Source organism: Liolophura sinensis, chromosome 10, assembly GCF_032854445.1.
Source record: "Liolophura sinensis isolate JHLJ2023 chromosome 10, CUHK_Ljap_v2, whole genome shotgun sequence".
Lineage (NCBI taxonomy): Eukaryota > Metazoa > Mollusca > Polyplacophora > Chitonida > Chitonidae > Liolophura > Liolophura sinensis.
Genome location: NC_088304.1, coordinates 26384927 through 26445601, shown reverse-complemented (window position 1 = coordinate 26445601; position 60675 = coordinate 26384927). Strand labels below are relative to the sequence as shown.

Here is a 60675-nt window from a genome sequence, read left to right as displayed (position 1 = left end):
AACGAATAATGTAGGGAGGCCCCAGATCAAGATCGTGGTGGAACTCAAATATCAGTACGCGAATCCACATAACTGGGTTAATGTTATGTTAGGAATGATGGTTGATGATTATAGCATGAATCAATCAGCTCTAACGACCACGACCGGAAGGCAAAGCAATGGCCTATACATTTGTTCACAAGCAGAAATAAGTGAAATATTTCACTTCTACGACTGCGGCCAGCATTATGGTGGGAGGAACCCGGGCATAGGCCGGGGGAAACACAGGACCATCCGCAGGTTGCTGAAAGACCTTTCCACTTATGCCCGGAAAGGAAACCAGCATGAGCTGGACTGGGACTCACAGCCATCGCATTCGTGAGAAACGCCTGGGTCACACAAATAAGTATAATAGTCACTGAGTATTATAATGTTCAAAGTACAAATTTTCTATCACAGGATATACAATTCAGAATTCCACAGGATTACAATCATAAGACTTTTCCTCAAATTTCCTTTTTCCATTTTTCAAACATTTTGCATGTAATTGTAATTACCTTACAACAGGTTGTTCTGGGACAACTTGATACAAATTGTGTAACAGGAAATGTCATTATGAAGTATGTACATTTATCACATCATTTATCATTATTTTTTAACATACAAAATGGGAAAAGGCGCGGAGATTTGCGTCAACCAAGCGTCTGCATACATAAAAATATCATTTAAAAGTTCAAATAACCTGATTTTTTCGTATTTTCAAAAAAGGTTTTTAATTAATCCCGATGACAAACTTATAACCGAAGACAATAAATTTCAGTGAGCTTAAATTTAAAACCCTACTAAGCAGTCAACATCAGTAAAGCTATATGGTAATAAGGCTTCATGGAAGTCTTTTTGACACTCTTTGCAATTTTTACAACTGTTACTTGACGCATTTCCTCAGAGATCATTCCTATATCGTGTATCGTTTCCGTCATCAAAATTATCATTTTTTTTTATAAATGCAGTGAAAAACAATGAATACTAGACGGAAATAATAGACAATCGATTGCACAGAAAGGGTGACTCTTTATGTTAACAAGCACACAGCATATATTTGTCTATACAAATCTTGTTTTATTCAAACAATTTATTGTTTGTCGTTCGGATCAAATTTCTAACAATAAATTGGCAATACTTTTGTGCAATTGGCTCGATTATCAGCCATTTGAGCTACACATTTGACACCTTCTGACGTAATTTACGTCTTTGCTCATCAGCGGGGAACTTCCGGAAGACAAACTTATTATCTTCCTTGTGACACGTCATACTTTCTGTGTTAATTTTGTCCACAAATCAGTGACGTAGAACACATATGTATAATGCATGGTCAAAAATGTCCCCGTCTTCACCACCCTGGTGATGCCCTCTAAATTTCCAGTATCATTAAAAATTTTCACTTTATTGGATTAGTTTAAATCACAAGAGTATCCAATTAACGTATCTTCGAAAAATGGAATTTTCTCCAGTCCCAAATCAAGTGCAGCTTGCTGAAGAGCTTGGCGATGTATGTGCGGACAAACGAAAACCAAGGTACACTGATTGGCCAGACAACTGGTGGCAATAGTCACATGATGTGGAATGTGAGCCAACAGGGCCTCTATCACGCCTGTGACGTCAGCATCGTACGGTGCGTGACATTGCATTACGTATATCAAGCCACCATTGGCAGATTCGTAATACCCACCAACAGTGACTATATCGATACTGCGAATTGTAGAAAGCAGCACACATGGACGTATTTTTACGATGTCCTCAATCTCATTCACATCCGGGTCGTACATCTCCCAGACAACGAAAATTTTGTCCGGAAATATGCTGGTGCGCCTGCTCGGATCCTTGAGAATCTCGGCCAGTCCATGCACACCTATATCAGTAGCAGTGGCGTTGGGATGTTTCAATTCGCTTCCGGGTCGAAATAGAACAATCGCCTGTAAGATATGCACAAATAGTTCATGCTAGATATTAAACATTTTGTCCGTTTATCTGCCATTCATTACGCAAATTCTGAAATATATTTTTCCAAAAATAAAAGTGGAATATTTCAGATCGCGTTCATATATCTGGAAACGACGACTTTAAAATGTTAAAACGACTTTTGAAAAGGGATACACTTAAATTGTCCACGACGGGTAGGACAAAAAATATGGTTGGTCAGATTTGTCATGAGACACTGTAAATATAAGACTTACAACATAGTGAGTACAACCACAACAGCGACAACAGTGTGAAAGCTACCAAATGGTCACCAGTAACCGGTGAAATACGGCCTCTTGTTAGTGTACCTCAGTCAGGGTTTTATTATAACTGTTCATGTAAATGCTTAAACAATAGCTAAATACACACCACCTGGCAAGAAGGCTTAAGCAGAATTAAGTAAAAAAATGCGAAAATGTCAGTGAAATATATCAGACGCCACTGATCTAGAATTACTCAAAATGCTGTGTTGTCATCACATTCAATATACAATAACATGAAACAACCCCAAAGGACTAGGCCTCAGCGATGCTTAGTTCACCGGCAGAATCCTGGTTTATACTCTCAAGCTGATTGTACTATATGCTGCTAGCTGAAGTAAATAGCGTTCAGCTTTCATGGGAAGAATACTGTATATAACATGTATAGATTTATAAAAATATATTAAAACTATCTAACATCTAGCTTGACAATGTATGAAGAAATAGAAAAAAACAATTTATTGTGTGGTCAAGATTAATCCCCGTCCATTATCTCACTCTTTTAATCGCTAAAAAGAAGTCTACAGTTACAGGAATCAAAGTCGTTCTCCTATTCGACACAATGGTTTTAAGGCAGGCATGTTATCACTGGACCAATGCGGACCAGTGATAACATGGAGAGTGTTTGGAGAGTGCGTGAATGTAGAGTTCCTCTGAACTTCCAAATTATTTCTTTTTTTACGATTTATGAAAGTATGATTGCGTGAACCAACACAATACTTTGTTAAAGCTTACTATTCCCTAACTAGACGTCAAATACGTGAAAATGATTTTGATTAACGTAATCATCTTTATATTATGAAGAGAATTCCTGCAGGAAACAAAATCTGCTTTTGACCCTATTTTTGTCTTCTAATAAAACAATAATAATAAATTTCACACACATGTTCTGCAGTAATTGTACTTCATATTCAAGTAACTTTACTTGTTTTTGTGTATGAAAAAAAATACACCTCACTGCTGCACCGGAGTGGGGCGATTTCTTATCTAGTTGCAAGGGGACTTTTTTAATGGAATACGAGCTTGATTACAGCACCTGACGGAAGATCTCTTTGTATTTCTTGTTGTAGATCAGATTCTGAATGGCTGGGTTTTGAGAACCTGTGAAAAACTCCCTTGTTTTAACATTAGGGTACACTGACGTCACTTCCGCCTGGAGCCGTGCCTGCAGGCGACCGTAAATCCCTTTGCCTCTCCATTTGTCCTTGACTCTTCCACCTTTGGTGATGATCTTTTCTCCGCTGTGATGGACGTAGGCTCCACCGAAAGCTACCTGTAAAACAACAATAGATTATTAAAATGGTCATTTCCCCTCAGTTGTTCTTTATCAGGAAACTTAATCAGATTTTTTATTATATAATCTGTAGGCCCAGTATTACAGGTTTGAGAGTGCCAATTAAATTATATTACATTTAGCTCCAAATCCGAAATAGGACCGTGAATCAAATCAGATCTACTCCATTTTTCCATTTCATAATTTGATCCAAATTCAGAAGCTTCTTTCGAGCGTGTTTGCTATACCGGTACATTTTTTCAATGGAACAGATCGATTAAATAACGTATGATATCACGTGACAAAGTGTAGGAATACCAGTGTAGGAGGAGTTGGTTACACCATGTCAGAATGCAAGAAATGCGAGTGGGATTTGAAAGCTGGAGAAAAATCGTGCGGGTCGTGGTTACTTTCGAGGACATCCTGCCACCAAAATGGAGACCACGGTCTTTTTTTCGGTGGTTAGTTCGAACTTTATGTCGTGCTGCTGTTATTGTTTGACTCTCTAGTCTTACCCTTCAGCCACGCCTTTTCTGGTCAGTAAAGTTTAAACTAAACTGTCTTGAGCTATTGGCGGAATAATATCGAACGCATCAGATGGTTTTTACTAAGAATATATCCATTCAAAGACACCCGTTATCTATCATATATCACACCTTTTTACAATGAACCTGATAATCAAACCAGAGCATGCACAGTAAATTAGCGCGACCAGTGGTAAATAGCTTTAAAAAATTACTACAATCTGATAGCAAAAATCTTTGTCTGTTTGAGCACATTGCAAAGGCGAATCTGCTTACCGTCTCTCCTTGGATTTCGCCAATTAGTCCGTAAAAGCGTGGGTTTTGGATGATAGCTGGAAATGCCTCTATCAGATAATCTATACCGCTGTAGATCGCACCAGAAATAGCCGCGACTCCATCATGGTCGTCAGGAGTGGCCCACCGGAAGTTCAGAGTCTCCATTAACTCCACAAAAGATTTCCACCGTTATACTCCAGTTGTATTCTATGAAAACCCTGATCTTGGAGGCGAAGGAAGTCCATAAAGGCAATAAGTTGAATAATGGAAATTTTAAACAAATAGTCGACGAAAAATTTCGTTTAGTTTACAATTCACTTTTCTCGGTGTTGACCTTATAAATAAAACAATGTGTCCATCTTCCTCTCTTCTATTTGAATAAATGAACACTTTTCTTTAACATAATCATGAGGTTGACGCCATTAAATATATGTACACATTTCGAATAACGATATCTTATGAATTAGTATGTTATTCTATTTGTATACAGATTTATTTTATTCAAATTGAGAATTCCTTGCCTCGTTCTTTCCAGCATCAAAGTCATCATTGTCGCCCATGTGTGCGCTAATTCTGGTGTTTATATTATGCCATATAGAACCATGCATTTCGCAGAAAACTTGACAAATATACGCAAAAAACTTCACACGCTAACGCAGTCGTCTTGCGCATTGAGCACGTGTTCAACATGTCGCCATGTTGTCATCAGGGTGTGGTAACTGCATGGACTGTAGGTAATTCATACTCTCTATAAACGACAAGTAAACATAACTATAACAAAACTGAACTTCTACACTTTTGTGTACCAGAGGTAGGCAACTTGAGTATTACATTACTGTGTACATCTAGTTCACAAAAGTGTAGAATGTTCAATTTTGTCACAGCCGTGTGTACCTATGCAACACAGTCGCTTTTAGAGAGTATACTTACCATGTAAACTGGATTACAAAACAATGATTTCATAACCCCGAAATCCAGCTATAAGTAGACCATTCATACCTTTGAACCACTTTTACTACGTATTCACAATTTCAGTTTGTGTATACCCGCTAAGTTGATTGGAAATACGAATCAGTTCTAATACATCTATACCTTCAGATTGTGATTCCCTCCTGTTTAATTATCCCCACGCTAAGGTGAACACAGGTGAGGACCTCTTTCTCCCTCGTCACCACCCTTAGTACACCAGGGGCACTTGCCCGTCAGATAAGGTCAGATAAACGTTCAAGCTAAAGGATCGTAGGGCAGTATGACCTCTATAATGAAGTTTAAGAATGACAGCTCAGGCGTGATCATGAGTGGCAATACGATCACAGGATCATAGGGAGCTTCGGAAAATAAGACAGGAACAATTCAGTTTTGTAGGTGTAGAAAACATAAAAATACATTCATAAGACAGAGCGCGAAAAGTGACGGTTTAGACCCTTTGGCCTCATTTCAGCCCACCATGGGTGAGGCAGCTCGATGTGGGAACTTCCTGTGGAAGTAGTTAGGTGGTAGATCTGGCAAGTGAAACACAAGCTGTGCTGGTTTGGGCTGAGCGACCTACCTCTGGCGGATGGGTTTCCAACTCCCCTATTTGGGTTAGCCCACGCTTGCACAGTCAGCCCTGCAAGGCCCTTAAAAATGACCGCAGGGAGTGCTGTCCCTCCAACCAAACAATGGTCACCATAACTTCTCTCCCACCTTGCGGAACCCTTGTACTGCCGGCCACAGGCACCTATTAGCGTAGTCCTCCATAGACTCATTGGACCCATAGACCTTCGTGGATCTCCGTTGACAACAATGGGCCACGTCCGGTTTTGGCTCTTGCTGCCCATATCGCTGCTCTAACTCTCTAAATAGCCCCCTAAGATTAGTATGGGTGTGCCTTGGTCTGGTTTGATAAAATTCGATAGCCCAACTCTGTAAGTGCTACAGGGCCTAGCGCCTTTTCACGTTACCAGTGAAACCGTTCTCGGGCTGCCTGGAACTGGAACGCAAATGCTGTCGCCTCTAAAGTATCTCCGGAAAAAGTAGCTAGTTTTAACGCCGGTGGGCTATCAGTACGACAATAAAACCTAGGACGTGAGAGTGTGTCAGCTCGGCAAGGTCTGTGCCCGTCGACTAGGGTAGGGTGGCCTTTACACAGCTTGAACTGCTGGTCACCTAAATTACCATGTGAGTCAGAAAAATTATGCGATTACTTCTGAATTCTTCATGCCTCCCCCTCCCCCCCCCCCCCCCACACACACACCCACGACCCATAAGATTGAGCTTACTGGCCGTTTCTCCTGCACTTAGGGATGGGATCTGAAGACGACCCAATGGATCACTAGCCTCACCCTTGCCTGCACCCGTCGGGTGCTTTACACGGAGCTTATGACCAGTGGATTGGTAGACTTTCCCCCTCACGGTAGGCCTCTTGCCCTGAAGCCGCTCATGGTGGTCCCTGGCTTCACCTGCCTCCCCAGCTGTTACCCTTGCTAACACTCCGATGAGCTAGGGTCTCCAGTGGGTGTCGAGGCCATATTGGCGCCAACAGGTGATAACACCGTGAACCCACTGTCGCGGGTCACTGGTGACGGGCGGGTGTCAGGTTGACCTGGTTGTATTGATTGCTCAGGCAGAGTCGTGTGCAGCAGTTCCTTTATCTGTCCACATAAATCTGTAAGGAGAGGCACAAGCAGCCTGTTTCGACGTTACTACCCTCCCGCCCCCCAACCCCCCTTTCCCACACACACTCCCTAATCTGAGCAGTGGCGCTATCCATCCCTCATCCTGTAAATCCATTAAAACGAAAATGCACGGACTGTAGGCTCGTGGAGCCTAATGTAGGACTGTAGGAGCTTAATGATGGTATCTACACTATCAGGGGTTAACCGAGGGACCTTCTCCTGCAGTCAAGAGGTTTACAGGGAAGGTACGCTGATTGGGCATGATTTTGTGGCTCGCCCGGGGCGACAAGAAGGCAATCCACTGAACACAATCAATGTATGACCACTAATAATGGTCACACGTGAGTAACCAGTGGGCTAACAACTATTAGGTATCACAAAATATGCCAAAAATAAACAAATAACTACGTAAGCAACGCTAAATGTAATACCCTACACAAAAGTGTCCTCAAATATGGTATCATTACCAAAGATGTATACATGTATACGTTCTCAACAACACCGGAAGGAAGCATGCATTCCCGACTGAAGCGTTCGTTGGACTATAAATTGTTTGAAAAATTGCTCAAATAGCGCACTAGTGCAAGTGTAATTTGGATGTATGGTGTTTTCGTAATTAGATCTTTGCTATAGCCATCTCCTCTCGACAGGAACTTGATTCAAATTCAGAACGAGATACGTTTTGCACGAGGTTGAAGATACGTGTTGGCAAAAACTCATTTTAACCCTTGGTGCTGGGAGTGGGGTGCATTAATTTGCTGCCACTTAAAAATTTACACCAACAATTAGAAAAAAAAACGTAATAGAGCTAAACTGACAAAACGCCGGGTTTCACCGGTTACGTGTGACCATTTACCAATTTCCTGGGTTTATTATCCATTTATTAGTCACTATCCAGATGTCACTGGTTGAGGTATCTTGCTGACACTGACCGATTGACGATGCTCGCATTAATGTTTGTGCAGTCTAACATCCGTTGAAAGCCACTTGTCCTGGATCAATGTGCTATGCAGATGTGTATGTCACATGTGGGAAAGTTCGTCAGCAATTTACCAGATGTCGACGTTTTATTTCGGGATCTACGTCTTCCTTTACCCACGGAACTGACCGCCATCGTGTAGTGAAAATTATATGGTGGTAAACAACAGCTAAATAAATATGTAAATCCATGCCGAAGTCAACAAGTTATTTCACCTTTTAATCGCGGTTTGGAGAAAGGAATGGAAAGCTATTTAATGTCACAATGGCGACTGTATTTCGAATAATGATATGACACATTATGATATGTCAAATTAATGAAAAAATCTTAAAGTAAATCCCCATCGCTGAGTCTCCCAAACTGCAGACAGATAGTTTGATGTCCCCTGAATCCATTTCGATGTTTAAAACGTAGAAAAGGGAAGAAACACGGCAGAATTTGTTCATCAAACATCAGCAAATCTACTCCGCTACGATCGAGCCACCGTTGAACTTGTGACGTCACAGCGGTACATACACTGCAAGCATCCGAAGGTTCTCCATGTGTTCCTCACAGACAGCAGGGAACCATCGCTACACTTTTACCGATAATTTCGAGGTTATTTCATGCCCATGTGTGACTTGCGACTGCATTAACGAAACGCAGAATACTGTAAAGTTACACACGTGGCCTAAAATGGCACTGATTCACAAAATATGGACCAGATCTCATCAAAGACGCTGTTTGATTACAGGGGACTTGATAGTAGTTGAATCAGACTTGCTAATTCAGCCATAACTGCTAAAAGAAAAGGCCGAAGGACGAGCCTTCTTATAATATTCCCCCCCAAAAGCCAAACGGAAAAGACGTCCTGGTTTTCATTCCATGAATGCAAAAGTTGTTTAGCTACTTGCTTGTTTAAAACAGCGGGCTGTGACTCGAACAGAAGGGAGCCGCTAGTCTTTATCCTCAACGGCCACGACGCTACAGGACGTTCAATCATCCGCTCAGTTCGCGCCTTGCCTCTAAGCGCTTGTCTGTTAAATTAAAAAAAAAATATTGTCTGTTAACTGCGAAAATCGTACTAAATTCTCCACAGGTACTGCCATAAATCAGTGGATGTCAGGCAAACCAGACAGGAGCGCATTTGTGTTATCGACGTGACCGAAAATCGGTCGTCATGTCGCCCAGTTGCTATACTGTACATACTCCCCCCCCCCCAACCCCGAGTCTAATATAACTCCGGTAGCCTATGTCTCAAAATATTTGTTGTAAAACTGTTCTATTTATATTATTTTCAGGGTGCTAATTAAGAGATGTACATGAACGGGTAATTATAGATAAAGTCACTTGATAGCTTCTGAAAAGCACACAGTCAGCAACTTAACGAATGGATTCAGCTATGCTTTGGCAGGGGCTTGTCAATGCGCAATCCGGGCATGACGTCACTTGGCCAGGGCTCGCGGTCGACAACATAGGTAGAAGGTTCAACTTTAAAGGTGGTTTTTTTTTTTTTTTTTTAAATGAAAATAGTTACCAGGGTTTAGGGCACATTTAGTGTGAAAATGAAGACGTTGGGTCTCTCCTGTAATTTTGAGGGGCAAAGTGCCTGGGGATATGGGGCAAAACGCCCCGGAAAGCATTTTACCTGTTGCCGTAGGCGTTTCGCTTAGATCAAGGGGAAAAACGCCGGAAATGTTCTATTTTTCATAATTCTCACTTATGGCTGATTGCCAGAATGTTTAGCTGTTGTTGGTAAATAAAGCAACTGTTACGTCATCGATTTAACCTATCATCTGTTCGTTCCAAGTTTTACGCTGGATGTTACAGCACGTTTCCCTTAAAGTGGGCGTCTTGCCCTCCTCTATCCTACCATGCTAGAATATCATGTATGTATCTCCAGCTGCACTTTGATTGCAACTGTTCATATTTATTTATTTATTTGATTGGTGTTTTACGCCGTACTCAAAAATATTTCACTTATACGACGGCGGCCAGCATTATGGTGGGGTGGAACCGGCAGAGCCCGGGGGGAAACCACGACCATCAGATTTCTGGCAGATCTTCCCACTTACGGTCGGAGAGGAAGCCAGCTATGAGCTGGACTTGAATTCACAGAGACGACATTGGTTGAGAGGCGCCTGGGTCACTACGCTGCGCTAGCGCGCTAACCAACTAAACCACGGAGGCCCCCTGTTCATATATGTATCCAACGTGGCTATATGATTGAACACGACGAATACCTAGCCCAGGGGTTAAGCGGGAGTAGACATAATCAGAAAGATTCTGCGCTCTCTGTCCATATTTACTTCAACTTAAAAGAGAATTATACTTATCGTAAAACTTAAGAAACTTATTTGGAGTGATTGGGTCTGATGGAACAACCTTGACACACTAGTTTTGTAGTAATGGCTTGTGACGTTGACTGAAATCATCACACAACGCGCGGGATCAAATACATGCTACAAGGTGAGATACGCACACGCCATGTGCAGGGCCCTTTGGTATATTGCTAACCAAGTAAGGGGTAATTTACAACGTCAAACTGAAACTATCCCTTTAGTCGTAAAGTCTGGGCGAGAACAACCTGTTTTGGTCCTTGTGCAAATATAACTCCAGATAGGATGTACCACCCGGAAAGTCTGTGGTTTCCTTTAAATCCAAGGAAGGTGGGTAAATATCTTTCATAGCCCCTTGCTATATATTGGATTGCTTAAACCTCGCAGGTCATCAATATACCGCTTAGTGAATGAGAAAGACCAGCCCTGGTGAGGTGGGGTGGGGGTTGGTCCTCCATGGCTCAGTTGGTTAGCGCGTTGGTTAGCGTCTCTCATCAATGTGGTCGCTGTGAATTCAAGTTCAGTTCATGTTGGTTTCCTCTCCCGGCCGTACTGGGGAAGGTCTGTCAACAAACTGCGGATGGGTCGTGGGTTTCCCCCCGGGACTCTGCCCGGTTTCCTCCCTACCATAAAGCTGGCCGCCGTCGTATAAATGAAATATTCTTGAATACGACGCCAATCAAATAAATAAATAAATAAATAAATTAACACCGAGACAATTAGGGATGAAATTCTATCTATTAAATCTGTGTAAGGAATATTACATGCTTACAAGAGAATAATTGTAAAATTTAAGCCGTGTTCAAGAGTAGGAACATTTCTTGCGATGTTAACCAGCTATCTGGTTGATAAAGCCCAAAATAGAATTCAAATAATCAGATTCATTTCGAAGTCTTAAACGATTTTTTAAAAAGTATTTAAGTTAAGTATTTTACATATTTATTTCACTATGAATGTATGCCCAGGCAGGCGCCATAATCAGACGGGACGTTCCCGTGTCCGTACACTGCACAGTACGTACGTGCTACCCCATATATTAAGAACATGCACCGGCCAGAAACCACTGAGCGCCTGGTCTAACTGGATATGATGTAAAAGACGCATAGAGCGCATAGGGTAAAACCAGAGCAGCGACGACAGTGTGATAGCGGTGTAACACGGCCTTTTGTCAGTTCACCTCAGTTAGGGATTTTATTCCAGCTGTTCATGTAAATGCATAAGTAAGTAGAACAGCTGTCAAATGCTTTAATAAGTAGAAAACCCACCTCCCCTTCCCACTTTCCCTGCAGTACCATGGCTAAAACTGAATAAGGTAAAACAATGCAGTGATGATTGCAGTTTAATAGACGTCACTGAACCAGAATTACTCGAATTGCTGTGGTGTCATTAAATTTAACACAAAACATTAAAATATGCCAAGGTCTTTTGATTTGGTTCAAGACAAAGTTGAAAATTGCTTTGTCTTAGCAAAAAGTAGAGAGCAACCCATTCGATGTAAGGTGTTTGGTTTCCAGTAAGTTCATCGATGACGTCTCTTCCGAAAATTTCCGACCATTGACGGAAATATGCTTAAAACCCAGGGTCTATTAAGAGGTATAAAATATGCTTCAAGAATGATTCTTTCTCTTCTTTGGCATAATTTTTGTCGTTTTATTAAATCTGTAATCTTCGTTTAGTGTTCGTTTTCTCGATTACTCCGGATTACCAGCGCACGTAGCACAGATTTCTGGTATCCTTCTGTGCTCTAAATACGTACACAGCGTTCTGCTGTTTGTCATTCTTACACGTCAGCCGAGATTTATTTATTTGTTTGACTGGTGTTTTACGTCGTGCTGAAGAATATTAAGTCACCCGTGACGTCATGAAAATATAGCACTGGTCTTAGTTACTTGGTGGGTGCAATTCGCATAGCTTAACAGTTTTCCGTCACAGCAACACGAGTTCGTTTAGGTCACGCGCACAAGTCGTACTCGTATCTCGTTGACGGGTTACTCACAAAGTAAACAAAATCGAGTCAAAAGTCTCTTCTAAACCCCACAAAGCATTCAGACCAAGGCTCCACTGTTACGAATCCATACATGTCTGCAGTTTTCTCTACTACGTGTTTGTAAGGTCTATCACATACAATCATGCACCACCCGCCACTGTTCATCTCGCGCATGCGCCTTAGCTGTGTGTTTAAGTTTTCACCGAATCCCCGAGCAACGCGTGTGACGTCACTATCAGAGGGCACAATCCACTGAATCACGTAACACTTGGTTGTTACAGCAACACCAATCGTCATTTGCAACACATCCGTCTCGCGCTCCCCAAGGGAGGCTACTATGTACGGATGGTAATCAGCAATCAGTTCCAGCTCACTCAGCACCGGTTCAAATGTGACGAAACCTACAAACACCCTTACAGGGAAAAGCGACTGACGCAGGGATTTGTTTTCAAGTATAGTTTTGAGTCCTTCAAGTCCAATCTCGCGCACATTCTCAGGGCGATGTTCAGTATTTTTGATAATGGCCTGTGATTTTGGAGTCAGCTCAAAGGTCAAGAATGGCTGAAAAATACAACAACAAACAGAACAAAAACGATTATTTCATAAATACGACGTTTGCAGATCGAAGTAACACCAGGGAATTAAAATATCAAACGACAAGGCATTGGAACTAATTTTCTCCCAACAGGGTAATCTGGTCGTATTAACAACAATTTAAAAGATGCAAAATATGTTTTGTAATTCATGAATACCTTGTGCTTCGGAATTTTCGAGGAAAATATAAGGTATTTTTTAATGTGTGTACTTACTTTACTTTTTTGTTAAATCTTATCACGAGGGCAGGTTTTCACCTTATTTCCACGTTGTTCCAAACTGGAACATTTTAGACTGTGCTTATATAACTTGCCAGCAGCTTCCACATCTCACAACGACCATAAACGTAAGTGTTTTGTTTGAACCATTTGTACGATTTTCCTACACTGGATTCATGAGGAATATCACGAAAGCATTTCAGCGATCAACTGTCTGACGGTCCTCGTATTATAAGACTAATTAAGGATTTTAATCGAGAAAATAGAAACTCAAATTTGGTGGAAAGTAAATATTTGATTATATGTTATGATGTTATGATTATATATATATATATACTTTTTATCTACTTTTTACCCGTTCAAAAACCTGGCGATAATCCGGACTTCGCTGTAGCTTATGCAGGGACGGATTAGTGTCGTGAGTTGTGAACTCCTCAACCTTGATATCCGGATAGCCGGATGTTCTTACAGCCCTCCGGAAAAACGCCCCTATCTGTCCGTATATTCCGTTATTTCGGAAACGTTCCTTCACTCGCCCGGATCTGCAGTACAGCTTGGTGCCTTCCATCTGAAGAGTGACTGCTCCAAAGGCAATCTGCAATTGTAAAGGAGCTATACACACAAGCAGTTTCACTCAGAAATAGCTTCAGTCAAAAAACAGCTCCAGCCAAACTGGATGCAGACAAAAATTACGACCAGAAAAGGACACGGGTAGAACGTGGTTACGTCCTGAAGTAGATACAGTCAGAAACAGCTACGTCCTGAAGTAGATACAGGCAGATATAGTTACGGGAGGAAGAGGATACTGGCAGAAATAGTAACCGCCAGAAACGATAATTATAGACGTACAGCATCAAGAGTAAGACCAAATCAGCAACGACATTGTGATAGCTGACAACAGTGTGATAGGTGACAAATGATCACACGTAGCCCGGTGAAATACGTCCTCTTGTCTATTTGCCCATTTACCCGTGATTAAGAATGTCTACAGTGTCACGAACATGAACATTAGTAGTGGATCTGTGCAAGGGCTGACGCCATCAGCTATTAGCCTAGTATAAAATTAGAGGTTTCTGGTAGTACGTGGGAAGATCTGCCAGCAACCTGCGGATGGTCGTGGGTTCTCCCTGGGTTTCCCGCTATCCTGTCAACCTAATGCCGCACAAGTGAAGTATTCTTGAGTACGGCACAAAACATCGATCAAATAAGTAAATAAATAAACTCATACTGAGTGTACAACGTCTAACTCCATCCCATCCACGCATACCAACAGTCGAAACAGGTAAAGTCACAAACATGTTCAGTCCAAAGCAGTATAGTCATAAACAGGTAGGCCTAAAGCCAAAACAGGCACTGTCACAACGGGTACAGATAAAACTGTTTATGTACATTAACAGTCAAAATCGGCAGGGCTATAGCCAAAACAGGAAGAGAAAAAAAGTTACTGAAAACAGGTTGGCCTATAGCCAAAACAGGAAAAGAAAAAACAGTTATAGTCAAAACATGTGGCGTAAAAACAGGTAGGCTTATAGCCAAAACAGGAAAAGAAAAAACAGATACAGTCAAACATGTAGTTAAAACAGGTAGGCCTATAGCGAAAACAGAAAAAACAGTTATATTCAAAAGCAGGTAGGCTTATAGCCAAAACTGGAAAAGAAAAAAACAGCTAGTCAAAATGTGTCAAAAGAGGTACAATCACCACAGCTAGGCATGCATTGGCAAAGAAACATGTTTGCTTGTCTTACCACTTCGCCGTTCAACTCTGCTACAGCCCCAAAGAAGCTTGGTTTCTTTAAAAAGCTGGTGTATTTCTCTATGATGTATTCCATTTGCGAGCCCAATCCCGTGTCGATGTTCCGGATGGCGTCATAATCCGTCTCTGTAGAGAATCTGTAAGTTACTTCTCCTAAGTTCGCCATGTTTTCAACTTTTGACCTGATCCTTTGTGATCAACAGAAGAAAAAATAAATGTGTAATGTTCGAGGACAATTTGACGTCAAAACTGGAAGGTCCGTTCCACACTGTGTCAGAACACTGTACTTTGTTGTTACACTGCAGTGCATGTGAACTTTGTCCTCGCCATATGGGCATAACCATATAGAAACAGTGGCGTGTATTACACCAAGAAAATGGAGAATTAGGCCTGTCCCACTTCATTCAGGAGAGTTGTGTTCCGCACTGAACTGGATGATTACTGTATCACATGTTATTCTTCAACGGGCTACAAATCTCAGCTCTATTTTCACATTTCTTGAAATAAACACTTTTCTTATTTTGAGGTTGTAAACAAGAGTGAGTGCGTGAGTGCTTGGGGTTTAACGTCGTACGAAAACAATTTTTCAGTCATATGACGACGAAGGAATCATTAGGGTGCATGTACGTGTAATGTGCCTCCTTGTTGCAGGACGGATTTCCACCGCTCTTTTATTTAGTGCTGCATCACTGAGACGACTTACCGAAGGCAAGTAAGCTGCCCCGCCCGAGCCATTATACTGATACGGGTCAACCAGTCGTTGCACTATCCCCTTCATGCTGAACGCCAAGCGAGGAAGTTACAACTTCCTCTTTTAAAGTCTTAGGTGTGACTCGACCAAGGATTGATCCTGGATCTACCGGTCCCGAAGCGGACGCTCTACCAACTGTGCTATCCGGGCCGGTTTGTAAACAAGAAGAAACATTAGAAGAATTATGGTACGGTCCTGCTGGCATACTTATCAGAGGTCTGTGTACTTTAATACAATATCTGTGACCTTCAAACAATGCCGGCAGGCGAATGGGGGACCCGGTTGCCGAGATAAGGCTGTCGTAACATAGAGAATGCTGTCATGCAAAAATTCTATGCTGGGCGATGGGGACCAATTCTTACTTTAAGCTAAATGTCAACGCAGATGCTGTGAGAAACAATTCCCAACGCCCTCATGAATAAACACGAAATCTCGAAAATGAGAAAGCTAAAAGGGAAAACTAACGACATGCACGATGGGAAACCAAGCAAGAAAGAAAAATGCAATGTGAAAATTTGCTGTCGCAGATACATCAAAAATGAACAAGTTTATATTGATTACGCATTGTTGCTTTGAACTAAAGTTGAAGAGGTTTTTGTCAAACATAGTGATGAAAATTGTACATCTAAAACGATAGCATCATACTAGTATCAGCATACGCTATCCGTTAACACAGAGCTATGTTGTGGCTATATATTTGCCATTATATATATATATATATATATATATATATATATATATATATATATATATATATATATATATTGGATTTCTTCAGACCAATAGAATGCAGTTGAGGGAAGATCTTACTGAACTGCTGAGAAAAAAAAAACGAGTGAGATAATTTATGACGTGTTTTGATACTTCAGGTTTGCACTCGTGGGTCCTGGTTGTTATAACACTGTCCGGAACAGCTCTTGGGGCGTCTCTGTTTTGATCCGTCACTGATGTATAGGTTTTCTTCATCCCCATGCTTAGTTCATTTACATCACAAGGCGCTGCTGTTCTTCTGAAAGGCTAGACTGTTTCCGGTTTCCTCAAACCGTGGTGATATCCATCCTTTAAAGTTATTTCACAATAAGTTTTAACTTGTGTGGGACAAGCTGTTCGCTTGTTCTCTGAATATGTGCTGGTACTATAATATTTATAACCTAACACAATATGAGGCCACGTATGAACTGTGTGGACGTGCGAGGTCCATACAAGTGTAAAAATGTATATGTGTAAGTCCACGTATATCTTAGGCACTCGATATATATACAAAATACTGTGGACTCGGCATTAAGTGGACATAAATATATCTCGATATACATTTTTTCCCCTTCAGATAGCACCATTGGCTTCCGTGTTGAGAGGTGTTACATGTGAAAATGTTAAATGCGAAACGTATAGGTATAATGTTGGCGATTACACTTACTCACTTGCTTCCATTGGTAATTACGCCATGCTTTGCAAAAGAAAACTGTCATCGAACGCTATACGAAAACTATGTAGAGTATGTGGATTCAGACTGCTTTAAAATAAAGTTTTACATAAGGGGTAACCTCAACCTTTTTGCATACAAACTTTGAAAAGCAATGCAATTAATTTGATTGATTTATTTATTTGATTTGTGTTTTACGTCGTACTCAAGAATATTTCACTTATACTGCGGGAGAAAACCGCACAGAGCCCAGGGGGAAATCTACGACAGATTGCTGCCAGACCTTACCAAATTTGTGCCGAGCTAGGACACTGACTGCTCGGCCATGGAGGCCCCCTTATGTACAGGACGAAAATAGGACGGTATCCTACCAAAAGAAGCAGTCAATAGTTTTCAATGATGTTAGAAAGACACAGGGTATGTTCAAGACGACTGTGTGAAGTTAGAATTGAAATCGTGTATCATGCTAGAATATAAGTTGTCGATAACAAAATACATATCTCAGTTGCGGTTTGAATGCAACTATTCATACATCCAAAGCGGCGTTCTAATTCAACACTATAAGTATACGCCCAAAACACAGGGGGTTAACCGGATTTAGACACAATCATGAAGCATTTTTACTTAAAAGTGAATCATACTTATTGTGAAACGTAAGGAACTGAGAGTGACGGCGTTTGATGGAATAGCTTTGACACACTAGTTTTGGCAGTAATAACTTGTGACGTTCATGGAACGCAAAACACAGCTATTTTAACGCCAGTCGACCATACATGTGTTTTAGATCTGACGACTGGAAAATGAAACCTACTTTCCATGACAACAATTAGGCTACTCTGAACAGTTGATAACATCAGTTTGGTCTGAGTCCTGCCACATTCGCTAGCTATTCACGGAACAGGCGAGGAATACTCCCGAGCAAACAAACCATGTGTGTCTGGTGAGCGGTTGATGGCTTTTGACGTACGGGTTTACCAAGCATATCCCAGACAAGTTCTAACCTTGAGTTTGTAGTTGAGCATGAATGGTGAAAAAAATACGAAGTGCCATTTATATTGGTGAGCTGAGTACATACATGAATCCCTGTGCATTCCTCCCATGTCACTGCTTTTATGTCATCACAAAACAGCAATCAAAGTAATTCTGGATTAGTGACGTGTACAAATTTACCATTAACATAACTCTCTGTTGTGTTTACCAAATTTTGCTTGCTATATATAAGTTGCTACGTATATGGCGATTATATGAAGAGTTAGAATGAGATCCTAACTGACAAGATGCTACATTTCACCGGTTATATATGAAACTTTGTCAATTACCACACTGCCTTCTATGGTTTGGATTTACTCCTCATGCTGACATATTTTACATTGTATACCGAGTCAGACGTGTTACGATATAATTAAGACGTAGAGCATAGACAGAAAACCAGAGCAGCGACGACACTGTGCTAGCTGGCTAACGGTCATTCTAACTGTTCATGTAAATGCCTAAATAGTAGCAAATTACACGCTCCCTAGCGACATGGCTTCAGTAGGATTAGTTAAAAAAAATGCAGCGATGTTAAGTGCAATTTATTAGACGTCAATGGTGTAGAATTACTCAAAATGATGTGTTGTCATCACATTTAACATACAATCACATTAAAACAATACAAAGGGACCAGGCCTCGGGGATACTTAGTCCACCATCAAGGACCAGGCCTCGGGGATGCTTAGTCCACCATCAGGGAACAGGCCTCGGGGATTCTTAGCCCACCATCAGGGACCAGGCCTCGGGGATGCTTAGTCCACCATCAGGGACCAGGCCTCGGGGATGCTTAGTCCACCATCAGGGACCAGGCCTCGGGGATGCTTAGCCCACCATCAGGGACCAGGCCTCGGGGATGCTTAGTCCACCATCAGGGACCAGGCCTCGGGGATGCTTAGTCCACCATCAGGGACCAGGCCTCGGGGATACTTAGTCCACCATCAGGGGCCAGGCCTCGTGAATGCTTAGTCCACCATCAGGGACCAGGCCTCGGGGATGCTTAGTCCACCATCAGGGACCAGGCCTCGGGGATTCTTAGTCCACCATCAGGGACCAGGCCTCGGGGATGCTTAGTCCACCATCAGGGAACAGGCCTCGGGGATGCTTAGTCCACCAGCCGAATCTTGTTCTATGTAGGAATATAATTAAGACGTACAGCATACGGAGAAAAACCAGAGCACCGACAACAGTGTGCCACACAAAGTACACCTGTGTTCTTATTTACTTGACAAATGATGCAGTAAAGATAGTTTTTTTTTTCATCAAAAGCTTGTAAGCGAAAGGGAGTGAAGAAAACGGAGTAAAATAATGCGTTTGCTCTCTTGCGCCCTTTTACCCACTGTTGAAAGAATTAACTGTTTTCCTGTCAGTGTAAAGGCTACCCCTACAGCTCTGGTGACAGCCAGGCAGAGAAAACAACGTTCCCACTGGCATAAAAGTCGGCGCGAGCTCACACAGAACACCACCATATTATACATACAGCCCCCGCAACAAGTGGAAATGAATGTCATTTAATTGCTTCAGAGACGTCTGGGTTTTCATTTCTTCAGCACATAATAGGTGCTTTGGGGCACCACCAGTAGCTGCTAGTGATCGCTGCTTTTACTGCTGTTATCGCCGCTCGTGGTGAAGGAGCTTGTGTCGGCGGAACAATAATAAATAACTGTGTACCTGGTCCTTGTTTGGAGCAATTTTTACTCCAACTTTTACGATGAAAGCAACGTGACATATTTTGTAGGGTGTTCATCTAAAGATAAACACATCCTGTGTTACATTTATTACATTTTCAGGGATCGAGTGGTTAAAAATGGATGTCTTCTATTAAGGAGGATGCCTTGTTCATTTTATATCAAGTGCAACCAATACAAATTGTGTAAACTGACATTGCTTTTTATGTATATAAATTTGTTATACGAATTCATGTTTATGTTCTTGTTGTACAAAGGTGTTAACGTTAATGAGTACTATATCCAACCAGGTGTGTCTGACACCTTTCTCTCGTCAGTCAACCATGACACCTAATTATTGCGAGAGTCGGTTGACATCTGTGGACAAACCCGTTCACGTGCGAACCACCTACCGGGTACACCTAACACCGAGTCTCGTGGGACCGGTTCAAGTAGATACATGAAGAGGGTTTCCCGTGGTTGTTGACGGAGCGACGTATACCACCTGGACGGCCTTGGATTGTTGGAGTGTAGATATAAACCCCAAGTCGAACAGAGCAGTCAGTCTCTGGATGAACAAGGCACCCTCCTTAATAATTCCCCGTTGAAAGTACAGAACCAAATTCTGGCGCAAAGGATAGATGAAACGCTTTGGTTTTAGTTCTTAATGTGCAGATTATGATGTGTAATAACATATAACAGTACAAGTACAAAATACTTGCTTCAAAATACAGTTTTCTTAAGGCCCCAGCGCTCAGTCCCAAAATTAAGTAGCTTACAGTGGTGACATCAACGATGATTCCTGTTTAAAAAGAACTCAACTGGGGACAGACCGAGCAGCTGCAAATGGGGGAGGGGATGTGGCCACAAACCCCCATTAATTTTCTATAAGCGACAATGTTAACGTTTAGCCCTGTAGCTCAGCCCCAACATTCTGTGGCCAATAAGCTTTGGTGCATACCTGACCCAGCCTGTGAGAAAGAAGCCATTAAAATCTTGACGTAGGTTGACCGTCAAAATCTGGACCTTTCTATGCCGGCAGCTGGGAGGGGTGCCTAGCAACGCCAAGGGGACGTCACTCGCAGCGTCATCACCACATATCTCCTTGTGTTCTGTCGCCCAAAATTTCAAACTTTCATCATTAGAACTTATTATTTATTTATGTGATCGTTGTCATCATTAGAGCTCATACCTGCCCAAAGCTCAGACAATTTCCAGCATTCTGATACCAAGCATGCACCTGTGCACCAAAAACGGCAGGCTGGCAGCAAAAAAAGACTTTACACCCTAAAATATACAGAATTACATTCGTCCCTCCCGAAAAACGGAGGTTGTAATGGGGGTCTGTGTCCTATCACACCAGCCAACTTTTTTCAAAGTCAATGATTTTTGCACCACATAGTTAGGGCTTGATACATGCAAAAACTTTGTAGTAGGAGGAATTTAACATGGGGTACCTAGTTAACTTGGGGTAAATATATATCAAAAGTTAGGTAATTTATTTATTTGAGAATTCATTTACAAAATATAAGACATGCCTTTTAGCAAATTTGTGCAAAATTTGACTTACAGTGATACAGGGGGGTACCAAAGCTGATTTTCAAAATTCCAGAAAAGTCCACTTTGATCACATCAAAGTAAACATATGTATCCAAATTGATATAGAAATGCTCATAGGCACTGTCTCCATGGATAGGGCTTAAGAACAGACTAGTATCCCTTTTACAAAGTGATTCACATGATAAAACCCTTTAAAAGAACACCCACTCAACAACGGAAGTTGTAATGGGGGTCTGTGTCCACAAACAGTTCATATGTGTCATGGCGTAGTACAGGACCAATGATGGGGATTCTGGTTCTGCCAAGGGAGTGGAAGACTGCTTCCAACTGGTTTCATGTGGCGGGAGTTGTAATGTTTGGGGTTGAGCTACAGTGCTAAAGGTTAACATTGTTGCTTATGGAAAATTAATGATTGGGGGTGGGGGGGGGGGGGATGGGGTCATGTAGGAGCGGAAATCGGGGCTAAGTTGTTTCAACTTTCCCACACTGTCGCGACACAGTTCACTTCGGGCTCCGAACTCCGGGGAAGGTCAACGATGAGTGTAACGGTTGGTAATAAAGAACTCAGTGCACGTAGTTTCTTGGCATTTACTGATATACTTTTGGGCTACATTCTGCCCATCAATGCTCTACGTTTAGTACGTGATACTGCCAACAAAATAAACGCCAGCAATTTTACATGTCAGCTTTACATGACACATTTTCCGTTATGACAAACAAGAAACAGTACAATTTGCGCTAGTAAGTATATGTCAATCAAATACATGATCAGTTACATAATTTAGAACAAACAGATAAAGTAAAAACGAAGGAAGAATATTGAAAGAATGGCTCGAAAACATTCGCATTTCACTGCGTACGTTTAACGTTATTTTTATCACATTCAAATGTACCTCGCATAAAGTGGAACAACTCGGGGGTAAACCATGCCAACAAGGCGGAAATGCGGTGCACACCTAGTCGAGGGCAAGCCGTGTCAACGAAGAAAACTATTTACTTTACCCTAGGAAAGTTACGCCGCTCACAGACACAAAATATATGCGGCTTATACACAGAGATATACATGTAAATATTTGCATGTGACATTAAGACAACAATAAACTGCGTACCGTTATTTGGGCTTCATTACGTTCTTCCATTTCCACGCTGTCTGTGCTTGGGATTCGCCATGTTTGTGTCTTAATATTCTCGCGTTCAGACCTAAGCGACACCTATTGTGATAGCCTCCCCTAGTCAGCTAACTAATGATACGTGAAAGCGCATGCGCTGAAGCTAAAACACAACATCTCACTTTAACAAACATAAAAAAGGCAGTTTGGCCTTTACAATGAGGTTAAGATCAAATAATACCTTATATGGTGTGTACATCTTAGGTCATATGGAAAATCTCCCGCGTTCAGAACGGGTAGACGCCAGTTCAACAACCAACACCAACCAACCCACATCAACCGTTTATCATGGAACAGCATCTTGAAGCAGACACGAGAATGGAACTCGCTTATACGGCCAACAAGTGGAGGCGAACTGAGGACGAAGCTAATCAGAAAAGGGTGTTACAGAGCCTAACAGATTATACAAAATTGTTCTTCGGTCGACTTGAAAATCATCGGAGAGTTCTGTACAAAGCAGACCATGAACCACGGTTAATATATCACAATGGAAGTGAAGTGAAGTCTGGAAATGAGCAGAAAACTGGAGCAGGTGATACAACGCTAGATGTACAATCAAGCCTGATGGCGAAAACACCAGAGAACGACACCTCATCTCAACGACAACGCTCAACACCGCATGTCTATAATCCGAGCCTGAATTCAGGACAAAAGCAAAAGAATGAGAAGCTAGAAAGCGTGATACATATACAAAAGAACAGAATGGAATTAGAAGATCTGGTACGTGTGTTTGATGAAGAAATCGTACGGTCAGGTAAGCCTTGTTTAAAGTTGAGAAAATGATTGCTTCTGAATGGCGTGCTGAAGAATGTGCACCTCTTTGATGGCGTTCAGGTTTACGGGGATAGGACATCGAATGAGCAGTTATAAGTTCATTAGCTTGTCAGCTGCGATCTCGCAGCTTCACTGCATTCATATTATAGTCTGTTTCTTTTAGCCAGTCACTTATATTCAGTTGTCTGTAAAATCAGTCTTAGTAATAAAATTGCCTTTCTTTAGAGACACATAATACCACAAGCTCTACACATTGACATGTTGGATGTCTATCACCATAAACATTGTTTTGTGTATCAATTGCCTCACACCCCAACGGTAAAAACACGATGCCATGAGATCATATACTTCAAGAGATGAAATAGAATTAATTTATTAAGGTTATATTATTCTTAAACGTGTAAAGAATTTCAAATTGGCAGTGTGAAAAACAGGGTTTGCGGTAAAGTCGATAGCAGTTTAGGTAACTGGTATAGCTCTCCGTCAAAACATGTTGAACCCCGCCAAATACTCAGTATGCCGCTGGTTTTACAATAATGATGACGTCACCCGAGGCAATGGGTTCTTTGTGTCGAAACCAAGATTATGGACTTTCAGATTAAGTAATTTTTTTCTGTAATAATATGGGCATCCAACATATCAATGTGTAGAGCTTGCGATGTTACGTGTCACTAAAGAAAGGGATTTTTGGTAGTAAGTATGACTCACTACATGCAACTAGGGCCTGTCTTTCAATGAATTCCGTTCACAGTGAATAAGACTTTTGTTCTCGGCTATTGCCGATAACATAATATCGTTTTAGATAAGCACTCGCACAAACACATGTGAACGGCTCGGTCAACCAAAAGACAGTTTATAGGCTGGATACTATTTTAACCCGGCCTAAAGAAATCGAGCATAATTACAGACATTATAGTCTTTTAAATCTGGCTAAATAAAGGATAAGTAATTCACGTAAACATGAATTCTTAAGCAGCGGCCTTTAATACCAAGAAAACAGATGATATAGCTAAATAGGTGACCTTCCTAGAAACAGTATTCCACCTAAACATAAACAGGATGTCATGGAGGTTGTAACTTACAGATATGTTAAAATATTCATTCGAACTGGTTCAAGTTCTTACAGATATGTCAAAATATTCATTCGAAATGGTTCAAGTTATCCTCAAGTACAAAGTTTTCTACTAATCTAGTTCACAAATTCTATCTCCATTCCATTCACCATCTATAGCAACAGATTAGTTCAAACAGGCCTTCTCATAGCTCAAGGAACATGTGGAAATAAAACTATTACCGGTAGCCTACAATGCTGGCCAACTAGGGCCTGTCCTTCAATTATGCGCGCAGTGAATAAAACTGTGTTCTCGGGTATTTCTGGTGACATAATATCGTTTTAGATAAACAAAGAATTTATACTTGCACAGACACATGTGAACGGTTCGGTCAACCAAAAGACGGTTTATAGTCTAGGTATAATTTTAACCCTGCAGGCAAGCAGGTCTGCCAGAGACTTTTTACTGATGCTCGACCCATACTACTTTATTGTAAATTAGAAATCATGTTGTCGTCGTTACACTGTTCAGTATATACTTTTAATTTTAGTGCGATAACATTTCTGTTCAAGGTGATTCTATAATTCTTGCGATATAAACGCAAGTGTCAGAATGTCAACACTCTCTATAAGTGTTAAGCTGATAAATCGTGTTAAATATTATAAAATGTGATTGCCCACACCTTAAAACTATTAAATCGAGTAATGCCTACATGGAAGGTACATAATGTTAGATTAAAAGACTTTAAACATAAAAATGCCTTATAAAAACAAAAGAAGTGGTGGTTGACGTAAGATAATGGTAAATTACTGCACTGTCTCCTTATATAAACTGTTAAATTTCTTAAACCGCAGAAGGCTTAACCTAGCATTGTGAATGTTTTCACACCTCCACCACTGTCACCATGTTGGAATTAGCATGATTAAATTTGTATACAGCATTTCAATTTTAGGAAAGTATTCAGTTTAAAACCAAATCAATGTATCAGGGTGATATCAGGTTTGAATATTTTCTTATAATGTAGTGCAGTATTCAACATGAAACTCTTATCTCACAACAGCAGATGTGAGCAGATGTGACACGGCTCTGCGATATGTAGTACTGCATGGTTCTAGACTGCACTGCACCATGCGGCGTCTACAAAGTGATGACATGAAACAGCCCACACGGCACTGAACACCACCATACAGATAAGAACCATCTGAACCAAAGATGTCCTGCCATTGCTATGTAGTATATGTTTCATATTCTAGGGCGTGAGGAGAATGCAAATGTCTGAATCTCTATGCAGACTGATGATGATGATGGCTGTAGTCTTATGGCGATGAGCTCCAGTCTATTAAATGGTGTGCGCCAAGCCATTGGTATATATGTTCAACACAACATATCCATTATAGCTACACTAAATGTACCCACCCTGACGAAAAATACAACGACATGTCTGTTTGTACATGTTGTTAACACTTCTGTATAAATAAAACTGGTCCAGTGGTACAGCTGGTACATCTAGACGATGAAAATAATTTGCCAGGACAAATCAGTCGAGTTGTTATTTCCATTTCATATATTTCCCATACACAAAGGCAGTCTTATGTTTAAATTACACAGGACTTACAAGTATAAATGGAAACCATTAGGCTGACACCACAATTCACCTGATGGATTATAATGATACATAGTGCATCCCCACTTACTATAACTACACTGATGGTGACCTATACCAAATTAGACTAAACCATTCAAAAGCAAAACAAGAAACAAAATCACCCATAACCATGAAAATATCCGTCATTATGAATCTACAAAAGACACGTACATGGGCAGGGTACATAACTGGATCTAAGTAAAATATAATCAATGTTTCCCATGCGAACAGGTGTACATTATGTGCATATTGGTATACCTTTAAAACGATGTACAACACTCATACGCTATTAACCACAGTCTTGCCCATGTTAGATTAATCTCATATACACATACATGACAAGACCTGATCTAAGCTTGGATAGAACTTAATTTTGGCCACCCATATAAGACGTTCCAACGTTTAGATTGTTTCAGTACCTTGATAAATTAGCATGGACCCATGGTACTAAAATTTCTGGCAACTAGTTAGAACGACGGCCAGACCTTGGAAACTTGGGGATACATAAACCCTACAGAAAAGTGTCCGGAATGCAGTTTACAGAACAAAATATTAGCACGGAAACGAGAATCATGTAACATTCACGTTCATCACAAACTACTGCATGGACACCCATCAAGAACACTTACTAAATAAATCGCGTCTCAAACTGCTCAAAAGTAATAATGTACTATATCAAATGTTTTTACATTATTGGCTCGATATCAACGAGTCCACTGAAGAAGAACGCGACCGAGATCGCTCAGCTCTGAAGTCGTATTGTTGGAGTTACGTGACCACAACGGCAAGACAAGCTGTGTCGGTAACCAACTGAAAATGGCCCCCGTGGCTAACGATTCCGGCCTATTCAAGAAAGAGACCTGAAATTATTTCTGGATGAGCCTATATATTGATAAAAATGATTTTCACATTAGTTTCCTTTGTGGATGTTAATTCACACCGGGCCTACGAGATCTATCGAGAAAGTTTGCTATAGAGGCATTAACGTATAAAGCTCGTTATCGAGAGAATCGTTAAGTTCATCCTCGGCATCCTGAAGAGGTGATCCCAATTCTTGCTCTTCTCCTGCTGCACATTGAGGACACCCCACGCCCTGGTCTGTTGCTGGTTTGATAGAGCGCAGATGGTGAAGCTCAGACACTATCTGCTGTTTGTGGCTCTCTACAATTTATTTTGACTGTGGATCAGTCAACCTTTGGCCGTTGACATACACGTCAACGGACACCTCGATGTTTTCATGCGAAATCTGGATATCTTTGCAGAAGTGTATGAATGACTTCGGAATTGCTTTCTTGGATGTTTTGCCTGTTGAGTCAATAGACTTCAGGAATAAGAACTCTGATTAATATTAATACATCGCAGCGTACTTAATTAGGAGGAGACATTTTGCGAAGCTCTACATGTGACATTGTTTCTCAACAAAAAATTACACAATCATAATAACATAAATGTTAAATGTTTCATTTTAACTTTTCATTTTTAACATTGATTTGTATGAACATTTTTCTGATGCGAACAGGAAGGTCATCTGAAAGCTGATCGCCTCCCTGGATGCCGAACACCAAACCTGGTCACGGAGTTAATCTTAATCCTAGCGCGAATGTAAACAAGATTGAAATTTAAGATGAGTGCACGAGTGAACTCTAGTCATGGGATGAGATAAGTTGTTTTGCCCTCCGCCGTTCACATCCCCACTATTTACTCATTACATGATATGGGCATGTTAAACTTCTTATTGGTAGAAGCAGTAAACCAATTATGGCATCAAATTATACCACACAGTTTTAGCAATTTGTGTGTTTTGTAGAATATCAATCTATTCCTGTTTTCCTTACAGAAATGGGAATGTTTGGTATCTGTTTCATCTTATGGGAATAAGATATTAGCTGGGCGCATTTCATTGACGTGACATAAGCATGGCCTGCATGAATCGCAGAATTACGCTCACCCATGCACACCATTAGGATATGTTGAAATGTGTAATATTTTGTGAATATGATGGCAGGGTGTTATTGTAATATGACTTAGCACACGACCTTGAAATAGTCATAATTAATTTTATTACCCAAACGTAACACACTTAAAGATATGTCAAAATGAGATAGGGTTTGCTCTCATTTTTTTCACTAGTGCTGTGGGAATATAGTAATTGTTATAGTACATGTAGTATACACGTTATTAATAAATATCTCCAGTAGATGTCAATTTATGTTCTGCACAGCAATTTTGATGAGGTTGACAGGAAAACATTTCCTTGTATTTCAAGAAACTATGCACAAACTATGATTTGATCTCTAGACCTCCTTTCGACCTTAAACTGATTCGATTTTACCCAACTTGCAGTCGATATCGAAGAGTTTGGGGATATATTTGTTACATTCAGCGTGTGAACTATAAGTTCACGTATTGTTTAAACATAGGTAACGTTCCTGCATGTAGACTAGTTTGTCTGATGACCTATTGTATCTTATATGGCAGAGTGAAATATAAAAACCATTCAAGTGCTTTCTCAGTAAGAAGATTTTCAGCACGGAGAGAAAAACCAAAGCTAGCAGGGAAGACAGGGTGATAGTTGGCAAATGACTGCACACAACAGTTTCTCAATCAAAACGTGATTGCTTATCACATCGCTATGCATAATTGTTTGACATTTTAAACGGACATGTGACATAAAATGTTAGGTAATGTTTTGGTATTAAGGTTTTTGTATTCCTTTAAATTACAAAAAGACATTAAACTTAAAAATAATTTCCATTCAACAACCATTAACTGAGGCGGAATTATTTTTGTTAAAGATCTGTGGTGTACATGACAGACCTAGCACATCCCTGTAATACACGGGCTCTCCGCATTGTCGGACTGACGGACGTTGTGCTGCGGCGAGTACCTACCCGGAAATACCAGATGGACGCAGGGAAACTTGAGGAGATGATAACAGCAGATACTGAGGTCAGTTAAAGCGCGGTTTTCCTAAAATATGTAAAGTGTACAACAAAGATATTTCAGACGAAATTTCAGAGAAGATAGTGAACTGTAAAGTGTGCGTCGTAGATCAAAATTTTATATATATAGTGTTCAATACATTAGAAAATAAATTTATTGCATGGAAACCAAGATCAACCAGTAAGGTCAAAGGTTTCATGCGTAAGAAATAAAACTCATGTGTAAGCCATTATAAACTAAGGGTTCATTTGCCTTATATTCCAGGACGGCTTATTTCCATTTATGGTGATTGGTACCATCGGCACTACCAGCCTGGGAGTTGTCGACCCCTTGGGAGCGATCAGCGAGGTGGCCCAGAAGCACGGTCTGTGGTTCCACGTGGATGCTGTAATCGGAGGCCTCCTGATGTTAGACGAATCTGTGAAGAGGAGATGTGAAGGTGAGGGTATTGAAAGTAAGGGGATACATGTACCTACTTATACGAAGAATTTCAATGAAGTTTCTATGCTAAGCGTGTTCTTCTGTCCACTATTGCAAGTCCAGTTTCTTCTGAACAAAATTTTGTTCTGAAATGTGTGAAGTTATGCATAATGCACAGGTTCAGAGTGAATGTTGAACTAATCAACACATCTTTGTGACATGTTTCAGGAGTACATACGGCGGACTCAGTGGCCATGGATTTCCACAAAAGCCTCTCAGCTCCATACGGAACTGCGGCTGTGCTGGTACGCAACGGAAATCATTTGCGTAAGACCATGGCGAGAGACAGCGCCCCCTATCTGGCAGACTCTTCAGAAGAGGAGTATTCACCACTGGATTTAAGCTTTGAATTTACACGACCGTTTCGAGCTTTTCCTGTGTGGGTTATGCTGAAAACACTAGGCAGTGAAATGATAAAATCCGCGATTCAGGAGAAAGTGAAATTAACAGAATACGCTTACAAAACAATCAGCGATTTCAGGAATGTCGTCACGTGCACGGCTCCCGATCTGACTGTTATCGCCTTCCGGTACGTCCCATCTGGGAGCGAAGACGGAAATTACGCCACGCGTAAATGGCACGAGCTAATAGCTGAGGAAGGACAGGTCTGTCTGACACCGACAACAGTAGACGGCTTATTCTACATCCGGTTGTGCATTTTGTCGTTCCGGTCCCACATCGAGGATGTAGAAACAGCCCTGGTCTCCATCAAACGGAACTTAGCCTACGTTCTGTCAGGGAGTTGAAATAAGGAATGGTTTGTTGGCCTTTGAGAAATTAATAAAATGCACATAAGTGAGCCATCAGAGTAACAGTTCCTTGCAAGAATTTTGGACTCTACCGTATTTTTCCATCTACTCACGTTTATTTCATTTTTTTTTAAATTTCATTTACCATTTGAAGGAAACCCGTGACCTAAATATAGTGCATTTGTTCCTAATTGTTTTACAAATAATTGCGTTCCTTCCATGCTCCAATAATGGCGACTTAATATGATTATCGTAAATTGTTTGTCCAGCATTGGCAAATGCCAATGTACATGACAATTATGTATTACCACAGCTGTCCACCATGACATTAGGTGGAAACATGTTAAAACCATGTATTTATAACTTATAGATAACTTTATAGGGGAAATAAATCATTTTTCTATTTACGAACATGTTGGTCTTTTTATTAGTATGCAACATGTATTTCTGATTGATCTTGAAAGATTATCAGGACGTGAGAAATTTAGCAGAGTATATGTCACCATCTGCGCGCTGAATCGAACTCCACTACAGTACAATAACAATAAGTTGATTGTAACTAATCGCACTCCACTACAGTACAATAACAATAAGCAATAAGTTGATTGGAACTACCACACTAACACATCTTAAAAACATATACTGCCATGGTAGTTACAATCAAGTGCATAACCTGGGGCGTTGGAACCGTCTCCATAGTAGACTCTTGAATAACAGAAAGGCATAGGTGACACTCGATCTGGATACCAGATGGTGGGCTGAGAGCCTGTGTTTAGCTGGTTTCATATCTGAAAACTATGTCAATTTTTTAATGATTTCTGCATCCCGGCTTTCTCTATCTCATGGTGTAAGTTTCATAAGATGTATTTAGAAGTTGAGAGAATAACATGCCACAGTTAGTATATGGATAACTCCATATAATGATACATAATATCATAACTCCATATGATTACACAATATGTAAAAGTTCGAAGTGATTCTAATCTAGGACTTCAGGACACGTAGAAGGTTATATTTTTGCCAGCGTTTGTCTGTTTTTCCTCCCCTTTATCTACATGTAACTGTCTGAAATTAAGGGACATGTTATGCAGGTTGTGAGAGGTTATAACACTTGGGTGGTACTTGTCTTGGACTAAGGACCGAGCCATTAAGTCTGGTCATGGTATTTAGAACGATACTTGACCCTTGACAGTTTGTACAGAAAGACTGAGTATTGCCCTTTCGTCAGTAGTATGGGGATCTGTCCATTTAGTTGAGGAGCAGGTTTACCCCAGTCTCCCTCAAAACCCCATGGGTGAGGCGCTGGTAGAGAGACAAGTTAGCCGGAACGGTAAATTAATCAGAAATTAACCGGATTATCCATTCCATGTGGACAAAATGATATAGTTTTATTAACCAACAACAAGATCAAATGAACAGCCCAACAGACCGACGGACACACAGACGAAAACAAGAGCAGCCGTCAATCAGCCCCATTGCAAAATCATACTCGTGTTTTATCCATGTAAAAACAACATTTTATTTATTTTAATCTTAATCTGTTAAGCAATAGCTCATTAAACAGGATGATTAGTGTCTGCTTACCTAATATGAAGCATTATGGAATTGACGATTTCTTGCCGTGATAATGGTAAAATATAAAGGTATATACCGGATGATATTCGCCAGTGGACATACGGAATATTCTTGGATGATATTCCAGGAAGGTTTCTCCTAAAATGTTGGCCAATAACTTGGATCAGTTTTTGGACATGTTATTAGCGTGTTAAATGAGTCATAATATATATTTCTTTGATTGGTGTTTTCGCCGTACTCAAGGGTATTTTACTTTTACGACGACAGCCAGCATTATGGTGGAAAGGAAACCGGCGGGAACCCACAACCATCCGCAGGTTGCTGGAAAACCTTCTCACATACGAGTCATAGGAACATAGAAAACATACAATATTTAAATGCACACATATATACAGTTAAATGTGGACAAAGACAAGACAATATTCTACATTAACCCTGTAATTACAACATCTGTTATTACACATGAAAGAAAAACCCGAAAGGAATCCAGCAAAAAGAAACATACGTGACGTGTATTTATGCCACTGGCCGGGAGGGTGGGTGTTATAATCACCCACTAAACAAATCCATCAAATATGAGGTCAAAATAGTTTCAAAGCATATCAGAAAAGAAACAAACCCCTTTATATATCTGCATTCTTCACAGCACAATAGCCGGTACTCAAAAGTTATGCTATAGGTTTGTCAGCACTGTGTTGAGCTAAACTGAACAAGCGGAACAAAAACATGCAACTCAACAGAACCTCAATTATCAGCTGCCAGCCCTTTCATGCGAACTCATCGCTGACAAACAGGCATGCATGCCGGATTAAAGGCCCAAGAAGACAAGGCACCCGGGTGTAACAATGAGACATTTTTAGGCCCACTATGAATCGTGTTACAACAACTGCATTGCCTTCCCTTGCCTTGCGCTATATTCCATTACACTGTTTGTTTATATACAGTTTAAAGCGGCAGTCAACATTTCTTGTATTTTTACAGATCTGGTCAGGTATATGGTTGCCCAGAGGAAACCACCGCACTTGCATCACTAAGTGTCTAACAAATCTCCTGACTGAAAGCATCACCCGACAAAGCGAGAGCTGGATTTAAACACGCAATCTCTTTAGCAGAATCGAACGAGCGCCTTTACCTCTTTTACCTTTTGATCCAGCGCCGGAAAAACCGACCATTGCCAGTCCTTTGATATACTTCGTGAAATACAGTCGCACATAAAATAACCAGAGCTGGATTTGAACCTTTAACCTTACTAATGAGAGGCTGAGCGGACGCAGCGTGTGAAACGCTTTTACTGACGGACCCACGACTAAACATTGTAGACAAGATATATAGACCTATAATAACAGTCACCTAACTGGATACTTCAAATTTGCCACATTTAACTGACATGAAACAATGAATAGAAAACTAAATGACTGTTGGGGTTAAAGGCCACAAGGGATGTATTGTAGTCCTATCGTTGCAGTCTTGAAATTAAAGGGAAATGGAATGTTTTGGAAAGTTGAACAACTTGTAAATAACGTTAACTCTCTAAAACAATTTGCACATGTGCCACGGCTTCAGTTTTCATTTTTATTTTCAGGCATGTCTTCAGTTTACCATTGTCCTGATACTTGTGTGGAAGGGTTTTTCAAAGTGCTTTAGTTACACAGATTGTTGTTACTTCACCCGTCATTGTTGCTCAGTGATGATTTCTAATAGCTAGTATGGAAAACACTTCAATCTTAAGTAAAGCACTACTAACCGGTAAGCAGGCGTAAGTCTTACACTGTAACTTGCCCACTATGTTCGACCAATTCTAGCACGTAAGGACCAACAGTGCCCTTCAATACGGGACACATATCACTACAATATTTGCACATATAATCTGCACAAGAAATATATTTTCTTAATTCATAACGTGCAAATACATAAACTTGTTGTTTTTATCCAAAAAATCATTGCCTGGGGTGACGTAATTATTATTCAAACACAGGGGACGTGTTTGTAAAGCTTCGCTGCTCATGACAGTGCACGTTGAGGGGCAGACTTGAGTCATAGTACACATCCGCCTTTCGCAGGGTATGTGACGAATCTGCGGATTAAAGCCACATCTGGAACATCCGTCCAGCTTGAATTAGTCTTTTGACGTAATTTGTTTTCTCCGAATGATCCAGGGCGCGACGCTTTATCCGCGTACATGTAATTTGTTATGTGAAACCCTGTGATATCATTAAAACTTCAGGTGTACTCACACTAAAAAGTAAACAGTGCCTCAAGTGAAAGACAATAGAGAACAGTCTCCAGAAATTCGTTAAATTGTATTTGTTATTTTTTTTCCATCGAAAAGGTATATATGTACCTTTTTCAGACAATTTTTTTATTTATTTATTTATTTTTACATTATTCTGAGCGCCTGAAATTACATTTAAACTATTCAAATCATCCCAGAGGTAGTTCATTCTTAGTGTATTTGGAGAGCTTTTTTCAAAATGTTCCCAATACTTATAAGGGTAATTAAAAGACTAAGTTGGGGGGGGGGGGGGGGTCCGAGGGGGTTATCACTTCAGCACAGCGCAATGAACTTAGGTAGGAAGGTCCACCTGTGGATGGTCCTGGCTTTCCCCTGGGCTCTGTCTGGTTTCCTCCCACAACGATGCTTTAAGTCGTTTAAATGAAATATTCTGGAGTAAGGCGGGAAACGCCAATTAAATAATTAAATAAATAAACAAATACGAAGAATATTACATCTCAACACAAAGGACCTGGTACCGTAGGGTGACAAGAAAATCCAAATTTCAAAATTCAAGCACAGTTGTGTAAATTTCCAAATCAGAAGTATAAAACGTGGTCGAATCACCCATAAAAGTTATGTGGCCATAAAAGAGATGGTTGTTTAGCAATAACCTGCCAAAAATGCATTCTCGATCAAAAACGCCGTCTTTTCGTTCAAACGAGCCACTGTGTCTTCAATTTACAAAATGAAGATCAACTTTAGCTAGAAAAATATCTTTACTGACATTTCATGTGCGTATTTCCTCATGATGTCAAAGTTTCGTTCTGGTTAACGTTGGTCTTCAAATGGAAAAAATGAACTTATAATGTGATCAGTTATGTCATATTTTGGCAAGTTTAAAATTCGTATCTAGGCCATAATCTGTTAGGCATCCTTCATAGTACAGTGAACTGTGGAAGTTACTATAGAACAGGTTATATTTCGAGAAAGAGTTCGAATATTGCTTATTCTTTTATTTCTTTGGCAACATACTATTTGTGTGAGATAAGATGTCTTGCATTAAATAAGATCTATCATTTAGAATATAATTGTTAAGTTACGATATTACGGTGATTTTCTCCAGTTTATAGAGACTAATGCAAAAAAATATTCTGAGGTCCACAATTTCTTGCACTAGCGCCAACTTCCCATCTTAACATACCCCATCCTTTGGTCCTAAACGTCCACTTCTTTTATTGCAAATTCTGAATAAAATAAATGAAAAGAGATTAGAAAACAGTTCTGCACCGTGCTGTGAATGACGCGTTTAGATAAAAACTACAGGAAGTGACGCATTTAAATCCTACAATGTACTTCACGCGTGTTTTTATCTTTTCAATTTATTCTTTTAAGGTAAAGCCACATTTTTTTATATATTGCACGTATTAGTAATAATGTGGTGATGACGTTCACCAGTTTATCATTGATTAACCTTCAGCATGTCTTGTCTCGCATTACTGTTCACAACAAGACACATTTATTAGAAAACATATACAAAAATTAATGTTGCTTTTGTATGTTTTACTAATCCATCGTTTCACATGATTAAAAGATTTACAGAGGGTACTGTCGATGAGTGTGTGACAGGATGAGCTTAGGGACTCGTACGGCAGTATCAAATGGTTGGTTGTAAAAAACACTGACTGTCTTAAGCAAATATTGGTGTGTCTGCCTGATGCCATGAAGAACAAGTTTTGCAAGGCTATTGGGATTCACACAATAACACCCCTGAGGCTATTGGCAAGTACCAATGGTCGAATCGGCGAAATGCAAGAGCGCTTTTCAATCTCCACAGGGTCACCTTTATCAGTTTATGGTCATGCCATTTGGGTTGGTAACTGAATGTGCCACATTTTCAAGGTTGACGCGTAAGTTACTGGGCTCGAAAGGAAATGACGTGAATAGGCCGGTAGCCTATGCTAGTCGGAAGTTGAAGTCTAGTGAGAAAGGGTATGCTACTGTCTAAAAAGGGTGTTTGTTCATAGTGTGGGCGATTCAGAAGTTTCAGAAGCATCTGTATGAACAGGAGTTTGTTTTAGAGACTGATCACCAGTATTTGGTTTGTCTGAACCGGGCAAAGATTGCTAGTACCAGATTGATGAGGTGGGCCCTTTCGCTCCAGTCTTATCGCTTTCGAATCGTACCGGTGACGGGAAAGTAGATCCACACTATTTGAGTCGTTTGAAAATCGGGTGGATGCACCAAAATTTTAGTGTAGGGCCAGTACTTCATACTTCTGTTAGTGGGGAGGAATGTTACACTAAACTTGTGATTGTATGATGTGAGGTACCCAGTAGTAACCCTCTTTGGGTTGTGGTCAGCTTGGGGACTAGAGTGACTGTGATGCAAATGTGTGAGCGAGCCTCAAGTGGTTTATGAGGGGTAACAGCGTGCATCTATTTACCTGGCGTTATATAGTAGGTGGTGTGTCACACCCATCGGTATCCTAAGTTGGACGGGTTGGTAGACTGGTCCAGAGCTGGTCAGGTTCTTGCAGGCAGGGTGTGGTCAGTGTGCTCGGTGTCTTGTCTTGGGTAATATCTCTAAAGGCTTGGTTGAAAAAACCGGTTGCTTCTGAGGTAGGTTGTGTGTATACTTTGCTTTGGACTGACTTCAGCAGTTCTGAATGTATTGGTATAGGAGTACTGTACAGTATTATTGAACATAGGCACTATGTAGCGGCTTGTATACTCGTGTATAAAATGGAGTAGTGCTGAACAGTTACAAGTATATTGCGTTTGGAATATATTGACGTATTCCCTGTGTATTCCAGTGCATGTAGTAAGTAGCTGCATTTGACCACGCTGTACGTGTAGTAGCTGGTTACATTTATTCGCCGTGTAGTATAAGCTGTGTAATAGGAGTAGTGTAGTGGTTGCAATTAGCCACAGTACAGTGTAATGTAAGTAACGTATGGAGCACTGTTAGTAACGTATGGAACACTGTTAGTAACGTATGGAGCACTGTTAGTAACGTATGTAGTACGTGTAAGTGACCAAGTAGACATACATACAGATCCCGTATGGCTGGAGGTATGGCGTGATACGCCCGGTGGGTCTGTCTGATTACAGCACTGAGATCCCGTATGGCCGGAGGTACGGTACGGTGGGTCTGTCTGATTACAGCCCTGAGATCCCATATGGCTGGAGGTACGGCGTGATACGCCAGGTGCGTCTGTCTGATTACAGCCCTTAGGTGAGCAAAGCGGTTTGACGAGTGGTGCAGCATCGCAAGCCCGGATGTGGTGGTTGCGTCCGTATGTGGTGGTTGCGTCCGTATGGGATTGTGACAACTCAAAGATGGTCGGGTGTTATTTACTACAGATGGCCGAGTTCAACGATATATTTTCCTCCGCATGGTGCCGGAACTGTGTACAGTGTAGGCCTACTGTGAATTAAGGACTGTAATCGTGACTGTGCTATGTGATGTGTATAGTGTGGCCACGTGTAGTGTGTTGTCTGACTTTGTGAATTGTGTTGCCTACTCACTAAAGGCTGTACTCCTGAAGCACTGTTTGTCGTTTGTGACCTTCACGCTCAGATCCTCTTGCGACAAACCTGTGTCTAGTGCTTATAAAATATTTAATGTTCTTTTTTTCCACAGATCTTTCCAGTGGGCTCCATTAGGATCAATTGGCCCACATTACTTTTTTTGTCGTTCTTCTGCCACTGTTGAGTGAACAACGCGATGTGCGAAGACGACTAAGCCAGATATAACGGGCCTGAAACAGAAGCCACATTGCACAGGTAACTACGATTCAGCTATTTGTACATTCAGGATGTGGTTCTTATACAGTCTGATGTCACAATGCTTTAATCCGTTAGCCTTGAGCTTACTCTAAAATTCTTGTCCATCGCGGCAGTCATGGGCACGTGTGAAAATGACATGAAAGAGACAGGTCTAGAAAGGCACAGCCATGTAAAAGAAATAGGTAATTTTTCCCGCGCAGTGGTTAATCTGGCCAGTGCTATATTAATCGATGTTTTCTGTAAGCTGAGTATTTCGTTACTAGTTTGGGCACAGCAGCAGTCAACAGCAGATTATACAACTTAGGCTAGGGTTATTTAAAGGCGGAAAAGGTTCTTCATTCCCGCCCAAAGAACCGCAGACCTGAGCTAAGTAATCTGTTACTGCATTTACGATGACGTTTTGTGGGCAACATGGTAACGTAGTACTCCTGGAGAATAATGGCCTATATGGCTTGGACCCGCGTCGCCATTTCACGGGAAAAATGTATACCAGAAAGAGTAGACGATTTGCTAGTTCATTGTACAAATTTAAAGTAATAAACAAACAGTACCGTGGCGCATGTATACAGTTATAAGTTCATTCATGCAAAGGGTTACGAGGATGTGCTGTTCCCGGTGTCTGGTGTCTGCAATTGGCAGTTCACGGAGACATCAGCTAGTCTCGTTGGACCTCATCTGTCTCGCGTTACCTCGCGAAAGCTAAAGCTAAGCCAGTGACATAATCTACACGTTTACAGCTGACGGCATGTTTCTTGACGTTTAAAATCTCTTAGCATTGTATAAGTTTGAGGCCGATTCAGCAAAGCCGGTTATATCTGGCGTCACCATTTCAAAGGGTATGGTTTGGTAAGGAGGGGAACAAACTCTGCATCTCAAGACACGAAACAAACCTCAGCCGTAATTGTCTCGTTTGAAGGGAAGTGTATATATGGCTGATTATTACCAAAAAATCATCTCTTCTGTTTATAACTTTGAGGGCTTCGACCAAGCTTTATACATTTAATTCGGAAATTTTGCACAATTGTGCTTGGATTTTGAAATTTGCACTTTTTTATCGTACATCTCATGGGCCTGTTATCCTTTTTACGGTACCCGGTCCTTTGAGTCTATGCTTCTATTCAAAAACGAATGTTAAATCTTGTAATACATAAATATTATGTCATGGCAAATCTATCTTCAAACGTAGACTATACTGTGATAAAAATAACGTCGGAATTTGCCCCTGGAATCATTGACACTATCGGAAAAAGGTTGTACTGGGTATAATTAGAATACTAATGCTAGTTAGCCAATGAGAAAAACATCGACTGTCATGAAATCTGAAAATGGTTACGTCTTCTGTATGTGTACTTTTCTCCTCGAGCCTGTACACGCAACGAAGCATGAAACGCTAAACGTAGAAACAACTTTAATAACAGGCAATAACTAGAAAGGGTCTGCGAACAGATACTAAGCCGGGATCCAGGATAGGATCTAGGACGTTTTCCGGACCCTATAATACATGGCCTGTATAAGGACAAGTTTATACTTCCACCTCTCAATCCACGACCTGCCATGCACAGACTAGCTGGCCCTCTCCTCTCTCCTGACAACGGGGCTAGGCAGCCATACTTTTGTACCAACAAAGCGGTTTCCATGCAGCTTGCAGCTTTATGGATTTTACTCAAGTGTAACTCTCACACATTTATACAGACATATAAAACTGCAAGTAAGCCACGTTACTGACCTTTTTCAACTGCTTGTGCTTTAGGGCATGAATATTCATAAAATGATTTGGGCTAAGGTTTAGCTTATCAATACGGAAAAATGTCTACGGGGAAGACAGGGGTAGGAAAAAAGTCCGGAGGGGAAAGCGTCAGTTCCTTAGCGGATCAGACTGTTGATAAATATTGAGAACCAAGATCGATCATTCTCTCTGATTATCCGATTTTGATAATCAGATTTGGCTTAGTATCCACAATTCAACACACACGCCAAATTTCATCAAATTCGAACAAATGGTTCACGTGGCCAGGCAAAGTTGAATGCTTGTCTTGTCTATTATAAAATATCACAGAAAGCACAAATGATTCTTTGCAGAAAGTTAATACGATTTACTTTAATAGCATTATCTGAAAGTACAAGCTATACAGAAGGTGTACTGTATTCCGGTGGCAACCTCACGAAGCTTTATTAACAGTTTACACTCTTGTGGGAATATAAATCGTATGTATGACCCGTTGCCAACTTTACTGGTAATATCAAGAGCAAAACTGAAATAACAAAATAATCCCTGCTAATATAACGCTCTGTGCGTCTGTGACTTATCACATTGTCCAGTAATAGGTGGTTAGATAAGCACGATCCCTTATGTGTTACATACACTTTTCCCTGCAAGAAGAGGGTTTCGAATTGAAATAGCAAAATAACCCCTGCTAATATAACGCTCAGTGCGTCTGTGACGGAAATCATTGTCCTGTGATAGACGGTCAGATAAGCACGACATATTATGATACGGTGTCTATAAGGGATAAAGAGACAAAGGACGTGTCCTGTGAAAACACACAGAGCCAAAGAATACATACATGAAGCTCAGTGTTTGCGATTTTATGTATATAGCTCAGGAGTCGATTAAAAATGGATTTTGAAAATGAAATATTGTGTAATGTGTATTTAAAGTCCGTATCCTAAATGTTCTCATTACTAAATCAGATAAATATTTGTTTTAGGTGTAAAGGATTCTAAAAAAAAAGATAAGTTAATTGGAGGGGAATAAAGTAACCTAAATAGACACATATGATTGACAGGCATTTAGCAGGAATAATTTCCGCTTTCCGTTTCAATTAGAAGGTTGGAATTTTTTAAAATATCGTAGCAATACAAACAAATCCCTTAGTTTCCACAAGGAAGTAATTATATACTGGCTTTTAATATATAACAGAATTATGATTCTTATTTCTCTGATAAAATACTGTTCTCGCAAATTGGTGCAAGTTGGATTGCTCTTCATGTTAGTTATTTGAAACCATAAGAACGGAATGACTTAAATAATTTTTATCATTGGAAATGGGACATTTACTAAAATGTTCAAATTTAGAAAATTTTAAAAATTTCTGGAGAGGACATCTTTGTCTGGTGGACTATTTGACAGTGATTTGATTATTTAATACATTTCATAGTATTTTTAGCAGCCTTGAATATAAATTTGTATTCACAGCAGTTAGTAAATAGTTTGCACCTTGATTCTGTAAAATAGTTGATGTGGGAAATTTAGCTACATACACTTGATACCTACAGAATGGTTGATAAGTGAGGCGATATCGCTTAAAATAAGCCGACAAAACCTGTTACAGGTTTTTAAGTTCAGTTATGAATTTATTATGAGAATCTGCTTTTATGCCTGTTAAATATTTCCCAACCTAATCCTTGGAAAGTAGTTAACGCGTGCAATGTATGGTTTTTATATTTAAGCAGCTAAAATAGTGTGCTGGAGATAGTGTTTGTGTAAAATGGGCATACATTAAGTGGTTTCATATGCAATAGAAAAAAACATCCCTAAAGGTTCAAGATGATTGATAAAGAATGCAATCTACTAAATAGCAACTTGAGTAAGTAATGTCTGTTATCAGAGGAAAATTGAAATCCCAAAATATGTTAACAATAATTCAAATAATATTGACGATTAAATACTGGTTACCCTGACGGTGTTGAGTGCCACCTGCGCTAAAAAAAGGTCGACTGTTAATCTGAAGCTTGTTACAAATTCGGGTTTTCTTTCATTTCATTCGATAGTCTTGAGATAAGTTTATCTTTAGAAACTCATAATTGAAAACGAATACGTTATCAACGTATATAAAAATGTAATCAATAATGTTATGTTAGTAACAAATAAATTTAATTAAGATGGGTTGTTTGACGAGTTAACCGAAATACCTTTGACGATTCCGATTGGATGAGTTGGTCGTTTTACCATTGACCGTAATTCATGAACTGACCTCTCTGATGTAAACGTGCAATATTATTTGATTCATTCATTTTTTAAGGAAACTCCATTGGCACCGGTATATTGTGCATGTATGAGGTTCGGAAAATTAACTGCCAAGTAACTGTCAACGCTCCGAAAGAGTTGTATTTACAGTAAACGAGATCTTATCCTAGTTTGTATGGATGAAAAAATGGACATACGGCGAAAAGACCACAGTGTGATATTTGGAAAATGGTCACATAACACCGATTGAAAACGGACCCTTGTTTACGTCAATCAGGGTTGTATCTGGGTTTTATTCTAGCTGTCCATGCCATTGGACATACGGTAACATCTCACATGCCCCTTAACACAGCGGCTTGAACGGAATAAGACAAATCCGGTATAGTTGTTGTATACAATTTAATTTAAGTCTGTGCTCTCGCCAAACTAAGTCAAAAATAAGACACTGGAAATGTGAACAAGTGTCTGGGGCGGATTCCATAAAGCGGTTTATGACAAGTAAAACTTTAAATCTCCCTTATGGTAGGAAGCTCTATGTTAGACATATCTGACTTACCTTCACATTTATGAAGTGTTCAGAATTGCATCAAGTTTTGTGAAATATGAAGCCTTTCATCAAGTTTCAAATATTAATTTAATTCTGAAATCCCTCTGTGGAATCGGCCACTGGCCACGGGGAATTTTAGCCCACCCGAGGAATCCCAGCATTTTCAAACACTAGGATACAAATGGGAATACAGTGAAGAGAATAACTAAAACATTTGCGATAGTGTAATAGTTGGAAAATGGTCACACGATGCTAATTGAAAACGGCCCCATGTCAGTTTACCTCAGCGAGGGTATTATTCTAGCTGTCCGTGTGATTGTATATACAGTAACATGTCAGACGGCGCTTAACACCAGTAAACACAATGGTGAAAGACCACGGCCACGTGAGCGGCAACATCAAACAAATGAACAGAACTACTTTCTGCGTCGGAAAATTCTGCAAAATTCATGCATCTGCGGTGGTACAGTGGGTACCGTCTATATAAGCATGTGTCTTCTTACAAATCGTTCTGATTATTTTCTTTGTCTGATAACTCCTTAAAAACTTTTTTAAAATTCTGATCACTGTTCAAGTCAATTGTACTTTAAGGTGGCAATGCCGACACCAAGTGCATCGAAGACCCCAGTGTATCAAGCCGAGTCCAAGGTAATTTATGTCTGATTTATTTGTACTTGTTCGTACTATATCCACAAGGATTACGGCTAATATGTATATGTAGACATCTTAATGAAAGCTTTATATTCGTGTTTACATTGGACTTATTTGAATTCAAATTTGGATTTGAAATAATGTCGTGAGAGAGGCTGAATGCAAGTGTATCTTCGAAAGCGTTTCAACATTCGGCCGTAAATATTATGGTCTGACGAAATTCATTCTTCAATTTTTAAATAGATTACACATGTAAGCCCATTTATATTTAAGTAAAAGTAAAACGTTCACAAATGTCTTTAGCAGAGTAAAATACGGAAATGCGCAGGTTTCATGTATGACCTTTCTCACAATTAATGCCTTCAAGGGTCAAGAAGGTCATGGATAATAAATGCGTTTTTCTATCAGCTGGTTTTTAAACTGATTATTCGATTTATGTCATTTTAGACGGAGTTTTTTTTATCGCCAGTTTTCACAAACTCCTTTTCATTAGTGCAATGTGTGTTTACTAAAGAGTGGTTGTGACAGAGTTTGAAGTTTGAACGTGGGCTAAGCACACACGGGAAAGGCAAAAGCGTGCGTGTACGCATGATTCAACATGTTATCTAGTTATCTCACAGTCCTGACATAAGCTATAATAGATCAGCTATTGTCATTTAACACGCTTAGTCACTATCTAGCGGATGAAGACTTTGAAATTAAAACTACTTCTTAAACTTTAAAAACTTTAATTAAGCATTATCACAACTTCTGTTTTCGTATCTCGCTGTATTTTTTCTAAGTCTTTTAAGCTTCTTACTAATAGCATTCTTAATCTATAACAAGCCCTTTAGTTACATATCCTAGTTTAAGAAAGATTATACGTCAACGTACAAAGATTATAGGCCAGTTCGTGCGGTAACTGAGTACTACCCAACCTAACTGGTTCAAAAGTTATAGTTAACTCGTACTTGTATCTGTGTTGATTTCTGTGGAGTCCTTGGAATAATTTCATGTTATTTAATAAACTACTTTTCTCCCTCAATTGTTTGAAATTAGCACATTTCCCTAATCTTATGCGTTGTTTCTGCGATCGTTTAAAACAAGACTGGAACTAGAACCAGGCGTAGTGGTGTTTTCAGCGAAGAAGAAAGTATGAGTGTAGCTTCGCTCTGTTTGAATATGATTTTGACCTGTTATTAGAAGGGGCATACCTAGCTCCCACTTGCACATATGAAGTTTGTCAAACATGAGACGGGACCGGTAGATCCAGGATCAATCCTTGATCGAGTCACACCTAAGACTTTAAAAGAGGAAGTTACAACTTACAACGGGGCAGCTTACTTGCCTTCGGTAAGTCGTCTCGGTGAAGCAGCACTAAATAAAAGAGCGGTGGAAATCCGTCCTGCAAATCCGGAGGCACATTACACGTACATGCACCCTAAGGATTCCTTCGTCGTCATATGACTGAAAAATTGTTGAGTACGACGTTAAACCCCAAGCACTCACTCACTCAAGCATGAGACGGTATACATAAAATAATGAAAGCGGTGACATTTAAAACGGTTTTGTTTGGGAGTTCGATTAAGTTAAATACCTTTTATGCATGTTTACTATCTTTTTTTTTTTTTACCAGATTAAAAGCTTACGACAGATTTTACCAAAAACACTTATGGGCATCTATATTTTACTTTTAAGGGGCCTCCATGTCTCAGTCGGTTAGCGCGTTAGGGCAGCGTAATGACCCAGGAGTCTCTCACCAATGCGGTCGCTGTGAGTTCAAGTCTAGCTCATGCTGGCTTCCTCTCCGGCCGTACGTGGGAAGGTCTGCCAGCAACCTGCGGATGGTCGTGGGTTTCCCCCGGGCTGTGCCCGGTTTCCACCCACCATAATGCTGGCCGCCGTCGTATAAGTGAAATATTCTTGAGTACGGCGTAAAACACCAATCAAATAAATAAATAAATAAATTTTACTTTTACTTGCTGAACATCTCACGTCTCTGCATGTGGCAACTCAGTCACAGCTTTTGATAACTTTTGGAAGAGTATCTTTGATAAAAGACGTATTTTGAGAGCACAGTTGCATTCTTGTTTACAAATATTCTCCGAGAACTCATCAAGGAGAGTGTAAGGACTCCTCACGTTGCTAACACTTTTGATCGGCAAATGATCAATATAAATGGCGACATAGTTTTGTAAGTAATAAAATTCTCAAATTGCAATTATTTTCAAATTACCGTGGGCTTAATATTGCACGAGCTAATTTAGATTTTGAAGGATTTGGGCGAGTTGGCTATTGCACGAGTTGACACGTGGGCCATAGTTTGGTCTTGATATTCTTTGTTAAAACAAATTTATTTCTTTGAACATAAATACGTTAATGTTCCTTTTTTGGCCTTGTTTTCTCTTGATACAGATTACTGTAAAAGTGAAAGTCCTCAGTGAACCGACAGATAGGCATGGAGCAGGAGGAGATTTTGTCTCAGTAAATGTTGTGGATTCAATTTCCCAGACAGTGAAGGTGGTATTCATGCCTTTGACCATGAAGGCGGAAATGAACAAAGATAACTTTTATCTGTTGAGGAATGTTTCTGTTGGCCAGTTTGTCAGACGTCCAGGGTAAGACATACAGCTTCATTTTACAACGAACAACGTCTATGAAAGACTTTGTCCACTCTATTAACTGTAGGACATGAGGATGGAAATAGCTGACTTATTTCAAACTATCAAGTATTTTTTATGTATGCTTTCGTCTACACTTGGAACTTGAAAACAATGATTGATATGTGAGGATATTACTGAGTGTAAATCTGTAATTTTGTCAATATAAGACAGATCAAAGAAAATGGAAATATTTTTGATATTAATAAACAAGATGTTGTTGGAATTTTTGTTCGTAGATTATGCTGTGTGAAAGATTTTCATTCCCGGAGGAAGTTGAAAGGGAGTTTTTCAACCCGCCGGTTGTGAGTGTACGCGAGGCCTTGGTATCACCCCACAAGAGGCGCCTGTCTACCACAGGGGAATTGTCTGATGTAATAATTCAAGTGATGGGTGATATACCACTTCCATGTCATGTGTATATATATTTTTAATAATCACCTTTCACAATTCACATTTTTATTAAAACACATATACTGATTATAACATAGACTACACTCCACTCATAAAAACAGATTGAAACAGATCACACATATACTGATTATAACAGACTACACTCCACCCTTAAAAACAGATTGAAACAGATCACACATATACTGATTATAACATAGACTTACACACCACCCTTAAAAGCAGATTGAAGATCTCTGCAGAAAGGACACAGCCAAAACAAGAGTACTATACCATAATCTGTTTACTAGCTTTAAAACCAAAACACATTTTCTGTTTAACAGGTATCGAGTGTAACAACTACCGCAACATCCAGACGGAAGATATTAAAGCTGTCGAGAGATAACGACGAAATAGAGGTGAAGCTGTGGGGGCCACAGGCGGACCTCGCGTTACCACCAGTTGGCCACACAGTCAGTGTCATATCTGAACATTGCAGAGTACAGGGGGAAGACAGATGCCAGTTTTATATTATATAAATTATATAATGTTATATTGTTCCGAGTGAAACAGATTTACAATGGTTTAAGCAGGGCATTTCATGCATGCAGAACGTTGAGAAAGGGGCTAATTGATCCTGCATCGAAGAAATGTCCAACAAAGCTAAAGAGCTTTGTCTATTGCTTCGTTCTTTCTTAAGTAAAATGCCCAATATGAATACATTATATTAATAAGATTTTGTGGTATTGCATGCTTCCGTACACAGACGCATGTACAGTTTTAAACTTGTATTTCCAACAGATTCGCAAAACATCACCATTTCATCCCGACACAATCCGATCTTCTAAATCTACCTTCACTGATCAGAGAGCTCTGTCACTCAAGTCACGTGATTTAAGTGATAATCAGTATAAAGACATACAAATGTACAAAGAACAGACAAGTTATGATCAAGCGTACATTGAACAAGATAGTCATAAAGAACCTGTAATATAAGTTTGATTGGCAGAAAAAACAACACGACGTCTAATAATTACTGGATATTCTGTTTACAGGAAGATAGTGAAGCCACTGATTTTGAGGGAGAAGTAGGAGGAGAGATGCGAGTATTTATATGAATATTGTTGGATTATTCGCTGTCGATGTGGATTGTCACTAAGACAAAGAAATATACTATCTATTGTCGTGTGTAACTGTGCAAGATAAAACCGTCACCAGGGGCAATGCTTTGTCGTGACTGAAATTCTCCACGGAGTTCGAAAGATGCATTTGTTTTAGAAGTTATTGTGGTATAAGAGCTTATGTTAGTTGTCACCTGTACTAAATTAAAAGTTTGCTTTGTTTTTCTAGGGACGATTCTACAATAATTCTTAAAGATGAAGAAGATGTGCGTTAACACATGATCAACTTTTGACACTATTCCCATTGGAGCTGTTTGAGGACAGTGTCTGAGAGCAGGGGAGAAGACAAGGTCCTAGAATACTTTCAATGTAAGTCACTAATCAACATTATATGCTGGGCCACAACGAAGGCTAGCCCTTATCTAATTTGTGTTACTCAGGTAAAATAAAGATTGTATTGTATTCTATTCTATATGATCCAGCCGTAAGAAGCTGGACAGTCAGGTGTCATTCGAAGAAAAGCAACCAATAATAATTAAACAGAATGTAAATCTGACAAATTTTTCCCAAGTTATTCTATATATCTTTGTCCCAATTTACCTCTACTTCTTCCGTTACCATTATTCTAGTTGAAATTATACACGCAAGCTGTTGTGTTATGGCTGAAGTAACACTTCAACAGTTTTTTTTGTGTTCAATATGCAGAGCAGAAAACGAAATGTGCACAGGCCTACAATGTATCAATTATTTCATGATAATTCGACAGAAACACTTCGGCTAGGTGTAATTACAAACAAGAAAGCACTATTATATCGATTCAGTATACATCATCTGCAAGAACATGCTTTTCACATGCGGTAACCTTTTTGCCATACAGGCAATTTGTTTATCTTACACTAATTGGAAATTATTATTTGCAGTGAAAGGATCGATGACGGAACCTCTTAAGCCGGGGCATACCAGTTGGCACCTTTTGCTAAAGGGTATATACTGTATATAGGTATATATTTAAAAAGGATTAGTAGTTTTAGTGACAAAAAACCCATATCTATGTATCTGTATTAGTGCGTTCAGTACCTCATCGGTGTTAAACAATTCATTTAGACATTTGGTGAATAACTCATATAACTACATACTCAAAACATACGTTGACATATGTGTATTTTTTAAAGACAGCTTTGGTTTTTGCTTTATTTGTACTTGTATTCTATTTTTATGTCAGTTTGGATCGTTCCATATTTTGTTCTACAAACACGATATATCGTCTTAAAATAAAATTTTGTAAACCTAATCGCTTCGTTTTCTGACTCGATTGATTTAGTTTAAAAATAACACGAAATCCTCCGTTTCACAAGTTAATTGATATAGAAGGGTATCTCTAGACCTCTTACATGTATGATGACGTTTTGAACCCTGTGGACCTATGCATTGTAGATGTTCAGTTAACTGTTGGGACGCCCTTCACTTCCAAAAGTACCACCTCCAATAAAATGGTCTCCTGTCATTAAGCACAATTAGTCTCGTGATGTTCAAATGTGTGATGCTGTGTAATATTTGTTAGAATGGATTCGTACTGAATATTCCTTCCTGGGAAGGATTCACTGGGAAAATCTAACTTCCGACATTTGCCGGGGGGGGGGGGGGGGGGGGGGGCATTAACAGCCATTAACATACCCTCCATTTTTCCCACTCTAAGCTAACCGAGCCGGGAGAAACTGATATAGTGAGAGGCGGAAACATAAAGAACTCGTAATATAAAGGTTATTGCTTTGCATTCTTAAACATTAACAGAGATCGTCATGGCTTTGCACTGGAACCGGTGATTTTTTATTTCCCGCCTGTCCTCCTTGCGCAACTGTGCAAAAGATAATTCGTCATCTGCCAGATGTTGAGCAAAGTGGTTCCATTGTTTAAGATTAAGGCGACATGCAGATAAGTACTAAGACGACGGGTGTCAACACCGGTCAAGAAAGAATACGATATTTAAAAACAAGTACGAACTATTGTACTGACCTGATGCTGACGGAAATCCATCTTTGTTTCGAAGCTGGGCTGGAGAGAACACAACCATTTAGTACTCAAACAGCATTGAAGTTGAAAATTAATGAAGAAAAAAGATTGATGACGGTTTATTCTTTTGACAAAAGAAGTTGTCGTTGCCTTAACATGAATAATGAGCGTTCCTGTTTCGCTGTCAAAGTTTATAAATCGTTCCATTTAATTGTAAGTAAAACAAGAGTAGACGCATATTGATTTGTAGCCTCTCACCAATGCGGTCGCTGTGAGTTCAAGTCCAGCTCATGCTGGCTTCCTCTCCGGCCATAAGTGGGAAGGTCTGACGGCAACCTGCGGATGGTCGTGGGTTTCCCCCGGGCTGTGCCCGGTTTCCACCCACCATAGTGCTGGCCGCCGTCGTATAAGTGAAATATTCTTGAGTACGGCGTAAAACACCAATCAAATATAAATAAATATTGATTTGTATCTTTCGAAACCTGTTGAATTCTATTGCTATTTATTTCAGTGTCGTGGCATTAAATTGTCTGTCACGGAGTAGGCCATCCTGCTTTATGTTTAAACGGAGCTAATGAAATACATACTTTTTATTACGTCATTATTTGCTTGACACACAGTAAGCCTAATGCACTATTAAAGCACTATACTGATGTCATCTTGGTACCGTGACCCAGTAAACCCAATTCAAGTTTGGGATAATCTCGAGAGAGCCACGTCATGATAGTTACAGGGGGTAACAGATCGCGGGAAACATACCATAAATTCTAATATACTAATACGGTACCTGTAATCACAAATGTAGCTTTACTTGTTGGGGTCTGGTTTACCTCAGTAGGCCTACTGATTGACGTAAAATAGTTGCAGTATGAAGGTTACACTTTTCACAAGTTAGGGTACCGGTACTAAACAAGTTGGCTCTTAAAGTTGACTAGAAATGCATACGTTTACATTCTCCTATCACCAGACATTGTATAGGTATGATGCTCTTAGGAGAATTGAGGGCATTTTCCGGTAAGTCCACTCCAGTGGGTGTATATGTAACGTGATGAGCAGGGTACGAAGTTCACAGGTGTGTTTACCTCGATCTCTCAAATAATTTTGAGAGAAATTTATTGTTCTAATTCTGCGTATAGAGCTCTGTAATGTTATTACGGATATCTGCCATATACTGAATAGTAACTGATTGATGAAGCATGTGATTGTGTAAATATAAATCTTTGGGTACACAGGTTGCAGATTTATATCCATAATGGTTAATTACGTTATTTGCAATTATGTAATTACTGCTAAATTTGGTGAAATTCGCCCTGCACATTAAACTGTAGGCCTATAAATATGTTGAAGGGAGGAGGGGTGTGGAGGGCTGCCTAATTCACCCGTTTTGACGCCCTATTTTAAGTAGTCGCTCTTATTCATACTGTTTGTTATATGACTTTCCTTGTTAGAAGTATGATAGCTTAGAAACAATACATAATAATTTACTTAAAAGAACTTACACACAAGACTCTGTTTAAGTCTTTTATTCGTTTGTTCACTGGCACTTTTATGTAATAGGCTAATATCAAAGCAGTTGTAGGCCTATAAACACATAACAAATCGAAAACGTCAGCGTTCAACCAATATGTCAGGCATGCATCGCGAAGGGGGTCAGGTCCATTTGATCACTGTATGAGATTAATGCACTTGTGGTAAATATTTCTCTGAACACTGCCTTTGAAACTAGGTCAATCATTTGAAATTATCACTTAACCCCACACAGGTGTTGTGTAGCCCATATAATGGATTCTCAACTGGTGCGCTCTCAACTCTGTGTGGATGTTTGGTGGCAACTGCGAAGTTTCAGCCTATTTTTATCACATGACATTTATGTGACCAGGGGCCTCAGTGGCCCAGCTTGTTAACGCGCTAGCGCAGCGTAATGACCCAGGGAGCCTCTCACCAATGCGGTCGCTGGGAGTTCAAGTCCAGCTCATGCTGGCCTCCTTTCCGGCCGTACGTGGGAAGGTCTGCCAGCAACCTGCGGATGGTCGTGGGTTTCCCCCCGGGCTCTGCCCTGTTTCCACCCACCATAATGCTGGCCGCCGTCGTATAAGTGAAATATTCTTGAGTACGGCGTAAAACACCAATCAAATAAATATCGTGCTGGACAGTGTTTAGTGTTTTGTCTGTATATTCGCAAGCAGTGGGAATTCTCTGGTGATACTTGTAAATGACAGTGTTTGACTTTTTCACGAGAAAAGCATACAGAGAAATCGACTTGCAATACTGAGTTCTCCAATATTTAGGAAGTTCCCTTTTTTTTCGAACATGGCCTCCTCTCCAGCCTTCAGTGGGAAGGTTTCTGAGCAGCCTGCGGTTGGTGGTGGGTTTCCCCCGGTACTGCTTTCTTTCCTCCCACCATCATGCTGGCTTCCGTCGTGTAAGGGAAATATTCTTGAGTACGGCGTAAAACACCAGTCAAATAAATAAATCGAACATGGTGAAATGGCATAAACCGGCCACTGTAGCTTTAAAAAGGGGACTGGAAGGACTATGCCCTATATTTAGCCTACAGAAAGGTCAGTAGTTCATATTTCATCCCCCTTCGGTGAAAACGCAATAACCGTTATCAGATCCCAGCAAAAATGCTGAGGCAGGGTCTATGGCGGACGAATGTAACAATATAGGTTTACTGCAGACCCCCTACTAATGATGACAGAGTGCGTGCCAGCCTGAGTCTTGTATCTGGGACACGTTGTGCGTCAAATGATAACTATATTATAGGGCCTGGATATGTACATTGCGAGTCATCTGTGTCGCCAACGTGACTTTATATCAAGCAGAATCAAGGAGACAATTCAGTTTTTAAATAAGATAAAAGGTCTTATTAATACATGTATATATTAGGAGGTATTGTCCACAGAACGAAATATTCTAGAGGAAATCAGTCATAGCGGGAAATGTTCGCACTCCCCTTCTGACACATTTGCTTAGGTTGGTTGGTGTTTAAAACCGTACTCATTTTTCACTTATATTATGATGGTGGTAGTTAATCCCGAACTACACCCGGTTTCCTCCGACCATTATGCTGGCCGCCGTCGTATAAGTGAAATATTCTTGAGTGCGACGTAAAACACTAATAAAATAAATCAATTAAATATACTTTGATAGTCAGTTGTATGAGTGGAGGAAACTGGGATTCTCGAGGGAAAGTACACACCTTCGCCAGCCGCCTGACAAACCTCCTGAATAAAAGCCGTCGCCAAAACAACTGGACATGGCTTCGGTCTCGAGACATCACTGGTCATGGGTCTGGTGTACCACCTAAGACAGCAAGTCTCCCACCACCGACACGAATCGATATACATACATTTAAAGTGTTGTGCTGGGGGTCTGATAATGCCATGCCAAACACACTAGACTCGACTTCCCACCTATTCTGACGCAGTTTCTACCTGTTACCAAACAGGCACATTCTCCACCCACGATTCTTCGAGAACCAGGCTAGGATGAGTGACGGTTTCACCATGAAACCCGACCTGGATTAATCCCTGGTCTCTCAGTTAACGGAAAAAGGCAGATCACATCTGATCCGACCCGTGTCGTCTCGGTAAATTGTACCTTTTAAACTTTCTTTGTATATGTACATCAAAGGGCTACGCCCGATCCGAGAGAAACTATAAACTGGATGTTTGCATGAAAACACAACAATACTTATAACTCAATGTCATACATAAATGAAAAGAAAACTCCAAATACTACCCTCTCGAATATCGTAATATCTCGTAAGCCGATCTGTTCTACGTGGTGTGTTATCAACGGATCAGATTTGGGTTTAGGTTAAATGCAAAATGCATGCATTTCAGTTACATGTAAAGTTCGTGCATTTGGGCTACATGCAAAATTCTTGATTTGATTTATTTATTTCATTGTTTTACGCCGTACTCAAGAATATTTCACTTATACGACGGCGGCCAACATTATGGTGGGATAAAACCGGGCACAGCCCGGGGGAAACCCACGAACATCCGCAGGTTAGAGGCAGATCTTCCCACGTACGTAGAGGAAGTCAGCATGAACTGGACTTGAACTCACAGCGACCGCACTGGTGATAGGCTTCTGAATCATTACGCTGCGCTAGCGCGCTAACCAACCGAGTCACGGAGGCCCCTGCAAAATTCGTGCATTTGGGTTATAGAATTACATCCGATTTGAATAAAACTGCAACACTGACATTATAGGTTGTGGATACGCAATAAATTCCTGCACTGTAACATCAGAGTTTTTGTCTGTTTTTAAAAGAATTGAGAACTTTTAGCCCAGGGTTGCTGTCCAACCCCATGGAGTTTACCAAAGTGATTACATGCTATTACCCAACATCGAGGAACAACGACTCAAAGACAAAGGTCATGCAGCGTTGATTTTTTGATATATTGCACACAGAGAAATGCAAGGCGCATAGGCTTGTTTGGCATGGCATAGCACGAAATGTGAGATGGAGCTAACATATTTACCATATAAATGATTAAGAAAATCAATGCTCTCAAATAACCTGTAGCTGCCCAGATACCCTTTGGAAACCAGACGATGGCAGTTTTCTTAACGCCAACAAACGTCTAATCATCGAGAAATGTTTATTTGTTTATTTATTTCATTGGAGTTTTACGCTTTACTCAGGAATATTTCACTTCGCCTGTGCAACTGCGGCCAACATTGAGGTGGGAGGAAACCTGGTACAGCCTTGGACAAACCCACGACCATGCGCAGATTTCAGCGTCAAATAGATGTGTTCTATAAGAACACTAGGAATTGTGTGTACGTGTCCTAACAAGACACTTGTCTGATACCGTCAATGAGTTCAGCTGAGGCGGCCTACGAGATCTCACGGGGTTTGAAACAGCGGTTTGAACTGTTTATTCTCTCCTGAGATCGGTTAAAGCTGTGTTTGAAGTCGCAAAACACAAGAATGTTATTCAGTCCCAAATTCATGCACAGTCACATCACAAGCGACATTAATGCCAGCGAGTTTTGGAAAGTTCTGGCTCAAAGGCTATCGAAGTGAATTTTTGTTGTTCTATTAGCATTTTTAATACATTATCAGCAGCGGTTCTGGATTCAACACAGTTGGCGTTATCAATGAAACTCTTGTACATCTGTATTGAAGTTGTCACATGTGTTTAATTACTACACATTTTACACTCAATATTTAAGTGTTGAAATGGTTCGCATCTCGATCAGTCCCATTGCGGTTGTATGCTTGGCATATAACATCACATGAATTCAATATCCTTGGGAGAGACGAGCCACATGTAGGTTCACGATAAAACAAGTGTGAGATTACTGGAACCTATTTCAGAAAGAAAATATATGGACGTCAGTGTGTGCACGTGATTACTGTTACGTGTTAGACAGATTGCAGCCCCTTAGTAGTTTTATTGCACATAGATTGTCTATTATATGTATCATGAGCTCACCAAATGGTTATTAACGAAGGTCATCTGGTCATCTACTGTAAATGAATGTGATCTGCAAGAAGAAGTGCATGTGTTCATATCACATGTTTAAATACGGCGACTGAAACCTAGTATTGCAGGTTGGTCAAATGTCTTTTGCTGGGCAAATCCGAAGAACTGCACGTTACATTGAATGTTTTCTACAAAACCGCTTGGTATGAATACTCCGCAGGCTTCGGTGTTCGGACCAAATGCTTTCAAATGCTCTCTGAAGTGAAGGACAACATGCTTTGAAACTGTGACTGGCGACAGCTCCTGGGAAAAATGGAAGTGTATAATGTAGGTTGAGGATCTATGCCTGCCGCCTGTGCTTATCATCTGGACGACTTCGCCATCCGAAAACGAGGCTACGATAGCGAGTGACGTCACAGCTATGGCCTCAATTTCGCTGATCACGGGGTCAAACATCTTCATTCCGACAAATAGCCTGTTGGGAAAAATCCGTGAGCACTTGATTGAGTCGCCTAGCACCTCCTTGAGTCCGCTCACACCTATGTTCTCTATTCGAATGTCTTTTAACTTCTCTTCGCCGTCCCCATAATAGCAAGCGACATCATCCGACAGTTTCCGAAGTGCCAATATATCCTGAAAATATTCTCATTATTGGTATATTTTATTTATGTATTTATTCAATAATCTATTAATGTAGTTATGTATCCATATGATTGTTGTTTAATGCCATTGATAAAAATTTTTCGCTTATAACGGTTTTTATAATTGAAGTAAACCAGAGTGTGCCGGGGTAAACCACTGACCTTTAGCAAGTTACGGATAGATTCCCACGTGTGACGTATACACACCACATTGGGAGATTACAAGTGGTATTCAACGAACGTTAGCCTGCGCAACGGCCATACGACTGTCGTCGACAGCTTCTTGCTAAACAAAATCCAAAGAAGTGAGAGCGGCGGAATTTGCTGTCCTTGCAAGGCACGTTTAAACCCGTAGGTACATAGTGTGTCTTGACGTTTGAAAGAAAAGCGCCTTCAATCATGGCTCGCCCGCAAAAAATATTCAAACAACGTAAACAAGAAAACTAACATGGTGCGGCTTCAAGTTTGTCAACTATTATATTCTTGATGAAGAATAGTTTAAAGCCTTGGAATTTAATGGATTTTATTTAGTTTCGAAAATATAGCACAGGGCAATTTACATAAGGTTATGTTCTAAATCAATACCCTTTCGAATTGGGTGATACCATAAAAGTTTAAAGTCAAACACTAGCAGCAGTAGCAAGAGAATATTAAAATGATTAGATAAAAACACCATTAAACAAAAAAGCATTAATTTCGTATAATTTTTGCAACCGAGTGAAATGTCTTCAAAATATTAAATTCTAATTCCACCTCAGGGGGTATCAATGGCGTCATGGTAGTTTTTTCTTCTTGACATAGTTCGTTTCAAGATCCAGTCTGTGAATGCATTCATAGCTGAATATGAATATGGAGTTTGACTGAAAAGATTTAACAGTCTGTGTTAAATGGCAAAAACTGATGTCAGTTTATAGAATTCACAGTTTTTAAATGAATTTAAAATATATTTTACTAGGTTACAAAAAAAGGAACTACTTCCTCGACAGAGTTCAATTCTTTTCCATCTGGCAGTATTTTCTTCGCCTTAAATCGCTGGTGTAGGCCTTATCATTTGTTCCATTCTCAGAACCAGACAGGAGAGGGCAAGAGTACACAAAATAAGTACGATGTACACAAAGTAAGTACGATGTACACAAAATAAGTACGATGTACACAAAATAAGTACGATGCGCACGGACAGCAGAACAACAGCAGCATATATGTACCGAAGGCGAAGATAAGAGAAAAAAAACAGGGGTTTGTTTGCGCCAAAGTAGGCCTATGTATAAGATTACTTTAGTGGATTTCAAAATAATATACATGCATAAGAAGGAGTGAGTGAGTGAGTGAGTGCTTGGGGTTTAACGTCGTACTCAACAATTTTTCAGTCATATGACGACGAAGGAATCTTTAGGGTGCATGTACGTGTAACGTGCCTCCTTGTAGCAGGACGGATTTCCACCGCTCTTTTATTTAGTGCTGCTTCACTGAGACGACTTACCGAAGGCAAGTAAGCCGCCTCGCCCGAGCCATTATACTGATACGGGTCAACCAGTCGTTGCATTATCCCCTTCATGCTGAACGCCAAGCGAGGAAGTTACAACTTCCTCTTTTAAAGTCTTAGGTGTGACTCGATCAAGGATTGATCCTGGATCTACCGGTCCCGAAGCGGACGCTCTACCAACTGTGCTATCCGGGCCGGTTGCATAAGAAGGAAACTAAAGTCTTGAGAATCGGTCCGTCAATGTCGGCCTACTCATTTTTGTGTATGACAGGTTGGTCAAAAATGGTGACCAAAGAATATTCATGGGGCATGACTGAAAATTTATCTTCTGGACCTCATTAACTGCTTGTAACGTGGATGATGTGGATACTGTTTTCGCCATTGACTGCTTTATATGTTGTATTGTCAAGTGGGAAAGCATGAAACTGGGAAAAAAATCACTCAAATTTTAATTTTTGATAAAAGTAATAAACAACCTTTATTATGAAGGGGTTTGGATTTTCAGTTAGGCTGATTGCCGTGAAAACTAATTCTAATTTACATAATTAGTTGACGATATATAATTACGTGACAGTAGATACATTTTCTGCCGGATAGGAGGAACATTCTGTTGTATGACATTTCTAGTCCGACACAAAAAGCAGCCCCTAATGAACAGAACAATTTGCAATTGTAGATGTACCTAAATTTACCAATATAGGCACCACCCAAAAGATACTCACCCGTGTGAACAGATGACGATATGACGGACTATTTAATACTCTGTCCAGTGACTCATTATCCCCGTGGGTGAAGAACTCCTCATAAGCAAGACCCGGGTATCCGTTCTCTCTCAGCCGGGCCCGCAAAAACTCCTTTAGTTTTTTATAGAGCCCCAATTTCCGCCAATCCTCGTGAACTCTTCCGCCAAACGAGTACAGTTTCTTTCCGCTTAAGGTGACGTACGCACCACCAAACGCCACCTGGAAGAACGTGTACGTGTCAAACAAGCAAGGGCGTATAAGCTGATAAATAAGAATACACAAGATCAGTTACAATGGAACCCGAACTAAGGTTAATTGATACGAAGCCGGATTTCAGCAGTATTAGGCTAATTGTGACCATTTACCACTCTGTCGTCATTGCTCCGGTTTTACTCTCTATGCTGCAGCCGTATTTCTCCAGTTACGTGTTACCGTTTGTCAGCTATCACTCTGTCGTCATTGCTCCGGTTTTACTCTCTATGCTGCAGCCGTATTTCTCCAGTTACGTGTTACCATTTGTCAGCTATCACACTGGCGTTACTGCTCTGGTTTTACTCTCTATGCTGTAACCGAATTTCACCGGTTGCGGGTGACCATTTGCCAGCTATCATACTGTCTTTACTGTTTTCGTTTTAATCTCTGCCGTGTTTCACCGTGTTTGTGTTTTATTATTTTGTAATACAAAGACGTGCACCTCACATTTATTTATCACATTTCTGTATTGAATGAGACAACACAAGTTGTGTTAGATTTCAACACAGGTGTTTTTTTGCGTGTCAACAGGAGACTGACAGGGCGTTAATATACCATAGTCTATTTTAAAACATTGAACAACTTAGTATGTGGCATGTGCACTGATTGATGGACCAGATCCCAGGAATGTCGCAAAACTGAGACTGATCTGCAAACAACCTAGAAACGACCCCGCACAGAAAAGCCAAAAATGACGTTAAGTAACATTTAATAAGTGTATTTATTTATTTATTTGATTGGTGTTTTACGCCGTACTCAAGAATATTTCACTTATATGACGGCGGCCACCATTATGGTGAGAGGAAATCGGGCACAGCCCGGGGGAAACCCACCGCAATCCTCAGGTTGCCGGCAGACCTTCTCACGTGCGACCGGAGAGGAAGCCAGCATGAGCTGGACTTGAACTCACATCGACCGCGTGGGTAAATAAGTGTATTGAAGCCAATTCTAAGAAAACAGACCTCCAGGCACACCCCTTTCTTGAACATCATTCTTCAACACCCTTTCTGAAAATGGATTTTCAACACCCTTTATTAAACGCCGTTTATCTACCAGAATACCATTAACCTTCTAAAAGGCGTGTTTTTTGTTTATAGCTTCTCAAAACCCCTTCTCCACTTAACATTACTATAGGCCTCTTGTTCAAGGTACATGCAGATAATCTAAAACAGCTATAAAAAAAAATACCATAGCTACCAACTGCACGCGTCCCAAATCTAGTTACCTAAATCCAAACTATCAAAAACAAAGTAAGTAGCGTTACAGTACTGCTTACGATCTTTCCTTCTGCTTCAGCCACAACTCCGTAAAATGTAGGATCTTTCATTATCGACGGGTAGATCTCCATCATTGCGTCATAACCGTGATAAAGGCCAGGGGTCATGGCAAGGATGGGCTTATGGTCGTCAAAGGTGGAAAACCTGAACGTAACTTTCTCCATCTTAACTACTTTGATCCCCAACCCAACAAACTTCGCCTAAAATAGGTATACGGTTTGGCAACAGTGGACAAAGAGAGCTCTGTGCGCGAACCAATTTGTCAACTTCATTTCTACCTGATTATGTATATAAGCCCACATGCTCTTCACTCGCTATGAATTAATATGGGGCTGCATATTTCAGACACGTTCACTGTGCATGTTCAGGCATACGCACAATGCAAGCATATTTTATTGCCAGGCAATCTGAAGTGAAAGATATGTCCAGTCATTAGCTACTGACCTAAAGACTGGAATGTATCTAACTTGTTACAGGGCATAGTGGCTCCCCGTTTTCGGTAGTCAACACACGGCCACATGATATTCCGTAAAACCTGTTGTTCTCCGATAACCCCCGCAAGCAAAGTAACGTCAAACTGTAAAAGACTCGCATTTAATGTGATTTAAATCACATTGTTATTTGTTCTGTTTACAGTGATTAAGTGACTACACTGCACGTCGTTATCATACCAAAGACTGGGCCAAATTTTAACCAACCTATGTAGCCATTTTTTTCATTTGGCGCAGGGTTAAGTGGAATTGAGTACACAAATATCTATAAATCTCTACGGCAACTTCGTCAAAGGAGGTTATCCTTCTGCCTGACGATATTTGTTTTTCTGAGAGCAAATTAAGGGAAGAAAGTAATGGACGGGTGCACAACCTGGCCTTGCGCCAAGCACTTATACCTGCCACAGCGATCTGAATCAGAATCCAGGAAATTTTTAAATCATTCTTCATCGTTGCATTATCAAAGTATCTGTCATAAACAGACAATATATTCATTTATTTGACTGGCATTTTACGCTGTAATAACAAATATTTTATTTACACGAAGGAGATCAACATTAAGGTGGGACAAAAATGGGCAGAGCCCGGGGGAAAGCCCAACACCATCCGCAGTTTGCTGGAAGACCTTCCCATATACACCCGACAAGGAAGCCAGCAGAAACTCACAGCGGCCGAATTGGTGAGGCTCCTGGGTCTTTGCGCCGCGCTGGCACTCTAACTACCTCCACCATGAAAACCCCCAATTTACACAAAAAGCTATGCCCGTATTTTGGTGAAGTTTATTTATTATTATATTGGTCAACTAAATGATAGTAGGTATCCAGGGATAACGATAATATTACACCTTGAACAGGTGTTCATGTGATGGTCAACTATCTCAGAAATTCAAGAACAACATACAGTGGACATCCAGGATTCATGTTAGCATTACACCTTAAACACATATTCAGGTGATGGTGGACTATCTAAGAAGTCCAAAAACCACATGCCAGTGGACATCCAGGATTCATATGTTAGCATTACACCTTAAACACATGTTCATGTGATCCTTGACTATCTAAGAAGTCCAAAAACCACATGCCAGTGGACATCCAGGATTCATATGTTAGCATCACACCTTAAACACATGTTCATGTGATCGTTGACGGTCTAAGAAGTCCAAAAACCACATGCCAGTGGACATCCAGGATTCATATGTTAGCATCACACCTTAAACACATGTTCATGTGATCGTTGACGGTCTAAGAAGTCCAAAAACCACATGCCAGTGAACATCCAGGATTCATGTTAGCATCACACCTTAAACACATGTTCATGTGATCGTTGACGGTCTAAGAAGTCCAAAAACCACATGCCAGT

The 60675-nt window shown here is 40.3% G+C and overlaps 2 protein-coding genes across 2 annotated transcripts; one reads left to right on the top strand and one right to left on the bottom strand.

Annotated features, from left to right (window-relative positions):
* Positions 1-1430: 1430 nt before the first annotated feature.
* On the bottom strand, positions 1431-15111 carry LOC135477037 (uncharacterized). The gene is made up of 5 exons (XM_064757188.1): positions 14830-15111; positions 13440-13679; positions 12315-12833; positions 3295-3531; positions 1431-1952 (listed from the first exon to the last, which is right to left on the bottom strand). Exons 1-5 carry the CDS (start codon positions 15001-15003, stop codon positions 1431-1433), a joined length of 1692 nt encoding a protein of 563 aa, XP_064613258.1. The 5' UTR covers positions 15004-15111.
* Positions 15112-22724: 7613 nt separating this feature from the next.
* On the top strand, positions 22725-30076 carry LOC135477036 (tryptophan decarboxylase-like). Its single transcript, XM_064757186.1, has 4 exons — positions 22725-23190; positions 28723-28856; positions 29115-29289; positions 29499-30076. The coding sequence occupies exons 1-4, from the start codon at positions 22725-22727 to the stop codon at positions 30074-30076; spliced, it is 1353 nt and encodes a 450-aa protein (XP_064613256.1).
* Positions 30077-60675: the final 30599 nt, after the last annotated feature.

Bases quoted from the DNA above. Each gene is read 5' to 3' on its own strand.
- LOC135477037 (XM_064757188.1), bottom strand. From the start codon at position 15,003: ATGGCGAACTTAGGAGAAGTAACTTACAGATTCTCTACAGAGACGGAT. The intron at 3,532-12,314 runs AGAAGAGACTTT...GTTGTTTTACAG, and splicing joins CTGAATGCTTTGTGGGGTTT to GTAGCTTTCGGTGGAGCCTA. The intron at 1,953-3,294 runs GTGCTGTAATCA...CATATCTTACAG, and splicing joins ACAAAGAGATCTTCCGTCAG to GCGATTGTTCTATTTCGACC.
- LOC135477036 (XM_064757186.1), top strand. From the start codon at position 22,725: ATGGAACAGCATCTTGAAGCAGACACGAGAATGGAACTCGCTTATACG. The intron at 23,191-28,722 runs GTAAGCCTTGTT...TGTACATGACAG, and splicing joins TGAAGAAATCGTACGGTCAG to ACCTAGCACATCCCTGTAAT. The intron at 28,857-29,114 runs GTCAGTTAAAGC...CTTATATTCCAG, and splicing joins TGATAACAGCAGATACTGAG to GACGGCTTATTTCCATTTAT.